This window comes from Mus musculus, chromosome 6 (genome assembly GCF_000001635.26).
Source record: "Mus musculus strain C57BL/6J chromosome 6, GRCm38.p6 C57BL/6J".
In the NCBI taxonomy this organism is placed as follows: domain Eukaryota; kingdom Metazoa; phylum Chordata; class Mammalia; order Rodentia; family Muridae; genus Mus; species Mus musculus.
Window position 1 is genome coordinate 143,104,038 of NC_000072.6, and position 61,488 is coordinate 143,165,525.

At 44.2% G+C, this 61,488-nt stretch overlaps 2 long non-coding RNA genes across 3 annotated transcripts; one reads left to right on the top strand and one right to left on the bottom strand.

Moving 5' to 3' along the window:
- Positions 1-5,176: 5,176 nt before the first annotated feature.
- On the bottom strand, positions 5,177-49,894 carry Gm31108 (predicted gene, 31108). The gene is made up of 9 exons (NR_153819.1): positions 49,734-49,894; positions 48,479-48,933; positions 45,079-45,382; positions 43,578-43,673; positions 43,222-43,341; positions 29,624-29,736; positions 29,386-29,519; positions 5,788-5,888; positions 5,177-5,325 (listed from the first exon to the last, which is right to left on the bottom strand). It is a non-coding gene; the product is annotated as a predicted gene, 31108 (long non-coding RNA).
- On the top strand, positions 42,992-53,909 carry Gm38921. Of its 2 annotated transcripts, none has more exons than XR_869571.1 (2): positions 42,992-43,236; positions 53,426-53,909. It is a non-coding gene; the product is annotated as a predicted gene, 38921 (long non-coding RNA). The 2 variants fall into 2 exon arrangements; XR_869570.1 differs by lacking the exon at positions 42,992-43,236 and adding an exon at positions 49,365-49,427.
- Positions 53,910-61,488: the final 7,579 nt, after the last annotated feature.

Consider the following 61,488-nt stretch of genomic DNA (forward strand, 5'->3'; position numbering starts at 1 on the left):
TGCTCTTCCTGCAGAGGACCTGGGTTGGGTTCCACCCATATTGTGGCTTGTAGCCATCTATAAATCTAATCCCAGGTGTTCTGTCGCCCTCTTCTGGCCTCTGTGAGCATTTCATACACGTGGTGCACATAAATATCTGCAGGCAAAATGCTCAAACACATAAAATAAACCTAAAAAAAAATATTTTTTAACTTAAAAACAACCCTCGAGAGCTAGAGTGGAAAAAAAAATGGGTAATGCAAAGCCAGGGAGAAAAGAGAGGTGGAAGAAGTGACTTCCAGTTGTGGTTTCAATAGGAAATGCTCCGCAGGCTCAGGTAGTCATAGCAACCTCGGTGTCAACTGTGTCATCCTCAGATGGCTGTCATCCTCACATGGCAATACTCTGTCTGGTAGCAGCAGCTTTACAATGGGAGGAAGAAGGATCAGGGACATGCTTCTGAAGAATGTGTGTGGTCCCCTTCCTTTCCTCCCTGGCCCCTCCCCCCTGTCTACGATGAGGTAATGGGCCTCCTCCACCACAGGGTCTCCTGGCAGGGTATTCAAGCCAAGCACATGAGTGAGACCCAGAGACCATGCACCAAAGCCATGAACTAAGTTTTTCTGCTCAAGTTGTTTGTGTTCGATGTTTGTCACAGTGTCACAAAAAACTGACATACTTCACCATAGTAATGTACCACAGCTGTGGATTTACATATTCACTCCCATATGTTTATTATTTGTAGTTATTACTCTGTTACTCAGAGCCCACATAAACAAAATAGCTGTAACTTTCTGAAACAGAGTTTTTGTTGTTGTTATAAAGTAACCGATCAATTTTTTTTAAAGATTCTTTAAATGTTTTTCTCTATATTCAAGGTTTGATTTTTATTCACTTGTTTATTTATTTATTTGGACAGGTCCTTGTGTCCTGGAAGTCACTATGTAGAGCACCCTGGTGTTGAACTTACAGAGATCCAATTGCCTTCTCCTCCAAACTGCTGAGACTACAGGCATGCGACACCATGCCTGGCCCTTCTTTGTTTATTTTTAATTATGTATATGTGTGCATGTCTGTGTGGGAATATGTGCACGTGAGGTGCTGACAGAGGCCAGAAGAGAGTGCTGGATGCTTGTCACTTGGGCCTCACCTGGTTCTGAGCCATTACATGGGTGTTAGGAAAACTCCAATCCTCTCCAAGAGCAGAAAGTGCTCATAAGCACTGAGCCGTTTCCCTAGCCCCTGAAGTCTATTTCCTCCATAATAAGAAATCTTAGGCCAAGTTCTATTTTATTTTATTTTTTACGATTTATTTATTATTATATCTAAGTACATTGTAGCTGTCTTCAGATGCACCAGAAGAGGGTGTCAGATCTCATTACAGGTGGGTTTGTAAGCCATCATGTGGTTGCTGGGATTTGAACTCAGGACCTTCGGAAGAACAGTCAGTGCTCTTACCCATTGAGCCATCTCACCAGCCCCAAGTTCTATTTTTTAATGACATATTTCTATTAGTAAAATTTGATGTTTACAAGTTCTGTCTATTATGAGCAGCGTCATCAAATGAATGAATTTGAAAATGAGAGGGTTCATCCAGATGGATATTTTTCAGTGTGTTGTTTGACCAACCTTTGACCCCTTCAAATATATTCACTTCATCTTGTTTTTATGGTTTTTTTTTTAAGACAGGATTTCAATATGTAGTTCATGATGGCTCTACATTCATGGTGTGACCCAAAGTAGTCTAGATTCATGATCTTTGTGCCTCAGCCTCACAAGAGCTGAGATCACTGGTGCGTACTAATATGCCCAGGTGAGTCGTCACTTTTCAAGACCTTTTAGGACTTTCTGGTCTTAGGACTCCACCTTCCCAGAGCACTGCTGGGTGTGCTGAGATGTCTCCTCCCTCCTGACCACAAGGCAGATGGAGCAGAAGGCTTGTGAGTTTAAAAATAGGCCCCTCGGTTTTATATTTTAAGAAACTAGGCTAACATGGAAATTTGTCTGTTTTGTGAATACTCCCCCTCTTTCCTTCCTGTAATATATAAACAATATCTAATTTTAACATTCTATTTCAGTTGTCATATTTTCTGCAAGTACAAAAATCTGGAGGCAAAAAAGATGAGTGTAATTGTATCTTGAAGGAAAACACACACAAGAGAAAAACTGGTGATCAGTATTGCTACTGTTCTTACTGCTGCCAGAGATTTAAGTGGGCTCAGGGTTTGATATCTTTCTCTAGGGAAAAACAAAACTAGGCACAATTAGTTCACTGTTGATCTTGTTTCCCCTACCTTAAGGTAACCCTATTCAAAGTTGACCCAACTCTTACTGCCCCTGTTATGGTTTGAATATGCTTGGCCCAGAGAATGGAACTATTTGGAGGTGTGGCCTTGTTAGAGTAGGTGTGTCACTGTGGGCATGGGCTTAAGACCCTTGTCCTAGCTCCCTGAAAGCCAGTCTTCTCCTGGCAGCCTTCAGATGAAGACGTAGAACTCTCTGCTCCTCTTGCACCATGCCTACCTGAATGCTGCCATGTTCCTGCCTTGATGATAATGAACTTAACCTCTGAACCTGTAAGCCAGCCCCAATTAGATGTACTTATAAGAGTTGCCTTGGTCATAGTGTCTGTTCACAGCAGAAAAACCTTAACTAAAATCATCATCATCATCTGAGAATAATTGTGGCAGAACCCTCACATCAAAGGTAGAATTTGAAGGACAGAAATGCAGGGTGCAGGTATACAATATACCCCAGCGCTTCAGCACTCAGGGGGCTGAGGCAGGGGCATGTTGAGGTCCAGGTTCTTAAAAAGAGGACAGAATTTGAGCTAGACATTTTGAAAATATTGTATTTACTTGTCTGTATGTGTACTTGCATGAGTGTATGTGCACCATGTGTGTACATGTGCCCAGAGGGGCCAGAGGGGTCTGGATCGCCTGCACCTGAAGTTATAGGCACTTGTGAGCCATCCGTTGTTTCTGTTGGGAGACAGAGAGCAGTGCATGCCCTTAACCATTGAATTATCCCTCCAGCCTCTCAGCTGGACATTTTTGATATAATCAAAATCTGAACAAGGAAAATTCAGTTTAAATATAATCTAGAGTAAAATGGCCTAGACTAGAAACAACAAAGTTAATTTGGGCAGAATTGGGATTTGTGCAGAAAGTTGGTGACTTGGAAGGAAGAAAAGTAATGTCCGGAAAAATAACAGGACAGGCAGAACTGAGCGGGGGTGGTGGTGATTCAAGACAGAATCTAAGAAGGCAGTGGGGGTAGGGGACCTCTAGTAAGGTCGCAGTGTTTTACAGTGACCATCATGTGAGCTTTCAGGATAAACTGGAAACTGAAAACAAAAAGCAAAGTTAGTGCAAACACAACTGGGAAGGCTGAGAAGAAATCGTGGAGCTATCTTGTCCTCCGTGAAAATCAAACGGAGTTAAGCAGCGGCGGAGTGGTAAGAACGAGACAGTCGGAAAGCCAAGATGACTAGCCCAAGGCTGGCAACGTGGTTCAGTGGGCAGAGCGCTTGCTCTGGGATTGGTCCCTGGTGCCACGTAAACTGGACGCGGTGGTGCGCACCAGTAATCGCCACCCTCAGGAGGTACTGGCAGGAGGATCAGGAGTTCAAGGTAATCCTGTCTACACAGGAATCTCAAGGCCAAACTGAGCTACAGGAGGTCCTACTGACCCGCAGAAAGACACCAGAGCAAGGAGGCCTGCTTTGAACGCTTTGAACACATTGGGTTCCCTGAAGTTATCCAACCCTTCTGACTTGTCCTGACCACTTCAACACGTAGAAGGTGAAGCTCACGTGATGATGCTTCTGTGGGCTGGTTTGTCAGTTGCACAGCCTCCTGTCCCTTTGTTTTGCTGCCTGATGCTGAAGGTGTCTTCAAGTAGAACTTGCTTTCATTGTTGACCCAGAATCTGGACAGAGTCACTCCTTGCCTATGGGAAAACTCTGCTCATCCAAGTCCACTATGACCACATAGCCTCTGGGCTCAGCGCAATATGGGAGACTCCCTTCTCTGGCAGAGTTGCTCCTTCTCAGACCTCCTCGTGGTTCTAAGCCTCCATACTTCCCTCTGCCCGAGCAATGTCCCTTAGCCTCAACTAGTTTATAAGTGAAAAGGTCAGCTTAGGAACTTTGGGAAGGTCATGAAACCCTTGCCCCTCCGGAAGGGAGAGGCTAATTAACATTTCTCAGACCGCGAGGCGGGAACGACCTGCGGGTGGGGAACACGTTCCGCAGGACCGACTGTTGCCCACCTTCAGACAAGGGAAGTCCTTGTCGCCTCATTCCCTAAAGACCAATCAGTTTAAAGAGTGCACTGTTCCGCCAATTATTGTGCTTAGTTGCCAATGCTCTAGTCTGCCCCTGGAAACTACATAAAAACTTACATATGAAAACCCCAGTGCCTGGGAACCATAAGTTCCTCTTGCTTTTTGCATCAATTCCGGCTCCTCGTGGTTCACTCAGGAGTTTCCCCGGTAAGCTATCAGGATCAATTTCCTTTCTCCTGACAAAACCTTTTCAGTCAGCACCTGAGATTCCAGAAATGCTTCCCCACGCTAATGAGGTACGCCAGGTACCCTTAGCCCCCAGCCAATGCTCTTTGCCCATCCAGGATGTTCCTGCCCTCTGTCCCCCAAAACTTTATAAGCCTTCAATCACCTATTAAGGCAGATAACCGAATTGCTGATGATCCACGAGAGCAGGGAGACCCACCGGTGCCTTGCAAGGTTACCTTCTCCAACCATGGGGCCTAAAAGGGTATCCAATAGAGTTCTTCCTTTGCAATTTATTCAGGGTCTAGACTAAAACAAAATGACAGAAACACCTCATCACCCCCTCAGTTCTTGTTATGATACGTTTTAGATTTATTCTTATGTGTATGTTTTGCCTGCATGTATGTATGTATGTATGTATGTGCATCGTGTGTGTGTGTGTGTGTGTGTGTGTGTGTGTGTGTGCAATGCCCACAGAGGCCAGAGACCATCAGCTCCCCTGGAACTGTAGTTATAGGTACTTGTGAGCCACCACTTGGAGATTGGAAACAAAACCCAGGTGTTCCGCAACAAGAGTAGAATGCACTTTTCTTTGATATTTAAAACAGTTTAGGTGAACCTGACCTTGAGCTCCTGGTTTTTGTTTTGGTTTTTTTTTCCTTCCAAGTCCTAGGGCTACAGGTGTACACCATAATAATTATTTTTAATGTGTTGGTTGTTTTTCGCAGAGATGGGGATTAAAACCAAACCCTGACAGGCTGGGTAGGTGCTCTGTCTACGCTGTCCCGAGATGGCTTGCATTTTCTCTCTCCCTCTTCTTCCTTCCTTCCATTTCTGATTAGCATGCAAAAAAAAATGGGTTTTACTGTGATATTTTCATACACACACACACACACACCTACATGCATCTCAGTCACTATACTTCATCTTCTTTGCCTTCTCCCCAGCCCTTTACCCAGATCCCATCCCCCCACTTTCATGGTGCTCTCTCTTCCTCCAAATAGTTTCCTGTCACATCCATCCAGCACTCTACCTATTCTCTCCCACACCACTCTTTAAACCTCCTCCTCGTTCATATTCCCCTCAATATCTTCACATATGTATAATTTTAAATATTCCACATATGAGAAAAATAGGCAACATTCGTCTGGCTGGCTTTTACTTTTTCTTTTGGCATCGCTGTGGATGAAGCCCAGGTCCTTGCACGAGCTGGACGAACCCTCCCCTACTGAGCATTACTACATTACTGTCCTGAGCGCTTCTCACCGCAGAAACGCAATGCAACCAAGGACTTACCACAGCACTCTCGCCACCCTGCCCAGGGCCTAGTCGGCCCAAGAGAGGAGCAGCACGGTGGCTTTCATAGTCACACGGCAGTGGCAGGAGTCACAGAAACCCTGTGTAAAGGAAATAGGCATCTTGTTCCTTGGGCTATTTTTGCAATCAGTTGCTTTTTAGTGGTTACAAAAGTCACACTGTTGATGCTTAAAATATTTACTCTCTGCCTAATCTGATGGAAAGTTTGAAAAGAAAAAAAAAAAAAAAGCTTAGCATTTCCATTCTGAATCAGGCACAAATTCCGAAATAGGAATAAGCAGCTGACCTGCTAGGTGACCTGCTAGGTGAAGTGCCAGCACTGCCCCACGCGCTGAGCGGAGCTGGCTAGGGCTTCCTCGCCTTCCATAGCACAATTATGAGATTCCTCACCCAAGAATATCTCAGCTCCTCAGGCTTCCAATTTTATTCTGTCTCCAATTTGTGCTTTTTTTTTTTTCTAATAAGAAAAAAGTGTATATATTTTGCCATAGTCAGACTACAGCTCTGACCCCACATTATTTCTTAATAGAAAACTACTAGGTCTCTGACATGTAACATCAATATGTAGTGTGCCTCCAACACTTGGATGTCTTAATATTTATCTATTTACTTATATGTGTATGGGTTGCTACACATACGTATGTCTGTACACCATGCACACGCAGTGCCTGTGAGAACCAGAAGACGGCATCAGACTCCCTGGAACTGGAAGTACAAACGCTTGGGAACTACCGTGGAACTCAGGCTGGTACAGCAAACGCTGTGCCTCCTAAGCCTACTCCCACAGCTGTAACATTGTAACAACTGCACCTTCCTCCTTAGCTTCTTTTATGGCCAAACCGAATGGGTTTTTTTTTCTTTCCTTTTTTTTTTTTTTTTTTTTTTTTTTTTTTGCTTTTTGTTGTTGCTGCTTATTTTTTGATTGTTTGGTTTTGTTTTTTGAGACAGACTTTTTGTGTGTACATGTGTAGTCCCGGCTGTCCTAGAACTCACTCTGTAAACCAGGTTGGCCTTGAACCCAAAGATCTGCCTGCCCCTCCAGAGTGCTGGGATTAAAGGCGTGCTCCACCACCACCTGGCTACTGAACGTTTTTCAAATCATTCCACTCTGCTTTTAGTTTCTGATTTCCACTGCAAAGTCATCTAAACGGAGCCAACATAGTCCCTACTGCAGCCTAAATGCTATGCGGTCTTGTAATTTCTTCTGCCAAATCAATTGCTCTGTCACTTTTAAATTCAATGCCAACAAAGTCTTGGGACATGAACAAAATGCAGACAATCTTGCTTCCGCAGGTGATGTGAGCATCCTCTAGTCCATTTCCTGATGGAGTCCGATGGAGTCCCTGTTCCTGTCTGAAATTGGTGAGCCTGGCTTTCATTGTCTGCAACCCCACTGGCATTCGGGCACCCCTGGAATCACTCAGTAAGATGATCTGACAATGTTATAGGGTAGCTCTAGTTTACAGCTCGAAACATTTTCAAATCCTTCTCACAAGTCAGTCCCCAAAGAGTTAGTGAGAAAACTGCAGTGGTGTCTGGGTAACTGGCTCCTAGTGGACAAAATGCCCTTTGTAGGTAAATGGCCTAGAGGCTACAGACAGACCGTTCCTGATAGATCAAAAAAAACCAAAAGAACAGAGAGTTTCCCACACACGCATGCCCTCACAAAGGACCTGTATTGCAAGAGGACTCAGCTTTCTCTAGAATATGATATGATCAACATTTGGGTTTGATTTCTGTTCTGAAGATTGTGTACTGCTCTCGCAGAGGACTGACTCTCAAGCACCTCGCAACAGCCTGTAACTCCAGTGCCCTCCGCGGGCACTGGATACTGTACTCATAGCAACACAAAGACATACGCATATATATATTTAAAAATAAAAATATATCTTTAAACATATACATATAAGCCGGGCATGGTGGCGCACGCCTTTAATCCCAGCACTTGGGAGGCAGAGGCAGGCGGATTTCTGAGTTCGAGGCCAGCCTGGTCTACAAAGTGAGTTCCAGGACAGCCAAGACTATACAGAGAAATCCTGTCTCGAAAAACAAAAAAAAAACAAAAAAAACCAAAACATATACATATAAATTATCTATAATATATTATCTATAATATATGTATGTATATACACACACACATATATATACATATATATATATGGGTAGTCCACTCTAATCTCATTTTGGGGTGCTTTGCTTTGTTTTGCTAAATACGCTTCTGCTTAAACTGTCCTTAAACCTTTCCTCTGAATTCTTTCCTTTGAGAAGGCAAGAGCAACGTAACCACTGCATCAGAAACATCAATGACACAAGAGACCAACGACCTCCTCATGTGTGTCTCGAGCCTCTAGCACAGGATAAGTGCGTGCGGGCCTCCCAGATGCCGTCACTAAAAGCGTGGAGTCGGCCCAAGTTCACATTCCATCCACACAGCAGCTGGAAGAGACAGAAGCCCTCCTTCCTATTTGCCTTTCAGCATTGCTCTCATCATGACATTCCTGTTATCTTCAAATCCCTGATGGGAGAGCATCTTGCAAAATGATAGTACATACATCTTTACTTCATAGTTCTAGGTTTAAAAGAATTTTTTTTTTTTTTTTTTGCTATTGCACACCTGCTGATTAGTTAACTAGGTGGCTTCGTCAGCCAGTAGGGCAATTTGCCCAGGGATACATAACTTGGATTCGTTGCTTTAATCATGTGCAGAACTCCAGAGTTATGAGCTTATAGAGGCTTGTACCAGGGTTCAGAGAAAAGCCACTGGTCCTTGGCAGTGTGTTGTAGCAAGGAAGGAAGACACCCGCATCCCCGGAACACAGATAGGACTACTGAGACCAACGCGTGGAGCTGTAAGGCAAAGCCCACAGCTTTGTGGAGACTCCAAAACACTGGACATGCCAGGAACATGGGAAGTCTGCTGGGAAAAGCTACAAATACAAAATGAACCCAGCCTAGAAGAGGCCATTATTCACACTGTGCTATGGTCATACGCAACACACATGTAGGCTGCTTTTTACTTCAAGGAAATGACAGCAACGAGTTTGCCTCGATTCTCAGAAGGTGCTTTGAACTCTTGAACAGTCTTGAGCCTAAGACTGTGGGGGCGACTTCCAAAGTTGAGCTGTTAATGTTTAACTGTGAAGTGTCCTGCTCATCTATTTATATATTTAGACAGTATATTACCTGAATGTCCTCACTCACCTATTTGAATACTTGGTTCCCAGCAGGGAGTGGCCACTCTCCAAGCCCACTACCATATCTGCTCTGCTGTTGAGGACTGTTCTTACTAAACTGTGTGACAAAAACCTTCCTCCATCTTCCTTCCTTCCATCGTTCTTTCCATCTTTCTTCCATCCTTCTCCTTCCTTCTTCCCATCCTTCTTCCTCCCTCCCTCCCTCCCTCCCTCCCTCCCTCCCTCCCTCCCTCCCTCCCTCCTCTCCCTCTCTTCCTCCCTCCTTTCCTTCCTTCTGGCCTTTTGTCAGCTCTTTGGTGACAGCAATGTAATCAGTTCAGACAAACAAGCAAGATCAAAGGAATGTAGAGAAAAGACATGTCCTGGGAACAAGACAGGGAACAAAGTAAAGTAAGGTGGACATTGAAGACTGTGACACTAACAGTTTAAGTTAGCCATGTTGATGAATATTGCAGAAAGAAAACTAAGTCTAAGAAAGAGGCTAATAAAGCCGGGCATGGTGGCACACACCTTTAATCCCAGCACTCGGGAGGCAGAGGCAGGCGGATTTCTGAGTTCGAGGCCAGCCTGGTCTACAAAGTGAGTGCCAGGACAGCCAGGGCTACACAGAGAAACCCTGTCTCGAAAAACCAAAAAAAAAAAAAAAAAAAAAAAAGGCTAATATAGGAAACAGAATAGATAGATAGATAGACACACATATATGTGTGTATAGATATATATGTATATATATTTGTGTTTGTATATAATTCATATTATATATATATGTAATTTATTTTTATATCATTTCATTGGAGACTTGCTGACACTTTCAGAGGTTTAGTGCTTTCATCATGGTGGGAACATGCCATCACCCATGACTCATGGCACTAGAGCCTGTGCTGAGAGCTACATGGGATCCACAGGCCAAAAGAGAAAGAACTGGGCCTAGCATGGGCTTTTTGAAACCTTAAAGCTCACCCCCAGTGACTTACTTCCTTCCAACAAGACCACACTTTCTTTTTGTTTTTCGAGACAGGGTTTCTCTGTGTAGCTCTGGCTGTCCTGGAACTCACTTTGTAGACCAGGCTGGCCTCGAACTCAGAAATCCACCTGCCTCTGCCTCCCAAGTGCTGGGATTAAAGGCGTGCGACACCACCGCCCGGCTAAAACCACACTTTCTAATCCTTCTCAATAGTAATGCCACTTCTGATAACTAAGCATTCAAAGATATGAACCTATGGGGTGGGGGGCTATTCTTATTAAAACTAGCACACTGATTCCCAGAGAACCCAGACTTAGTCCCTAGCACCCATGACACCGGCTTCTGGACTCCAAGGGCAAATGAACTCACTTGAGCACTTGTGCACACACACACACACACACACACACACACACACACACACACACACACACACACACATATCAAAACAAAATCTTTTTGTAAAGAACCAGAAAGAGCAGAAGGAAGGGAAATGTCTCCCCCCCCCCCCATGCACAACCCCAGCTTTCGTGTTCCTACCTTTTACTCTTTAGTCTCCCACTTCCTTGACAGAAGGAAAAGGGACCTTAAAGGACCTAAATCCTAGGGCATAGGGGTATAACTTGAGAACTGGTGTTCAAAAGGGAAGTAGTGTGGTTTGACTTTGAAATGACTGCAGGAGGTTCCCACGTCTAAGCACTTGATCTCCAGCTGGTGGCACTGTATTGAGTCTCTGCAGGAAGTAACTCCTGGAGGCAGGCCTTGAGATGTCACAGCCTGATCCCCACTTCCTTTCATCCCTCCCTCCCCCCTCTCTGAGGGCAGATGCAATACGAGCAGCCAGCCTCCCCCTCCTGCTGTGATGTCTCCCTCAAGTTGGAAAGACAATACACCAAATTAAACCCTTTCCCCCTTAAATGTCTTCTCTCAGACATTCAGACACTGGAAGAAGAAAAGTGAAGAGGGAGGCAGCGAAAGCTAACAAACGCCATCCATCCATCCATCCATCCAACTATCCATCCGTCCATCCACCTGTGTGAGACATTGCTGGATCTCTCTCCTGTGTCCTGGACCATCCACGGGCTCTCTGCTTCCATGCTCAGTGTTCTAATCTGGTTCACGCCTCAAACTCTAACCTCATCTCTCTATCGCTGACAGCCTGGTTCCTTTTTTTCTTGGCAAAGACTTTGACCTGTACATAAACTGCACGAGGCATCTCATACCGGAAACGCTTTACTGCTGTCTGAAGTTCATGCCCTCCAAGTCAGGGCTTTCATCTCCCTGGCCTTGCTGAAGTCACTCCTAGCACAACAGTTCTCTGAACTCAGTAGGGCTCTGTGGCCCTCAGCCCTCTTCAGGAAGCTTATCAGTCACTCTGGCCTTCCCTGCCACGCTGCCTAGACTGTGTCACAAGGACACACCACTTCCGCCACAGCTTGCCATTGCTCCCTTTCCACCTCCGTTCCATTATCACTTTATCTATTTGTGTGTGTGTGTGTGTGTGTGTGTGTGTGTGTGTGTGTGTGTGTGTGTGTGTGTGGTGAGAGCACAACTCAGAGCTCAGAGTACAGTTTTCTCTTTCAAACATGGGTTCAGGGAGTGGACCCAGGCTCTCAGGTTTCTCCGAAAGCCTTTTCTTTCTGAATCATCCTACGGGTTCTCCTGTTGCACATCATCTCTAGCTCTATGGTGACTACCACAAACACAGTGTGTTGGCTTTTTGTCATAGGCTCCGCCCTACAGTTACCTGACCCTGCTTGCCCCTCCCACTCTCATCTCTTCTCTTGCTCTCTTACCCCCTTTCCCCTCAGTCTCTTCTCTTCTCCCTTCCCTCCTCTCCCCTCTCTCCACGTGCTCAGGCCAGCCTCTAATCGTTTTCTCTCTCTGTCTCTCTATCTGTCTGTCTGTCTCTCTCTGTCTCTACTACCCCCTCAACTCCCCTCCCCCTGTCCTAAATAAACTCTATTCTATATTATGCCATAGTGTGGCTGCTACCCCAGGGGGAAGGGATGCCTCAGTGTGGGCAGCAAAGATACCCCTTCCCCCACACCTTATGGGTCCACCACCAAACATATTCTTTTTTCTTTCTTTCTTTCTTTTTCTTTTTCTTTTTTTTTTATTTTCTTTTTTTTTTTTTTTTTTTCTCTGTATAGCCCTGGCTGTCCTGGAACTCACTTTGTAGACCAGGCTGGCCTCCAACTCAGAAATCCACCTGCCTCTGCCTCCCGAGTGCTGGAATTAAAGACGTGCACCACCACAGCCCGGCTTCTTTTTCCTTTTTATAAAACACAGCACAGTGTGTGTTAAACAAGAGGACCCTGTGAAACCAACTTTTGCTTAGAGATCTGGGCACCTTCTCTTCTAATCTACCACATAACCTGGGCTAGAGGTTCCCAAACTATGAGGCACACTAGCGAAATTTACCCTCTACTTATTTTTGTATAATCCACAAGACAAGAATTGTTTTGATATTTTCTTTTGCTGTTGTTTGTTTGAGACCTGGTTTCACTGTGTAGCCCTGGCTGTCCTGGAGCTCACTGTGTAAAACAGAACCCACAGAGATCCTCTGTTTCTGCCTCCTGAGTGCTGGGATTAAAGGTGTGCACTCTCGTGCCTTGCAGTTTTGATGTTTCTCAAACAATAAAAGGAAAAGATATTTTGTGAAAAATGAAAATTACATTGAATTTCGATTCCGCCAGCAATAAGTAAAGTCTGACGTAGCTGTGCCGTAGAAGCCCCCACTGGTGGAGGTGATCTACGGCTGATCTCACATCAGAAAAACAGCTGAACAACTGTGGTAGTGACTGTGCCTGGACACCCAATCACATTCTGCCTGCCACACACAGCTAAGAAGAGCCATGAACGCAGCCCAACACTAACTCACTTAGAACACTGAATTTTTTGCCTGTTTTTCTTGTAGCTCCACCGTTTTAGAACATAAATTGTGTGAAAGGCATTGTGTTTCCATGACAAAAAGCTGACCGAGCTGCAAAGCTTGCAAGTCTTCAAACTCTCAGCTGGAAACAATCAAACAAGCAAGGGTTCCCAACTCACCGGAGGCCAGGGCCAGAGGATCCCAGGGAGTTTGAGGTGAGCCTTGGTCATTGCACTGGGCCTGACCAGATGACCCGGAGAATCTCACCCACTCCTTACCCCTAACCTGCTTGCCTCGGGGCTAACACCTCTAAGCCCAGCAGGAAGCTCATCATGGATTCAGCGTCAGCCTGGACTGTATTCTAGGTCATTATGAAGCTTTCTCACACAACAAAACCAGCTCCTAACCTAATCCTAATTCCTGCGAACTCCCCTTTCCTATGGTAGGCACTGCCTTCAGAAATGGGGATCATGACATCTGGGGCGGGGGGTGGGGGGGGTGGGGGGGTGGGGGGTGGGCTACTCAGCCTCACACAGGAAGTAATCAAAGGAGGAGCTTGGAGTTGTCTCAGGGCAGTGGAAACCCAGAAGATTCTACAAGATACCAAGGAAGGGGATGGTGGAACTTTACCACTTGGTATTTTGGCTGTGAAATGAAAGGTTATTGGGGGCTGGAGATCTGATTCAGAGGGGAAACGTTGGCATCGCATCAGATGCAAAGCTACGGGTTCCATCTCTAGCCAGCCTCTTTCCTGATTGTCTAGTGTTTAAGATCCAATGCTCTCAACCCCAGAAAAACATGCGCATGCACACACACACATGCAAGGACTCATACATCAGGGGCAAAAGGGAGGAAATCATAGCATCTGTATGAGTTGATCACATAGGATGAGATAATATTCATGAAGGTCTAAGGGTGTGTACTTACTCTTCATTAGTGTTACTAAAATTGGGTCAGAGAAAAGCCAGTGTCTGAGAGATGAGTGTTGGGAGAAAGCAGTAGGCTGGCAACCTGGGAAGGAAACCATTGTCTCCACTGCCACCCTTGCCTTTGGGAATGTAAGTATTTATGTGAGGATAATGTCAAATGCCACAAGGAGGTCAGAGTTTTCCAAAAGTTTGAGTAAGGCTGTCTGGTCTTGACATAAGGTCTCAATGAGTAAGTAGCAAATTTATCACGATGGTGTTCTCCTGACTTCCGGGCAGCACATCTTAGGTCATGTTTATGATCCATAGTTTGCTTCTAGAATCATCTCAGAAAAGCAAGCCCATAGGAATCCGGGCTAAAGGCCACGCCCTCCCTGGGACTGTTTAGAGGGCGAGGTGTCTCCTGTAGGCTTTGTCTGAACTTCGGGTGTCCAGCTGCTGGCACTGTGCTGAGAAGTTGAGGACCATTTAGGAGGAGGAGCTGGAGGAAGTGGGAAGCGAGCTTTCAGGGCTTTGTCTTGCTTTGCTTTGAGTCAGAAGCTTCTGTGCCCCCTGGACGTCACTACGCGGGAAGAAATTGCTGCCTGCTCCCATTGCCTTGTTCTGAACTCTCCGTCGTGCCTCCCCACCACAACCCGCTGCTCCCTGTAAAGTCTAAGCAGCACAAAAAGAAGAAAGAAAGAAAGAAAGAAAGAAAGAAAGAAAGAAAGAAAGAAAGAAAGAAAGAAAGAAAGAAAGAGAAGGAAAGAAATGATGGAAAAAAGGGAGGAAGGAAGAAAGGAAGGGAGGAAGGAATAAAGGGAGGGAGGAAAAGATGGAGAGAGTGAAGAAGGAAGGGAGGGAGGGGGGAGGAAGGAAGGGAGGAAAGAAGGAAGGAAGAAAGGAAGGGAGGGAGGAAGGAAAAGAAGGAGGGAGGGAGGGAAGAAGGAAGGAAGGGAGGGAGGGAGGGGAAGAAAGAGAGGGGGGAGGGGAGGGGACGAGAGGGAGGAGGGGAGGAGAGGGAGGAGAGGAAGGAAAAATTAAAAGAACCCCCCTGAAGTTGGTTTTGTGGGTAGGTATGTCTTTTGTCACAGTAATGGAAATGACTGCGAAGGTGGATTCAGCTACAACCTCCCATCCACACGCATCTGAGGATAGTTATAAACACAGCCCAACATACACACAAAAAAATCTTAATTCAGTTAGAGCACTGAATTTTTTTTCAAGTTTTCCTTGTAGGTCAACTGCATGGTTCTAGAACATGAATGATATGGAAGCTGTTACGTTTCTGTGTCGAAAAAACTGGACACACTGTAAGGGCTTGCAGATCTTCAGCTATAAACTGTCAGCTGGAGCGAATGGCACGAGCAGCTACTCCCAGCTCTCGAGAGGCTGAGGTAAAAGGATCCCAGGGAGTTAGAGGCGTGCCCGGTCTACACCATAAGCAAGCTCTTGTCTTAAAAAATGTTTGTAAGGCACAATATGAACTATCTAGCTCATAACAGAAATGTTCTGTGCCTTCTCTGTACCAACTCCTGGATTAGTCAACATCTGCCGAGGAGAAGCCCATCAGTTATGTGGACTGGTACTCCGTTCATGGAAAGTCGCCATGACCAGGAAAGCTCTAATTTCCCTGGCCCCTACCCTCAGTCTCCCACCTTTTCACTCCCTGAGCCTCTACATGCCTCACCTCCTCCCCATCTCCCTAGATGCCTCCCTCCTACTTCAAAGTGAAAATAGAAGCTGAGAGATGCTGAGAGATTGGCATGCCCTCAGTTTCCTGCGGCTGTGCCCACCTCCACACCTGCCTACCATTGCCTCCTTTCCTTCTTTAATACCCATTGCTTCTGAGCTGGGGATTCTTCTGCCTGGGAAGCCAGACCTTCGGCCTCTGCTGTGATGGTTAATTTTGTGTGCCAATGCGTCTGGGTTGAGGGAAGCCCAGATAGCAAATACAGGATGATTTGGGGGTGTTTTTGAGAAGGTGCTCTGGGAGCCATTAGCATGAACATCAGTAGACTGAGCAAAGAAGACCCACCCTCGCCAACGTGGGCAGGTGCCAGCCAATTCTCTGAGGGCGAAGGAGGAACTCAAAAGCAGAGGGAAGCAAGGTAACTAACTGCCTCCTCTGAAACAGGGCATCCCCTTCTCCCCTGGAAGGTCAGGGCCTAGGTGGACCCTTCAGATCGCCACTAACTTGTTGATTGGTGAAGTACCAATGAAAGAGCGTCAGTAGAGTCAGGCTCTGCTCAGAGGGGCCTGTGAAATGACTGAGCAGGTGATGGCGCCTGCTGAACCAGCCTGAGGACCTGAGTCTGATCCAGAACCCACAAAGGCGGAAAGGAGAGAACCGGACCCCACAGAGTTACCCTCTGACCACACTGTGGCACATGCATACCCCTTTCCCCCCAACGATAGGAGTGGAGTGTGGGCTTTTATTCTAAGCTAGACAGAAAGGTGAGACGTCTATGTGTGTTCAAAATTAACACTCCCTACAGAATTCCGAATATTATGGTCTTCTCTAAACGTGCCATTTCTCCTATCTTTACCACCTCATTTAAGGTTCTCATCATCTGCCTACTTCAGAAAACAAGACAAAACAAAAACCCTCTAAGCCATTCTTTTGTTTAAAAAAATATTATTTGTGTGTGTGCATGTGCATGTGTGTGTGTTTGTGTGTGTGTGTTCTTCTAGTCCCTTTCATCTCGTCTCACAGGTCTCTCTGAACATATGTCATTGTGTTGGATGACTGGCTGTAGATGTGACAAATCTCTGAGGGAACAACGTAGGGCATGTGGGTAAACTAAGAGCCATCCACATTCTATAAGCAGGTGCTCCCTAGGCAGTCCTCAGTGACTAAGCACCAGCTACCAAAGCGACACATTTCCACTGTTGTCATGAGCTGTATGTTATAATAGGTATATAACATATTTATAACGTGTTATATATAATATGTATATGTTATAGAAAGTTCACACCTTCACAACTGTCTTAGTTAGGGTTTTACTGCTGTGAACAGATACCGTGACCGAGGCAACTCTTCTAAGGACAACATTAAATTAGGGATGGCTTACGGGTTTAAAGGTCCAGTCCATTATAATCAAGATGGGAACATGGTAGCATCCAGGCAGGCATGGTACTGGAGGAGCTGAGAGTTCAATATCTTGTTCTGAAGGCAAACAGGGGAAGACTGGCTTCCAGGCAGCTAGGACAAAGGTCTTAATGCCCATTCCCCCAGTGACTCACTTCCTCCAACAAGGCCACACCAAATAGGGTCACTCCCTGGGCCAAACCACCACAATAGGCCTATTCTCTTTTTCCATACTCACAAAGAGATGGCCTTTTGTATACCCCCCCCCCCCAATAAATATCTGGCATGGGGTCTGTTGCATGGAGTGATCATTGCTTGGCTCTCTGATAAATGAAAAAAAAAAATCTAATAATGGTGCCATGCTACTCTGTCGGATATCCTGGTGCCTTTGACCCCCTTTCGGGTCTGAGCTGTACTGGGACCCTACAGTTTATCTCCAGTTTACCTGCAGCAGAGTCTCTGGTAACCTTGGAGGTGGAGATACCGACTCCACTCCAGACCCTTTCCCTTTGGCAAGACTTTATTTTTTTGAGCTTCGATTTTTATCTTTTGGTTGCAAAAATGCTATTACTGGGCACCAAGATTCCCTGACCCCCATGAAATGTGGTAGAAACTCACTGAATGGCTTGTGTCTTCCTTGTTTGGTCCTTTTTGAGTCCCGAGAACATCCTGATAGGAACAGTGTCATCCATAGCTTTGGCTACACACACACACACACACACACACACACACACACACACACACACACACACACACACACCATGCCTCTTCTAAAACCTCCAGCCTTTCCACCTGGTACTTGACCTGAAGGGCCCCCAGTTTATTTTCTTTTACACTAAAATCTGGCCTCAATGTCCCTTTGATAATCAATGTCAATGTGGCCAACTAGCAGCAGCCTAGATCCCAACAGTCTTTGGGACATTTATAAATACTGCGAGTAACTGAGGGGGAAAAGAAGAGATTCTCCATCTCCTATTTCTATTTTCTCTACTCCAAGCTCTGTTTGTTTTGCCTGGTCTCCCCTACATGCTGTATAAATGTCCCATCTCTAAGTTACAGTTGTCAGGTCTGAAAGTTTGTTACAAGGTGAGAGCCAGGAGCTGGACCTAGCAGGAGGTTGGAGAAAGCAAAACAGGCAGACCAGCAGCAGCTGGCACTGTAGCACAGGCCCTTCACTGGCTGTTGGTGAATCTCTCCATCCCCTGCAGCATCCACTCCCAACCAAGCCACTCATCTACTCTCTCTTTTTTTTTTTAAGGACAATTTTTTAAAAATTAGGTATTTTCTTCATTTACATTTCAAATGCTATTCCAAAAGTCCCCCTTATCCCCCACCCACTCCCATTCTTGGCCCTGGCTTTCCCGTCTACTGAGGCATATAAAGTTTGCAAGACCAATGGGCCTCTCTTCCCAATGATGGACAACTAGGCTATCTTCTGATACATATGCAACTAGAGACATGAGCTCCAGGGGTACTGGTTAGTTCATATTGTTGTTCCACCTATAGGGTTGCAGACCCCTTTAGCTCCTTGGGTACTTTCTCTAGCTCCTCCATTGGGTGCCCTGTGTTCCATCCAATAGCTGACTGTGAGCATCCACTTCTGTATTTGCCAGGTACCGGCAGAGCCTCACAAGAGACAGCTATATCAGGGTCCTTTCAGCAAAATCTTGCTGGCATATGCAACGGTGTCAGCGTTTGGAGGCTGATTATGGGATGGATCCCCGGGTACGGCAGTCTCTAGATGGTCCATCCTTTCGTCTCAGCTCCAAACTTTGTCTCTGTAACTCCTTCCATGGGTGTTTTGTTCCCAATTCTAAGAATGGGCAAAGTGTCCATACTTTGGTCTTCGTTCTTTTTGAGTTTCATGTGTTTTGCAAATTGTATCTTGTATCTTGGGTATTCTAAGTTTCTGGGCTAATATCCACTTATCAGTGAGTACAAATCATGTGAGTTCTTTTGTGATTGGGTTACCTCACTCAGGATGATGCCCTCTAGTTCCATCCATTTGCCTAGGAATTTCATAAATTCATTCTTTTTAATAGCTGAGTAGTACTCCATTGTGTAAATGTACCACATTTTCTGTATCCATTCCTCTGTTGAGGGACATCTGGGTTCTTTCCAGCTTCTGGCTATTATAAATAAGACTGCTATGAACATAGTAGAGCATGTGTCCTTCTTTCCAGTTGGAACATCTTCTGGATATATGCCCAAGAGAGGTATTGCGGGATCCTCCTGTAGTACTATGTTCAATTTTCTGAGGAACTGCCAGACTGATTTCTAGAGTGGTTGTACAAGCTTGCAATCCCACCAATAACGGAGGAGTGTTCCTTTTTCTCCACATCCTCGCCAGCATCTGCTGTCAACTGAATTTTTGATCTTAGCCATTCTGACTGGTGTGAGGTGGAGAATCTCAGGGTTGCTTTGATTTGTATTTCCCTGATGATTAAGGATGCTGAACATCTTTTTCAGGTGCTTCTCAGCCATTCAGTATTTCTCAGGTAAGAATTCTTTGTTTAGCTCTGAGTCCCATTTTTTAGTGGGGTTATTTGATTTTCTGGAGTCCACCTTCTTGAGTTCTTTATATATATTGGATATTAGTCCCCTATCTGATTTAGGATTGGTAAAGATCCTTTCCCAATCTGTTGGTGGCCTTTTTGTCTTATTGATGGTGTCTTTTGCCTTACAGAAGTTTTGCAATTTTATGAGGTCCCATTTGTCAATTCTCGATCTTACAGCACAAGCCATTGCTGTTCTATTCAGGAATTTTTCCCCTGTGCCCATATCTTCGAGGCTTTTCTCCACTTTCTCCTCTATAAGTTTCAGTGTCTCTGGTTTATGTGAAGTTCCTTGATCCACTTAGATTTGACCTTAGTACAAGGAGATAGGAATGGATCAATTTGCATTCTTCTACATGATAACCTCCAGTTGTGCCTAGTCTGACTCTCTTAAAGTATGTATAGATCATCAGTTTCTGCTGGCTTCTGCCACCCACAACATACGAGTCCAGATTCTGGAGCCGACTCTAGAATTCTCCAGCTGCAGCCTCCCTCTACCTGCTTTCTAACCATTTGTCTCTGCAATATGGGCTCTGGCCTGCTATGCCCTTGCTGTGGACACCTATGCGTCTCTCTGGCTTCTGCAGCCTTCTACACCCACGTGGACATCTCCCTTTTCTCCTGCTACATGCTCTGTCTCTCTTTGAGGCTTCCTGGGCCAGTGCATTGCAAGTTTCCTTGCCTCCCCCAGGTGTTGCCTGTTAGGTCTGGCAGCTCCCGCTCCCTCAGCTTCCCTTGTACAGCTCATAGAAATCCCCTCCAGAGGAATTTTGTCTTGTGGTCCTCTCTGTTCCTCCATGGACTGAGATTTTATTACAGGAGCCTGGCCTCGATACAGATCAATGATCAACAAATTGGGGCACTTGATTTCCATATTCTCACAAGTCATAACCGCTGCTGTTGCACAAAAGAATCACAAGTATCTTATGTCTAAACTTTTTTTGTTTGTTTGTTTGTTTTTTGTTTTTTTGAATCAGGGTTTCTCTGAATAGCCCTGGCTGTCCTGGAACTCACTTTGTAGACCAGGCTGGCCTTGAACTCAGAAATCTGCCTGCCTCTGCCTCCCAAGTGCTGGGATTAAAGGCGTGCACCACCACCGCCAGGCCCACACTCTATTTTTTTATGGTGAAAAAGCATATGTTGAGAATTAGCCAGCTGGACTCAGTTTAGATGAGCCTAATCTTGTTGGCAACATACAGAGTACCATAGTCAGGAGGCAGCTGAACATACGCCTTCCTCTCTTGTCAGGCTTTATGGGGTATTGACTTGGGCTACATGAGTGTCATAGAGTTACTTCACTGCCTGTTTGATCTGGTGCTTGCTGGCCTTGACATCCACAGTGAGCACAAGGGTGCTGCTGTCCGCTGTCTTCTTTACGGTTGACTTGGTGGTCATTGGGAATTTGATGGCAGCACAGTGGTCAAGCTTGTTTCTCCTGGGTGCACTCTTTCAAGAGTACTTGGGATGCCTCTGGAGCGGCAGGGTCTTGGGCTGCCTGAACGTGGGTCACTATGTGGATCTTCTTTTTGTGTCTGTGGACATTCAAGCACTGCCTTCCTATCTTCCTCTCAAGGCCTTCACTTTGGCTTTGGTTTGGGGCGAGGCAGGAGCTTCCTTCTTTGCTTTCAGCGCCATCTTTTCTACCTTCTACTCTTAAAAATCTTTTATTGCAGGCTGGAGAGATGGCTCAGTGGTTAAGAGCACTGACTGCTCTTTCAGAGGTACTGATTTCAAATCCCACAATCACATGGTGACTTACAGCCATCTGTAATGAGATCTGATGCCCTCTTCTGGTGTGTTTGAAGACAGCTACAGTGTACTTATATATAATAAATGAATAAATCTTTGCACTGGAGCAAGCAGGGCCAGAGGAAGAGCTGGAGTGGTTGCTCAGCAGTTAAGAGCACTGACTGTTCTTCCAGAGGTCCTGAGTTCAAATCCCAGAAAAACCACATGGTGACTTACAACCATGTGTAATGAGATCAGATGTCCTCTTTTTTTTTTTTTAAGTGTTTTATTGCCTTTATTTCTCTGTACTCTTCTCTCAAAAAAAATCTCTTGATATTATACTACAAATCTATCTCAAGACTTGTAAATCCATTGAATATGGTTTAAAATCTATAAAATCTGTAACAAAAATTGGCTTTAAACTTGTAACTAAAGGCTAATAATTAATAACCTATACACAGGTCATTTTAATTTGCTGTAGCATATTATATATGATTCAACTCTTGTTTAGGATATATGTACATGTGTTCACAACATGGATTCAACTCTATATGTTTATGTATGTAACTGTAGTTCAACTCTGTGTGTGTATGTAACTTGGATTCAACTTTATATGTGTATATGTGTGTATATAACTTGGATTCAACTCTCATTTAAAAAATAACTAGACCTACTAGGAAAACAGATGTTTTTAAATAGCAACCATGTGCTTCTCCTCCATCTTGGCTAATGACCTCATCAAGATGTAAGCAGCACAGGGCTGGCAGCCATTTTTACTAAGGTGAAAGGGCACATGTCATGTGACTTAACCAACCATGTGGCACAGAACAACAATTGTAAAAGTTCTGAGTCCTAATGAGATCTCTGTTTATAATTGTAATTCTTTTATAGACTAAGGAAACAAGTCTCCAAAATATTTGGATTGGTATGGATTTTTGCATAATGATAAGAATTTAAGGTAGGGGCTGGTGAGATGGCTCAGTGGGTAAGAGCACCCTACTGCTCTTCCGAAGGTCCAAAGTTCAAATCCCAGCAACCACATACATATATTAATAAAATAAATCTTAAAAAGAAAAGAATTTAAGGTAATATTTGCTTAGACATACTATACATATGGTTCAATTCTGGCTTAGAATACACTGTATATGATGATGAAAGTGTAAGGTTATAAAGATCTACTCAGATTAACAAAAGCTGGTTTAAGATGAATGCCTAACTATGTCTTCGCTGTTAGAAAATTCTAGGTAAGTAACAGCACAGATTTGATAAATAAGGGTTATAGTTCACAGTTACAGTTCACAGTAATGTTTGTCTGACTTCTTTCTTTCTGCTCACTTTGTTAAAATTTAGCTATTTGGATAAACTGAGTCATACAAGAAAGTGTAATATTCTGTAATGGTGTATTATAAAAGGAAAGTTTACTGCATTTATGGCTTATTTTTATGATAAAGGATATTCAATTAAATTTTCAACTCAAACTTTAAAACTCAAACTTAACAGGGATAAATCTGTTAAAAAAAAATCCCAGTCTTATAAAAACACTAACTTACTATAAACCATTAAAGATAATTAAGACATACAAGTTAATAGTCATAAATGACCAAATTCTTATGTGTTCAGAACTATACTTGGTAGTTTTGCTAAATCTAATGTAGTTAATTACAGGAATAAGCCTTATTTGATCTCCTGTTTTCAAAGATAAGCCTAAAACGAGTAGCCAGAAACCAGCTTTAGTTTAGATATAACAGATGATGGTCTCCTAAACGTTTCAGAGACCTACTGAGTATGGCATGTAAAATGTTTAGTGGAAGTAGGGTGTGGTGGCACAGGCCTTTAATCCCAGCACTCAGGAGGCAGAGGCAGGCAGATTTCTGAGTTCGAGGCCAGCCTGTTCTACAAATTGAGTTCCAAGACAGCCAGGGCTATACAGAGAAACCCTGTCTCAAAAAAAAAAAAATGTTTAGTGGAAAAGGCTCACTCACTATGACAAAGAAGTGACCCCAGCAACTCTCAGACGATGACCAGGTACAAAAGAACTCCACCGGGAGCTTTAAATGTGACCAAGCCAGCCATTGGGTGACAAACCACCCTTCACCATCGCCAGGACCAGGACCCTGGGGAGTGGATTGTCCCCTTTGCTTAGACAAGGCAGGCTGGTCCCCAAGTTCCTACTCCACAGGAAAGTCTGTTGGACCTTCCGGGCCTGGCAGTGAAGACTGATGCTACCCTGGGTCCTTTGCCCTGAATGAAATAAAAATGACCACGGAGGAACCTAGGGTGACTGTCCAGATAGCCAGTAAGTCCTTGTCGTTTTGAATAGACTCTGGAGTGTCTTGGTCTGTACTTTCTGCTTACTCTGATGAAATTTGTTCTCAGATCTCTGATGGTGTTGACTACTAGGGTGATGATAACTCTGTCAGTTTATCAGGAGCAACCATGGCTTCTGCTGCCTCTCTCAGCTCTCTTCATGTGCAAGAGTGAGTCCTCGGGCCTCTTTCTTGGAGCTACTGGTGGGTCTAGACACAGTTTACCTTTCTACCAGACTCTGAAAAGAGATAACCTCACAAACGTTTCCATCCAACTTGCTACTAGTCCTCTATTTAAAGAGCTTGCTTTATAATGGCTGCTCTCAGTAATCACCCACCTGTGTCTCACGGTAAATAACTGCACAGAAAAAAGTGTAAAGTTTGTGTAAGGTTTGAGATGTGAAAGCTTACATGAGTTGTAAGGGTCTAAAAGGTGTTTTAAGATATATAAATGATGGGGATGGAGAGATGGCTCAGCGGTTAAGAGCACTGACTGCTCTTCCAGTGGTCCTGAGTCCAATTCCCAGCAGCCACATGGTGACTCACAGCCATCTGTACCGGGATCCAATGTCCTCTTCTAGTGTGTCTGAAGACAGTGACAGTATACTCATATACATAAAATAAATCTTAAAAAAGGATATATAAGCCAGGCATGGTGGCGCACGCCTTTAATCCCAGCACTTGGGAGGCAGAGGCAGGCGGATTTCTGAATTTGAGGCCAGCCTGGTCTACAGAGTGAGTTCCAGGACAGCCAGGGCTACACAGAGAAACCCTGTCTCTGTCTCGGAAAAAAAAAACCAAAAACAAAGAAAAAAACAAACAAACAAACAAACAAAGATATATAAATGCAAGTTATAAAGGTCTAAGGAAGTGTTTTAAGGTGTGTAGATGCAATTTGTAAAGGATAAGAATGTGATTTAAAGTGTATGTAAAGATGAAAATTGTTTCAGATTTCTTTCCCTCTCTATGCAAATATTATATTAAGACTTCAAAGGTTCAGAATTTCAACATTAATCAATAGAGTTCTGATGAGCGATACGTCTAGCTCTGGCCAGCGGTGACTACGTTCCTCATAGTCATGAGTTCAAGGTTTTACATTTGTTTAGGCTGTCTTCTAAAAATAGACTTAGAAATGTTCTCACTGTGCCGTCCAATCTATATACCCAGCCCTCTGGAAAAAGTGTTCATGTTTTAACCCAGAATCGTTTTTGGGTTCCCAAGCTTCTACTGTCACTCAAAGATACGAGTCTACTGGCTTTTCTACAATGTGGATTTCAGTACAGATTACAGTGGTGATGCTAACAGATCTAAAACTAATCCCTTTTTGTAAACTTAAACATTTTTCTTGTAAGCTTCAGAAAATCAACTTGGATCGACCTCTCACAGGTCAAACAGACTCCAGATAAGTAGTCCTGTCAACCAGTAGCCTTTTCCCTGCCGACTGCCTATTCCTGAGGGTAGGGGCTCTCCCTCTCCCCTGGTCTTCTGACTCCCCTCACACAACTGTCAGGACTATGGGCCAGGAAATTTCAAATGTACACCCAAGATAAAACTTTTCCCCTGAACCCCTTAACTTATCCTTCTTCCAGTAACTCAGTAGCTCCAGGTGTTTCCTCAAAACTTCTATCCAGGACAGCTTCAAAGCAGTAAACCTCAAGTAGTCTAGTTTACAGACGTTGCCTGCACTGCCCTAATCACAGATGACTCTGAAGAGCCCGATGCAAATGAAACGGCCTGCTTTTCCTGGATGTGGCCGGATATCTCAGGTTTTTTGGATCCCCAAAGATGCTGATGTCCCAAGACAGCAGGAAGCAGTCTAAAGGGCACAGCGTCCCCACTCTTGCCTCACCAGCTGCCCTCCCTGTTTCCTCGCCTTATATAATAAATAAGAGGTAGAAAGGTTGGTAAACCAAAGCCACCCACATTCTAGAACCAAGTGCTCCCCTCGATTGTCTTCAGGGACTCGGCACCAAGTCATTACCAGTGACCACTGTCACCACAAGCCACATACACTTTATAAAGCTCATGCCTTTGCAGCCTGTCCCTGAGCAGTACTCCATGAAAGCCACTGTCCCACAAAAGCCGTCAAAGCCACAGCAGGATCCTCCTTCCTACCTCAGCCTATAGCAGCCACAGGAAAATGTCCGGGCCTGCTCAAAATGGCGGCCCCTGTCAAACTGGTAGCACCATAAATTCTCCTCAGCTTATAACCCCTACAGGAGCTGTCCATGGTGGCGCACCGCCTTTCCTGCCTCAGCCTACAGCTTTCGTAAAACACCACTGCAGGAGTTGTACCACAGGAGCTGTCCACAGTGGCAGCACCTCCTCTCCAGCCCTCTCTACACTTCAGCAGCCCCACAGAGATGGTGCCTCAGCAAAAGCCTGATGAGAAAAAAGCCACCGGTCCCTGAGCTTCCCGTAAAAACCCACCAATCCCAATCCCTGAGCAGGGAACCTCCCACCAATCCCTGAGCTTCCCCGAGCTCGAGATCACACAAATCTTCACTGGAAATCTCTGCCCTACAAAGCTCTGCCCCCTCATAAACCCTATATGAGTTCTGTCCCTTTTTCCAGTTCCCCACTGTCCACTCCCAGGAACAGAAAGCAGCCAGCCCTAGCTTCCTCCCTCTTTTCTTCTGGATTCTTTCCTTAATAAATCTCCTTTATGAGATTTACCGCTTGCAGTGATTCTCTCATTGGAGAGGCTGAGAAGAAGCAAAGAAGGGAAGAGGGGGCGGGGCTGAGGCTTCTGAGCTCCTCAGCTCAGCTGCGGGTAGCCTTCCTTGGGAGCTGCAACACCTCTGCTGAGGAGGCTTCCTCTCAGAGCTTTGTGGTTCTTTGGCTCTCTTATTTCAGGATGCCCTTCCTTTGGGACACTGTCCCACCTCAGAGCTGTGTGGTTCCTGGGTGCCCAAGTCCCAGGATACCCTTCCATCTAAGCAGAAGCACTTACACTGCCCCCACCTCCAATAAATCTGCTGTGTCAGGTCTCTGATTTGATCTTTGCTGTATTCCTTGATTGCAGGGCAAAACCCTAACAGGGAGAGGAACTATATATCTCAGCCCATGACTTCAGAAGTTTTCCCGTCATCACAGGAAGGTGTGTGTGACAGCTCATATCACTCAGCCAGGGAACAGGCAGAGAAGAAGCTGTAACATCTGACTTCCTCTTTTGTAAACGTGACTTTTATTCATCCAGATGTAATTGTAGTCTTGGAAGCGTACAGCTGAATAAGCTCACTCTTTCTAGTTCCTTTGAACTCTGGCTGGCTGGTTCAACTCAGCTATTCTGGTTCAAACTCTTTACTAAGCTGACCGAATCAAACTGGCTTCTCTCAGCTTCTGACTGAATTACTCTGCTTGGCCTTAAGCTAACTGGCAATTCATTCTAACCTTCTGGCTCCTTTTTATTCTCTGGCTTCAACTGCCTCTGCTGACCTGCACTTCATGAACTGCACAAACTAAATGGAACTCAGGAATAAAATGAACCAAACACTGAGTGACTCTCTCTCTCTCTCTCTCTCTCTCTCTCTCTCTCTCTCTCTCTCTCTCTCTCTCTCTGTGCTGTTCTTTTAAGCTGCCTCTCTTTCCTGCACTGTTCTCATGAGAGTTGAGTGTATCCTACATCTGACTCACTCTGTCAAATCTCTCTCTGATTCATCACATTGTCTGCCCCTCAATTAGATGTCACTGTCAAACATGGTTGCTTCCTTCTAAGTTTACCTTCATCATTTAGAATTAAAGCTGTGTCTGTATTCTAGCAGATCTAACAGACCTAGGAGGCGTTTGTGTTGTAATTATAAAAAGAGAAAGAGGTATAAGAATATGTTCTATGGGGGTATGGTGAGGTATAGGGGGAGGGGTGCCTTGGTAGGTCCATGCCAAGGAATCCCTTCCCACTAAGGGACCAGCCACATGACAGTAGAGTATAGACTAGAGTTTATTCAGGACATGGGGAGGGGAGTTAAGAGGGTGGTAGAGGCAGAGAGAGGAAGAGAGTAGAGAAGTAGAGGCCAGCCATGACCATGTGGAGAAAGGGTAGAAGGGAATGGGGAGAGAGGGGGAACAAGGAGGTAAGAGGCAAGAGAGAAAGAGAGAGAGAGAGAGAGAGAGAGAGAGAGAGAGAGAGAGAAAGAGAGAGGGCAAGCAGCTCCTTTTATAGTGGGCCAGGCCTACCTGGCTATTGCCAGGTAACTGTGGGGATGGAGTCCAGACAGAATACCAACAGTTTGGATGTGGTCACTTTCCTGAGCAGCCACATTGCTAGATTAGAGTCCCTCTACACCCTTGTTTTTCCATCCAGGCCCCTCCCCTCACAGGGAGTGCTACATTTCAGATGGAGCTTCATCTCCTCTTTAATCATTGCTAGGTATGTGCTTAGCAACCTCCTAGGCCTACTCAAGTCACCCATCAATACTAACCATCACATCAACTTCCAAAATATCAACACATCATTATAGATTCAGAACCTAGACTGGGACCATATCCTATTATCTGCCTTTAAAGTGGTCTAAGAAACAGCATGTTGTAGCTAGCTCACTGCAAGATCTTCCTAATGCATCGCCTGGTCATTCCTTGGCTTTCTTGCTCTTGTTTTCCAGTGCAGCAATCAAAGCGATGGTTTTAAAAGGTCAGATCATGTCACTTCTTGGCACACAACTTCCTTTTCTGCTTCCTGTTTTCTTTCATAACCTTTCCATCTCACTTAGGATAAAAGCCAAAATTCATATCATAGTATGTTAATTATATATTGCTATATAAAAATCAAACTTCACAGAACACTGCTTTCAGACAGCATCTCTGTTATTTATTCATAATTCCACGGATCAGGGAATCTGGGTTGAGCTCAGTTTTGAGATTCATGTACTTTTCTTGCCTGGAGCTACACATGTGCCTGAAGTCCCAGTGGCTTAAGTGGAGCTAAGCTGTCTGACGGCTCACTTGTTTGGTGGTTAGATCTGGAGTTGGCTGAGCCATATAGATACAGGATATGCAAACTAGCCTAGGCTTCCCATGGCCTTCTCAAAAACAAAAACAGCACAGTGGGCTAGGGAGATGATTCAGCAGTTAGGAACACTGCAGAGACAGTGTCCAGCACCTGCTCTAAGTAGCTTATAATTGCCTATAACTCCAGTGACGGATGCAATGCCCTCCACGGGTCTGTGCACTCATTCATGCACACCACACACTCACACATAAAAAATAAAACATTTGTTTTAAATGGCAAAGTAAATCACTAGCCAAGCCAGGAGTCAATGTGGGAGAGTCCTTCACACAAATATGGATCAGTGGTGCCCCAAGGGCAGAGCCCTTCCCATCCTGGCAGCATGCACTCAGAGGATATGCTAGTCACTGAGAAATTTGAGACAATACTAAAAACTCTTAAGAGATGATAAGATTTTTTTCATTAGCAATGTGATGATGAATTCTGAATACTTCTGAATAAAGGCACTGACGACATACGACTTCCTAAACATTTCCTTATAAACTTGTTGGCTCGAGTTCTAACAACTGCTATAGGTGCAGGTACCTTTTAATAATATCACACCTAGAAAAATTATGTGTGTCTGTAAGGTGTGTGTGTGTGTGTGTGTGTGTGTGTGTGTGTGTGTGTGTGTGTGTGCTCTTGTGAGCCAGAGGAAGCAGATTTCTTGGAGCTTGAAGTACTGAGATTTGTGTACCTCTGATATGAGTATTAGACCAAAAGAAGAAGAATAAAAAAGGCTTATTTCTTGCTTTATGTGTAAGAACAGATTGAGGAAATTAAACATGATATCAGTAAGTATTATTCAGTAGTTGTCTAACTGACTCCCATTGCAAACATTTCCTTTTAGCAATATTCACAGTTATTAAGCAATTAGTTATAGCACAGCACACAGAAGATCAAAGTGCAATGGTTGTGTGGCTATTAAAGCCATTGAGTAAATAACCATGCTTTGTGCCTCTTCTATGGAGAAATATTTACCTTTTATTTTCTTTTATATCCTGCTAGCATGATTGTATAGAGGTTCAATACAAGACCATTTTCCACGGTGTTTCTTCTTGGCCATTACGATGACTGATTCTTCCTCATGGTTACTACTGAAAACCATTTGTCACCTGAAAGAGAGAGACGCATAACAAGAATGGAGCCCAACACAGAGCACAGCTATAGTCCCGGCCACCCAAGAGCAATCGCTGGAAGCCAGGCGTTCGAAACTCACCTACAGAAACAGAGCCCAGTCACAAACGTGATTAAGTAACTACCTTAAACCTTCCTGGAAGACTTAAAACAAGGTCTGGAGGTGGAAGTGACACTTAGAAGATGTCAAAGTCTCTGGAAAGATTAAAAAGAGAGAAATGACTTTACGGAGCTGTTCTTTGACCTCCACATGAGCATCTATTTATGCACACCACGTACACATACACATGATGATGACAATGATGACGACGATGACGATGACGGTGATGATGATGACGACGACGATGATGATGATGATATTTTTAAAAGGGGTTTAAAAAATAAAAATGGTGACTTTTATATCAAATATATTTTACCCCAATTTTAAGAAATATGTTTGGGGTCCAGAGAGATGGCTCAGAACCTAAGAACACTAGCTCCTCTTCCACAGGCCCTGGGACCATCAGTTCCCAGTACCACATGGAGGCCCACAGCCATCTGTAACCCCAGTTCCAGGGAATCAGATGCCCTCTTCTAGCCTCTGTGAGCACCAGGCGCACACCTGGTGTGCACACATACATGCAGGCAACATGCCCACACACATTTAAAATGCAAAACAACAACAACAAAAAAAAGGACTTCTCGGTCTACTTCATCTTTTCTGTTTGTTCTTTTGCTTGTTTGTTTGTTTGTAGAGAAGTTACGAACAGGCCATGAGTTTTCCGTTCACTTCACAAGCACTGTACCACAGAGTTCAAAATCCCTAAAATGCCTTCTGTGTTTGTTAACGATAAAATTATCCGCTGGCTATGGCAGTTTGACGCTGTAATCCCGGCACTTAGATGCTTCTGTAGAAGGAGACTCCTAAACTGAAGCTGGCCTGCTCCATATGGTGAGACTTTCTGTTCGTTCATTCATTCATTCATTCACTCGCTCATTCATTCATTCAAATTATTTTACCCAGGGAGAAGCATGATATTGATGAAAACAAGAACAAGAAGGCACACAAAGAAAGAAAAGCTGGACACCAGATTTGTTTGTTTTGTTTTTTTTGTTTGTTTGTTTTTTGTTTTTCGAGACAGGGTTTCTCTGTGTAGCCCTGGCTATCCTGGAACTCACTCTGTAGACCAGGCTGGCCTCGAACTCAGAAATCCGCCTGCCTCTGCCTCCCAAGTGCTGGGACTAAAGACGTGCACCACCACCGCCCGACTGACATCAGAATTACAGTCTACAGCAAAACCAGTAAAGAACAAAGTTGATACTGGAGAAAACGTTATGAGTGGTAGAAAGGGCAGATTTGAGGCAGTGTCAGAGGAAGAGAAAAGAAAATATGAAATAAAGAGAGAAAAGATGATAAGACGCAGACAGTGAGGAACGTCCCAATATGAAGCTGGGAGGAACTCCAGAGGAGGAACTGATGCAGAAATGGGAACAGAGCCTCGGCCCCAGACCCTGAGCCAATAATATGGATGACCAAGGAGAAGAAAGTTGCCATCTATGAATTCCTTCTTCCGGAGGGAATCATGACAGCCCAAAGGGTTGTCCACATGGCCAGTCACCGCGGGCTGGCAGACAGTGTGCCCAGCCTTCATGTCAGGAAGGCCTTGCGGGCTTTCAGGTCTCGAGGCCACACGAAGGGAGCTTGTGTGGAAGCAGTTTTTGCCTTACGGCACCCAGTGTCTCCATGGTTACCTCCAAATGTCCTGTTCCTGCCAGCTCATGCCCTGATCTGTGCCTGGTCCATTTGCAAGATGCAAATATTGATCAGGCTTCTAGTCCCGGGAACCAGAGAGCCACACGGGAATGGGCGGCGGCTGCAGAATGCAAGGCTGCACGGTCCCGCCACAGCCTGACTCAGAAGTCTGAGAACTTCTGTTTCTCTTGTTTCCTGCGCCACATAACTCAAGTATACAGCTACCTGTACTCTCTTTGGTAATAAATTTCTATTTTGTAATAAGCTGAAATAGCAGAAATGTTCCGCGTTAGTGTGCGGTAACAGAGTGGGGAGCTAACACAACAGCAGCTTATCACCCCCAGCTCTCGAGGCTACATGCTCAAAGCATTGATGGTCTTGGTTGCTTCTGAAGTGTGTGAGAGACCATCTATCTGTCCACCCCTCTTCTATGGAGTGGGTGCATGGCAGTCCCTGGCATCCCTTAGCTTATAGAAACATCACCCCATCCTTTGTCTTCCCCTTCATAGAACATTCTCTTCACTTGCCCGTCTGTGTCCAAATTCCCCCCTTCTTCATAAGGATGCCAGATAAAGCCGATGGCGTGACTCTTTGTAACCAACAATGCCTGCAGAGACTCTATTCCCAAAAGAGGGCAGCTTCTGGGGAACTGGGAGCTAACCTCAACATTCGTGAATCTGGGGAGAACATAAGTCAAAGCATGGATGGTTAATAAGTCTAGGTTTAGTCAAGGGTTTTAGAGGAAAAAACACATGTGTGCACTCGTGCCCACACTCTCCCCCTACTCCCCAGAGATAGAGACAAAGAATGTGTGTGTGCTCACAGTGACTTATTGGAGGCTGAACAGCCCCATAATGGTCATCTGCAGGCTGGACAGCCAGACCATCTAGTAGTGCCTCACTCCCAAAGCTGAAAGTCCCAGCACAAAAGTTCTAATGATGTAGAGGCTAAAGGCTAATGATGTCTGAGGCTAAAGGCCTGGAGGCTCCCTGAAGGGCCCTGCTGTGGAAGACTGGAGAAGCTGGGGCATGGTGAGCCCGGGTGACAGCAGCAACCAGCGATGTACCTGCTTAGAGTGCATCTTGCACATGGTTTCCTCTTTCTTTCAGGGTTGTTCCATTGGTGTCCTCGCTGACTGGTCAGTGTGAGCTTTTCCCTCAGCTCTGTCTCTGATGCCAACAACTGTGGGCATGTCATCATGAACACACCCACGAGTGTGTTCATGTCTCTCAACATATCAAACTGAGAGTCAGGATTTTTTTTTTTTTTTTTTTTTTTTGAGACGAGATGTCACTCTGCGCCGGGTGTGGTGGCGCACGCCTTTAATCCCCGCACTTAGGAGGCAGAAGCAGGCAGATTTCTGAGTTCGAGGCCAGCCTGGTCTACAGAGTAAGTTCCAGGACAGCCAGGACTACACAGAGAACCCCCCCCCCCCAAAAAAAAGATGTCACTCTGCAATCCAGGTAACCTAAAAGAGTCACAGGGTAGAGGACGCACAGAGGTCCTATACTCACAGTTAAGTAGCAGAACTTGGAATACTCAACGTGCGCGCGCACACGCACACAGGCACACACACACACACACATACACACACACACACCCACACACCGGTATATCTGAATGTTGTTCCTTCAAAGGCAGAGAGATTCATAACCTGTTATCCACCCAGAAGGCTGGGGGCTGACATGGTTAACTGCCTGGTGACCTTGGCTCTATCTAAATGGCCAGAGACCACACCAGATTCTCCCAGACCCTTACAGTAACCCTGTTTTTCTCAGTCAGTCTAGATACTGTCTTTATGGAAGGTGTCACATGGAGTCAATCTGTAGAACCCATCATTATGGAGGTGTCACCTGCACTTTAGAGACTTGACATGACCCCGTCTGATCTTTGCTTAGCTTACTATGTCATTTATTGTGCACAGGGGATTGACTTGATTATCACCAGGAAAATTTCCCCCCCAAAATTGTGCTGTGCTTAAATATGCCTAAAATAAACTACTCAGGGTCAGACTCCAGGGTTTGACCTGAACTACTTTCTTGCCTCAGGCAGACTGTTACTCTGCTGGCCTTAGTGGTCACAGAGAACCACACTCTCACACATACACACAAGAGTATAGCTTGGCCTGACCTTGACCTTATGGCAATCCCCCCACCTCGGCCTCTGAAATGCAGCAATTACAGGCATTTGCCACCGTGCCCAGCTGATAGTAAACGAACCACTGACCTCTGTATTTCCTTAAGAGCAGTGCAGACAGGAGCGTATCTACACATGCTTGCTCTTGTCTACAATAACTATGGCAACTGTAGTGACAGCCTTGGCCACTGAAAATCTGCAGGACAGAAATCAGCCAAGTATGAGGACTTGGTTGTTGCTGTTTGGAGGAGCGGGTGCTGTAGACAGAACCCAGGGCTACACTCATGCTAGCTAGACTATACTACTGAGCTATGTTCTAGTCCCACAGTCATTATTTATATTTACTTTGATTGGTTTTAAAAAGGGTCCTGCCTGCAGTGCTTCCCTGGCTAGTCTGGTACTTACAATATATCCCAGAATAGTATTATACTTGTGCCAATCCTGAGATTTGAGGTGTGAACCATGACACTTAGCTGTGTAGGTATTTTTAAAAGACTATGTACCCAAAGACAAAGAAAGACAAGCGCAGATGCACCAAATCTTTTCATAAATCACTTTGTGAAACATAACTGTAAGTTAGAGCCAAAGACAGCTTCAATTAAACTCTCATGAAAAGGGGAGCCGTGGAGGTTAAAATCTTGGCTCCATGAACACAAGAAGCAACTTCACAGTTAGTCATGTTTTCACACTTGATCTTGGGCAAACTGAATGGGCATGATGATCACTGCCCACATCCTGGCAAACGCTTCCAACAGAAAAGCAGTTACATTCAGCATCAGAGCTTTAGTTATTGTTTTTGGTTTTGCTACAGGTATCTCAGTGGCATGGTGTTTGCCTAAAAGACATGATGTCCAGAGTTTTGTCCCTCAGCACTGAATAAATAGAAACGAAAACTGGGTTAAGAGTAATGGTACATGTCTTTAATCCCAGCGCTCGAGAAGCAAAAGGCAAGTGGATCCCTGTAAGTTCAAGGCCAGCCTGGAGTACATAAGAGTTTTGGGACAGTTAGTACTTTACACACAGAAAGAGACCCTGTCTTGAAAGGTAGGCAGAACGGAAGGAAGGAAGGAAGGAAGGAAGGAAGGAAGGAAGGAAGGAAGGAAGAAAGGGAGGGAGGGAGGGAAGGAGGGAGGGAGAGAAGGGAGGAAGATAGAGAAACAGACAAAAAGAAAGAAAGCAAGAAAGAGGGAGAAAGGAAGGAAGGAAGGAAGAAAAAAGGAAGGGAGGGAGGGAGAGAAGGAGGGAGGGAGAGAAGGGAGGAAGATAGAGAAACAGACAAAAAGAAAGAAAGCAAGAAAGAGGGAGGAAGGAAGGAAGGAAGGAAGGAAGGAAGGAAGGAAGGAAGGAAGGAAGGAAGAAAAAAAGAAAGGAGGGAGGGAAAGAGGGAGGGAGAGAAGGGAGGAAGATAGAGAAACAGACAAAAAGAAAGAAAGCAAGAAAGAGGGAGAAAGGAAGAAAGGAAGGAAGGAAGGAAGGAAGGAAGGAAGGAAGAAAAGAAGGGAGGGAGGGAAGGAAGAAAGAAGAGAAAGAAGGATGAAGGGAGGAAGGACATGAGGGAAGGAAAGAAGAAGGGAGGAAAGAAGACAGAGAGAGCAAGAAAGGAAGGAAGAGAAAGAAAGAAAGAAAGAAAGAAAGAAAGAAAGAAAGAAAGAAAGAAAGAAAGAAAGAGAAAGAGAGAAAGAGAGAAAGAAAGAAAGCTGGAAGGTACAAAAGAAAAAAGAAAGAAAACTGCTTTATTTGCCCTCTGGATTGGAGTAGTTTGGGCTATGGTCTCTTCGTGTGTGGCTTTTTGGTTGTTTTTGTTTTTTTCCTTCTGAAACACAGTCTATAGATCTGGCTGTCCTACAACTGGTTCTGTAGACAAGGCTGGTCTTGAACTCACAACGATCTGCCTTCCTCTGCCTCCCGAGTGCTGGAATTAAAGGCATGTATCACCACCACCTAACTTGGCTCTTTGTGTTTTAAAGAGGCACTGATTACTATGCTGTCTCATTTTCAAGTTCTCAAGCACAACTTACTTTAAAGTACTGAAGATATGTGCTTGGGTAGATGGTTCCTCATTTGTGTTCTGATATCCCACTGCAAGCACTGGCCTCACTGTAGGCACTGGCCCTTACTTCACACAATGGCCCTCACTGAAGGTACTGGTCTCACTGCAGGTACTGGCCTCGCTGCAAGAGGCTAAGCAGTACTCTACTCTGAGTTCTTGGTTCCCCATTCCTCTTCTAATCCCCACCATTTCCACTTCTGTTGACTCAGCACAGTCCTTGTCAACATGCCAGTCAGTGAGAAGTAGGGGAGGATGGAGGTCACCGTGGGGTTCAAGATCACAGTAGCCCCACTACTTTTAGTAGTAGGAAGAACAGGAGGATGAGAATTCCAGAGTCTGCCACTGCAGGGCAACCCATGGCAGATGATCCAAGAGTGGAGGCTGCATATCTTCCTGCCTATGTCATCAACACTGTTTGCAGCCATAGGGTTCATCAGGACCCAGGTCTGTTTGAGCACATTACTTGGCTGCCTGCCGTCTTCTAGTTAGATCCTGATTGCCCCGTGCAGGACGCATCTCTCTTGCTCCTCTTCTAGACTGGCAGTGTCCAGCCTGCTCTGGGCCTTTAGTGCCATGACCCCTGTTGTCCTAGAGACTTGACCAGAAGAGCTAGCCCACTGATGGAGTTGTAGCTGTGGACTCTGCTGCTGCTGCCGGGCCTCCTGTGTGGCACCCCCTCTACAAGGAAGGCTTAGCATCGTGAATCACAATAGGCACTCCACTGTGGGAGATTTGTATTCCCTGCAACTAACACCAGCACTGTCTCCAGTCTCCCACCAGCTCTCAGCAACCTCCTCATTATCCATCTTACCACTTCCCTTCCTCCCTCTAGTCCAATGAGACTCTTAGATTGATTTATAAAGGCAGTTTATAACATACTGAGCAAGTCAAATGACTTAGACATTAACAACAACAAAACATTAGCCAGGCAGTGGTGGCACACACCTGTGATCTCAGCATAGAGGTAGGCAGATCTCTTATGAGTTCAAAGCCAACCTGGTCTACATAGTGAGATCAAGACAGCCAGAGTTACATAGTGAGACCCAATCAATCAATCAATCAATCAATCAATCAATCAATCAATAAGCAAGCAAACAAACTGAAGAGTGAAAGAGTCGTAAAGACCAAAACAATGTTAATGAATGCACATCTCTACACCGAGGCAGCTCCCTCATTCCACTTCAGCTTATGTTATTTGCTTTAGGTTTGCAAGGAAAAGCAGAATTCATGGGACTAAACTGTATCGTCATATTAACGCACCCACAAATGAGGTCTAACATAGCTAAGGAACACTCCAGCCTGGTGCGGTAACACATACCTGCGACACCAATACCCAAGCAGGAAGATTACCAGTTCAAAGCCAGCCTGACTCCTACTTTGTCTCAAATAACAACAAGATCCCTCAAGGAAAGCAACCCTCTCCAGTATCTGTTTTATAAGGTTCCGAGTCGGTCACCAAGGTTCTTGCAGAACAAGGAAAGATATTTGAGGCCCGGGGTTCTGTCTCAGCAAGCCACAGTCCTTCACCTATCCTTAGCCCTTGGTGTTAAGGTCGCGGTTATCAAGCACGGGAGTCATAGACTGCTCCAGAGTGGCGGTGTGTGTATTCTGTGCTCATCTCCCGCAGTGAGCTGAACTTCCAGCAGCCTGTGAGTGACTCAGGCTCATGCCTAAGGACACACTCTGGGACAGAGGTCCTTAATCTCAAATTCATTGACCTTGGCTGAGAAAATCTTACATCCTTGTTTTAGAGAACACTTCCAGTTATGGTTTGGAGAGACGGCTCATCGGTCAAGAGTACACACACTGTACCAGGCAATGGTGTTGGCATAAACACTTAATTCCAGCACTCTGGGAGACAGCAGCAGGCAGATCTCTGAGATCAAGGCCAGCCTGGTCTACAGATTGCTCTCTCTCTCTCTCTCTCTCTCTCTCTCTCTCTCTCTCACACACACACACACAAACACACACAACACACACACACACACACACACACAGAGAGAGAGAGAGAGAGAGAGAGAGAATTTGAATAAAAACAAAAATAAATTAGGATGGACATGGTGGTGGACATCTAAGCCTAGCACTCGGCGGTATAGGCAGGCAGGCCTCTATGAGTTTGAGACCAGCCTTGTCTGCACAACAAGTTCCAGACCAATCAAGCCTACACAGTGAGATCATCTCTCAAAAGAAGTTGGCTTTGTTTTGTTTTCTTTTCTTTTCTTTTTTGGTTTTCCGAGACAGGGTTTCTCTGTATAGCCCTGGCTGTCCTGGAACTCACTTTGTAGACCAGGCTGGCCTCGAACTCAGAGATCCACCTGCCTCTGCCTCCCAAGTGCTGGGATTAAAGGCGTGTGCCACCAGGCCCGGCTTGTTTTGTTTTTGATTAATTAAAAAGAAACCTCCAGCCAGGCGTGGTGGCACACGCCTTTAATCCCAGCACTTGAGAGGCAGAGGCAGGTGGATTTCTGAGTTCCAAGGCCAGCCTGGTCTACAAAGTGAGTTCCAGGACAGCCAGGGCTATACAGAGAAACCCTGTCTCGGAAAAAAAAAAAAAAAAAAAAAAAAAAAAAAAAAACCAACAACAACAACAACAACAAAAAAGAAACCTCCATCTTTAAAAAAAAATTCTTTACTTGTGATTTCCCTAACAAAGCAAAGCATAGCATGGTTACTGCTCTAGCTGGTGGCATGAGCCTGGGAGAACAGAGCCTAAAAATGAGGTGGATGAAAGTCTCTGATAACTGCCTTTCTGAGGGTAATTAATTCAGGAGTTAGGCAGAGTCGTGAGCAAAGTTCACTCAATTGAAGTTGTATACAGTCACAAGGGCAAGGTCACGTGAGTTGAGGCTGTACAGTCACAAAGACAAGCTCTTGGAAATGCCATTCTGAATGATAATGGGAAAGACTTGGGGCAGTCTGAAGTCAAACCTGTACTTCCTACACCCTGGAGGGTAAGAAAGTGCTGTGTCAGTACAAATCTGTGCTCCGGAGGAGCAGAGGGGTCAAGACCCTTGTCTTGCTTACTTGGAGCTTTCTCACAGACTCTCAGAAATCTCCTCACATGCCTCACACATGGCCTGAGCTCTGACATAGCATTAGTAGTGACCATGAATTTTCCACCCAGAGAATATTATAATTTAAAAAAATATATCATTTATGGTCAAATCCTTCTTCAAAGGGATTATTAGACCCATTGCTACACTGAATTATTTAAGGAAGTAAGAAATCTACTCAGCCCAGTGTGGTTGCTCGCAAATGTAATCCCAGCAGATGGGAAACTGAGGCAGGGGATCCCCACAGTTCCTGCCAGCCTGGGTTATGGGAGAAGTGTCTAATTTCCTAATGGACCTAGGTTCTTTTGGTCTTATGTTTAAATTCATGAGTCTTAAATATTTCTGGAATATTCTATGTGTTTTCCACCTAGGTAGGTAGTAGTTCGCACAACACTGTCTCTTTTCTTCTGATGAAGGTGACAGTGGAGACTGTGATAGTGAGCGTGTGCAGTCTCCACTTTTCTGTTAGAGGCAGAAGGATCTTGGACTCAAGGTCACCTTCTGCTATACAGTGAGTCTGGGATCAGCCTGGCCTCCATGAGATTCTCTCTCTCTGAATAAAGAGAAAGGAAAATTTAAAGGGCAATAAGTGAGCCGGGCAGTGGTAGCACACACCTTTAGTTCCAGCACTTGGGAGGCAGAGGCAGGTGGATTTCTGAGTTCGAGGCCAGCCTGGTCTACAGAGTGAGTTCCAGGACAGCCAGGGCTACACAGAGAAACCCTGTCTCGAAAAACCAAAAACCAAACCAAAACAACAACAATAAAGGTGATAAGTGAACAGCCAGGGGGGAAATAGTAAGCCTGAAGGAGTCCCAACTTCAAGTCTTCAAGCTCCTGTGTCCTGTGATGCTGAGGTCTGCTGTCTCTGAGAAGCCTCCTGAGAGATCTTTTCGGAATTTTAATGGCTTTGGAGATTAATTTAGAGCCTATCATACCCTAGGCCAGCACTCCACCACGCAGCTACACACAGACCTATTTATGTATTTGCTTATTAAAATAAGCGCGTTAAGTTGCCCAGGTAACCGCAAACGTGATCCTTCTGCCTTAGCGGGAGCTGTCTTGTGCCCGATCTTTGAGGACTAAGGTTTAAATCTAGTTGGTGATTATTCCGTGTGTGTGTCATGTGTGTAAGTGTGTTATATGAACTAGTTGATGATTATTGCTAGTGTGTGTGTGATGTAAGTGTGGTATATGAATGCATGGAGTAGAAGTCTGTTTGTCCGGCGTGTCTGTTGGGTGGAACAGTAAGCAGTTTCCCAGAGCAGTGTCTCCGTGCTTCTCTGAAGCCCAGCGCTGGCCCAGCAATGCCGCAGGATGAGGGCAGCAAACTCCCTGAGTTTCGCCTCCCTGTCGGCTGTGCCCTGAGGTGGGCAGAACGCCGACCAACAGAGGTCAGCAGGCAACTTTGCGAGCTCCTTCCAAGGTGGGGTCTAGGAACCAAAATCACGTGATCCCTGAGCCACCTCAACAGCGCGTCTTCGTGGATTGCTGCGGAGGTTTCACCGTGCGGGGAATGGTCCTGGCTATTATGGAGAGTAACTCAAGTCTCCAACCCTTGCCTTCTCCTGAGACACTGGAGATGGCAGTGAATGTTTCAAGTTTCTGATTAAGGCCTGGGCTTTCTGACAACGATCGATCCCCCATGCTGAGCCTCTAGGCGCCTGCGCAGGAGTGGCCTCATTAAGAACAAGAGACACCTACTCCTAACATTCCCAAATTCTTACGGTTTCATCTCTCTGGCAGGAACAGGGTCAGAGACAAAATGTCCCATCTTATTATAGGTGGAGAAGGGGATATTCTGTTTCACTAAAGAACTTCAGTGAACAGGGAATCGGAGCATCCCACCCAGGCGGCTGAGGCAGAAGGCTTGTTAGGAATTTTTTAGGTCAGCCTGAGCTACAAAGCAAGTCTGAGGTCACCCAGGGCTACAGAAGAAAGGCCTTGCATTAAAAGTAAATAATCAAATACATAAAATAAATGAATTAGCTTAATTAAAAACTTCTGAGCTCATTTAATTTTTAATGGAATTTCAATCTTAAAAAGTGGTTTGCAGAATAATTTGTATCACTTATAAAAGTTTAGAATAACACTATACAGGACTCATGTGTGTAAAACATTTATGCATACACACCGAGTGTAGGGCGGTGGTTTTCTTTAGGAAAGGAGGGGTTAAATGAATTGGGAAGGCTTAAACTCATACTGGCAAAAATCCAGAGGCAAAATGACTAAAGATTCATCATTGTAAGGGCTGGCTTATGTGCATCTGTGGAATTTTATGTGGTTCTTAGTGGTCTTTCATATGCCTTGTTTGCTTCATGTTTAAAATGTTAGAGATGGGGTAGAGAGACCTCAGTGGAGGAGTGCACACTGGTCTTGCAGAGGACCTGAGTGTGATTCCCAGCTGCCACGTGGGATGGCTCACAGCCACCGGTAATTCCAACTCCAGGGTGATCTGACACTTCTGGCCTATATAGGTAGGCACCTGCACACATTCACACACACACACACACACAATTTAAAATAAAAATAATTAAAGATCTTTGCCTGTGTGACTAAGGCTCCCAGTGACTCCTGCTGACCCACGAAGCCTTGGGTACTCACACAGTCTCCTCTGATGTTGACATGGGGCTAGAGTTCATTAATGTATCTAAGGGCACCTGATATTGACAGGACTGCAGTTCCCTGGCATATCAAAGGGCGTCTCTTCAGAGATTGCTTTCTTCTGGTTGCCGGGTGGGGCAGTAACAACCCAAGATTCATGATCAATTGTCCATGACTGTTGCTAAGCTGAGTAGAGCCAACGAAAGCCAAGGGAAACACACGTGTGTCCAGGTCAAACTTTCAGTCTAAAGCTCACCGACTGTGAACCGAGATTTAACCCTTTCCAACAGTACAGGCTGTGCTCTGAAATAAATTCCTTTTCATCTTGTGTGCTTTAATGAAATAACAGAATAGAATATGGAAACAAGGGCCACTAGTACAGGTGCCCAGAGGCAGTAACACATCCTTGTAAAGTGAGATTTCAAGAGAGAGAAGAACAGGCCAGCACCTGGGCAAACATACACACCCAAACAGGCACTTTGTCACAGAGACAGAAAGAGAGAGAGACACACACACACACACAAACACACAAGTACACACACATACAAACATACACACAAACACATATATATACATACACATATACGAACACACATACACAAACACACACCACACAGGGCCATGAGCTGGGAGGACGATGGTGTGACCTAGTGAGTCAGAGGAATGAAAGAAACTGTCAGGATTGGGGTGTGCAAATCTCAGGCCATGGAGCAAAATAATTTTCATTTAATTTTGTTGTGTATGTAACTACAGCAGCAGATTCAATGTGAGATAGAGTTTTTGACTTACTAAGGAGGATATGAGCATCTTAGTTCTTTTCATATAGCCAAGCTGGGCTGTGGAGAAGAACTTGGATGAGGGGGGGGGGAAGAGAGAGAGGAGAGAGGAAGAGAGAGAGAGAGGAAGAGATAGAGAGAAAGAGAAGGAGGGGGGAGAGAGAGGAAGAGAGAGAGATAGAGAGGACCATGAGAGGTAAAAAGAGAGTTGAGGGAGGAAAAAGTACTGGGTAAAGAAAGGTAAAAATTGGTAAATAAAAGCCAGGCAGTGGTGGCACCCGCCTTTAATCCCAGCACTTGGGAGGCAGAGGCAGGCAGATTTCTGAGTTCGAGGCCAGCCTGGTCTACAGAGTGAGTTCCGGGACAGCCAGGGCTATACAAAAAAAAAAACAGAAAACAAACAAACAAACAAAAAAAATTGGTAGGGGATAGAGACCAGAGGGCCACAATGAAAGGAATGGGATGGGACAATGGGGAAAAGGTGGTGACTAAGAGTAAAGCCTTATGAATTTGTCATAATGAGACATACTGCGTTGTATGCTGATTAAAACATTAATTTTCAAAAAGAAAAACAGATTTCATCTCATTATGAAAAATTCAGATATTTGCAAAAATAGAGCCATTAGTATAAGGACTGTTCAAGTTTTAGAGATCATTTCAGTATTCTAGTTTCATCTTACTATCTTTTTCATTTTTTCATTTTTTAATTTTTTGGCTAAAAAGATCTAAACCTGAGACCTCATTCTGCATATTTATAATTCTGATTTTTAATTGAGCTGTTGGTAGCTGGCTAACGAAGTGCAGATCATCCCAGGAACCCCCCTGTGAGGTGCAAGGCACAGCAATTAATATTTCCTTTCTAATCAAAAAAAAAAGCAGCAGGGTTCAAGTTATGTCAATTATGTTTAGACGTTGAACAAAACTTTTAGATCAAAAACACGGAAGGAAGAAATTCTGAGTCTCTTGAGCCCTGACTTTTCTCTCTTCCTTCCTCTCCGACCCCACGTGAGCAACTGCCTGCTTCTCAGCCCTCCCAGCCCTGGGTGTGGCCAGGACAGAAGTTACGGAGTTAGCTCTGCAAGGGGCTGCCAGGGCCCTGATCATCATTAGCAGGAACTTTTCATCTTTGCGGTAACTTCCTGGCCTGCCTGTCTAGCTCGGGAACTTCTAGTCCTTCCCATGTTAGCAAAGCACTTCTGTTAAACTAGTACCACTGTGTTTCTCCGTTTTTAAAAATAAATTTTGGAGCTGGGCACAGTGGCCCGTGCCTCTAAATATAACTTCTGGGGAGGATGGAGCACAAGAACCAAGGCCGCGGTGCAGCACACTGACCTTTGTCCCCCTGAGGTAAGGCATCACTCTTTTCTGTGGCAAGGGGTCTCCAAGGTGCTGATCAGTAATAGTCACACCCAGGAGCATCCAATGTACTCCAGCCATAGCCTCCTCTTGTCTCTTTCAAAACAAAAATATATTATTGGACAGGGCACAGTTGGACATGACTTCAGTCCTAACACTACGGAAGCAGAGGCAGGCAGATCTCTGTAAGTTCAAGGCCAGCCTCGGCTACACAGTGAGCTTAACAAAGTAAATCATAACAATTTTGTTGCTGTTAGGGTTTCATTGCTGTAAGAGTCACCATGACTACAGCAACCCTTAGGAAGAACAACTTTTAATTGGGGCTGGCTTACAGTTTCCGAGGTTCAGTCCATTATCATCATGGCAGGAAGCATGGCGGCGTGCAGGAAGATGTGGTGCTAGAGGAGCTGAGAGTTCTCCATCTTGATCTGAGGGCAGCAGAAGCAGATTGTGTGCCACACTGGGCATAGCTTGATCATAGGAGACCTCAAAAACTGTCTACACAATGACATGCTTCCTCCAACAAGGCCACACCTCCCACTAGTGCCACTTCCTGCGACCAAGCATTCAAACAGATGAGTTTATGAGAACCGTACCTATTCAAACCACCACACTGTTGTTTATCGTGTTTCTTTGAGGCAGAGGCTCATGTAGTCCAGACTGGCTCACATTAGTTGAGGCTATCCTTGAACACCTGACCTTCCTGTGCCTAACTCACGAGTGCTAAGATCACAAGCATGGAGCATCACGTCTGGCTTACCAAAAACATTTTTTCATTTAGCTTTAGTTCCAGATTAAAAAAAAAAAAAGACAAAATAAAATAAAATACCCAGTGTTAGTAAAACTATATATAATAGATATTTGTTTTGTTTTGTTTTGCTTTGTTTTTTGTTTTGTTTTTTTTTTCTTTCAAGACAGGGTGTCTCTGTATAGCCCTGGCTGTCCTGGAACTCACTTTGTAGACCAGGCTGATATTTGCAAATTTTAGGTGGGAGCACATATAGTTTGATGTATTTAAACAAACAAACAAACAAAAAACCAGTTTGGCAATACTGCTTGAATATGAAGCTTTAGTATTCAGAATTTAATATACAGTGTCGGATTTGGAATTGTAAGCAGGGACGATGGCTCAGGCCTAGACTCACAGCATTTAGAGGAGTAAGGTAGGTTGCCCATGGGTTCAAGCTCAGCCTAGGCTGCAAAGCCTGAGGAATGGTACTTGGGAGACTGAGATGGAAATCAAATCAAGACTTCAAAGGCAACTTTCGCTACATAGCAAGTTCAAGGCCAGCCTGAGCTACCTGAGACTCTTGGAAAAAAAAAAAAAAGCTGGGTGTGGTGGTGCACACCTTTAATCCCAGCACTCGGGAGGCAGAGGCAGGCGGATTTCTGAGTTCGAGGCCAGCCTGGTCTACAAAGTGAGTTCCAGGACAGCCAGGGCTATACAGAGAAACCCTGTCTCGAAAAACCAATAAAAAAAGAAAGAAAAAGAAAAGAAAAAAAAGAAGGAAGAAATTTGTTAAGAAATGATTTCACATTTTTTTAGCCTGTTCATAAACATCATAAAGCACGATAAGCAATGAGTAGTGCCAGGATAGCCCACACTTACAATCCTTGTACCTAAGAGGCAGGAGGCTTGCTGTGGGTTTGAAGCCAGACTGATTTACACAGCCAGTTTTCCAGGTTACTCAGGGCAGCAGAATACAAAGCCATCCAAAACAAATGATGGAATGTGCCCCCCCCCCAAGCCCCCACAAGAGAGAAACCTCTGTCTACATCACCCCTGCCCCTCCCCTTCCTTCCCCACAGGAGGGTGACTCTTTGCTTACTCACCTCTGACATGCACACCATGCCCTTTAGGGGAAGTAGAAAGAGAAAGGCCAACTTGATTTGGAGGTCTTTAAACATTACAGAGGTAGCCTGGGTCCATCAGTAAAGAAATTCCTGTGTCAACTGATATATATCCATAGGCCTTGAAATGTCTTTAAAAAATAATTTTGTCACCAGGTATTGGTGGCACACACAGTTGATGCCCAACACTTAGGAAGCGAAGGCAGGTGGATCCCTGCAAATCTGAGGCCAGCCTGGTCAACAGAACAGGTTCCAGGACAGCCAGCCAGGGTTACACAGAAAAACCCTGTCTTGAGGGAAAACGAGACAAAATAATTTTGTTGTTCAATTATACTCCTGTCAAACTGTTTCCCGTTGTCCCCAAGCATGCCCATCCTTTGAAAAGACCCTTTCTGATACTAATGTAAGTTTCTAATTAATGAAATGTGCTGTACTTGATGTAATACTCTCGTATAATTGAATTTACATTATATCTAACTTCCTTATGCAAGACTCTTTCTATGATGAATTCACAAATACAGAATTAAACTGTCAAAAGTTTAAATGTCTTATGCTGTCAAAAAAAAAAAAAAATTCTGGCTTGAATGTATGAACTTATACAGAGCCCCTAGGAATCTTTGAGAAGATTCATCGTCCATACCTTAATCAACGTGGAGCCCTGGAGTGGTGGCGTAACCTTGAACCTCTGCTCTCAGGAGAATTAAGAGTTAGAGGCTGCCTGGTTGCAATCTCCCACAACCGGGATAGCACTGGGCATCAACTTCCTAGGAGAGTTGCCCTGGGATTGTTTTGATAACTTCTGACATGATTACCAAGCCACACACTGCATACACTTTCCCATTCTCACAAGAAACTCGAGACAGTCAAACTAAATTGCATTTACCCATGAGAGAAATCTTTATAAATTATCTAGTTTTCCCCAGCCCTCTCTTCCTGCTTCCTTCCTGCCTGCCTGCCTGCCAGCTTGGCCAGCCTGCCTTCCTGCTTCTTGGCTGTCCTCTCTGTCTGTTTCTTTTGGTAAAAATGTTTCATATTTATTTTGGAAAATTTTTAAAGAGAACAAAAACAAGCCCTCTCCTGGCAATGATAACTGGAGTACGTCTCACAATGCAAAGAGAACTCAGGGATGCAAAAAATAAGATCTAATCTGTTCTGTACCAAATGCTCTGGAAAGCTCTCGGGTAAAGACCCACAGTGACACCAGTCTTTCACTAACATGCTGGTTTCTCATGATACCTCCTGTTTACTCTCAGAAATAACCGTGTTTGAAAGGGCAGCATTATACATTGTCTGAACACACACAACTGAAAATACTTGTGTATTATGTTGCAAATGTCTGACGGGAATGGAGTCACACTATTGCTTGATACTGCTCAGATGGGCTGACCAAAAAGGTTTCATCTCTTAGAACAATGTACCACAGCACGGTTTTTGGTGGCAACAGTTATTCTTGCAGTAGTTGTAAATTAATGTTGATTGTGTACTAGTGGTTAACTTATTATGATAGTTCCTGGAACATTCAGATACACTTAGTGTAGACTTTCTAGGTATCTTTATCCACAACATTAAGGAAGTCTTACTCCTTTTCAATAATTTAAATGACATTATAAAGTAATGACAGTGGTCACAAAAGTATGATATGAACTAAATAAAGCAGAACTAATATTTTTGGAGGGGAAGTTTTTGCCTTTGTTCTTAAGGCTGAGTCCAGGCTGTCTTGGCCCTCACAGTGTAGCTCAGGCTGGTTTCAAGCTCACTGCAAATCTCCGACCTCAGACTCCCAGGTCCTGGGATTGCAAGTAGGAGCCACCATACCTGACTACTTCTCTTGATCTTTTATTGTAGATTACAATCACTAATTTTATATAAAAAGAAACGGGGGTGGGAGGCAGGTGTTTGTGGTGCACACCTTCAGCCTCAGCACTCAGAAGGCAGAGACAGGGCTGCCCAGAGAAACCCTGTCTTGAAAACAAACTAACTAACTAACTAACTAACTAACTAACTAACTAACTAACTAACTAAAAACTAAGAGAAGCAGGGGGAACCTTTTAAAAACAAACAAACAAACAAACAAACAAACATGTCATGCAAAGGTTGGAAACGGTTATATAAGAAAAGGGTGTCACTCATAGGTAGGATAAGAAAGAGGAAGAAAAGCTGGGCGTGGTGGCGCACATCTTTAATCCCAGCACTCGGGAGGTAGAGGCAGGCGGATTTCTGAGTTAGAGGCCAGCCTGCTCTACAAAGTGAGTTCCAGGACAGCCAGGGCTACACAGAGAAACCCTGTCTCGAAAAAACCAAAAAAAAAAAAAAAAAAAAAAAAAAAAAAAAAAAAAAAAAAAAAGAAAGAAAAAGAAAAAGAAAAAGGGGAAGAAAAAGACGGTTTGTGGGACATACTTTAACACCCTCCGCCCTGCCCCCACAAGTTCAGCAGACAGTCAGGCAGAGCTCTGTGAATTCAAGGCAGCGTTACAGGCCAGGCAGGGCTGTCTGTAGTTCTTTAATTGTAGTACAATTTAAGTATTCTTTAAATTCACAGCTACTTTTCTTTTTATTTTCTTTTTTACTGGATGAACTCATACACTATTGGACAAAAGATATACAAGACTGAAACAAATGTCTACATGGTTGCCAAGTGGGTTAGCTCCCCCCACCCCCCTTCTTGTCCTTGTTTTGTTTTGGTTTTGAGGCAGGATCTGCAGGGGCCTTGAACTCCTATTTCCTCCTGTCTCCACCATCTTAAGTGCCTGAGCCAAGCTGGTTTGTTTGTTTGTTTACAATTTTAGCTTTTTCGAGACAGTGTTTCTCTGTGTAGCCCTGGCTTTCCTGGAACTCACTCTGTAGACCAGGCTGGTCTCAAACTCAGAAATCCGCCTGCCTCTGCCTCCAAAGTGCTAGGATTAAAGGCCTGTGCCACCACTGCCTGGCTTAATCTGTTTTTTTTGTTGTTGTTGTTTTTGTTTGTTTTTTTGTTTTGTTTTGTTTTGTTTTGTTTTGGCAAGCTGGGGTTTTCATGTTAAAGAACTTATGAAAATATCACCTGTTTTTTGTTTTTTTGTTTTTTGAAAAAATTGTATCTAGACATTAGACCCTTTGCTCAGGTCAACAAACTTGTCATTCTGCAACCACCACCTTAATGCCAATCTCATTGCCTTTTAAATGGACGTTTAGAATTCAGCAGCACACCACTGTTTCCATGTGCATGTTTGAGTGGGTGCCAAGTTGTTATAAGAAATGAATCATGAGACAAAGTTCAGCTGAAAGGTTTTGCACAAATTTGAAGTCCAAAGTTTGCGTGCCAAGACAAACACTGGAGGGACCATCTCAGCGAATACAAGGCAGCTTACCACCAGGGTGCCTGAGAGGGCAAAAGAGTACCCACCTTCAAACACATTTGGGAGAGTCTACGCACAGGCACGCGATCGTCACTCCAGGAATACAAATAGTTAATGAGTTACTGGGAGAAGTTAAATGACCGTGTAGAATGGCCAGCCTCTGGTCATGTTCCACGGTCCAGCTCAGCATGACCCCGCTGGGAACTAAAGGTTGACTTGTAACTGTTCTCCAGTGTACTCCTCCACAATGAATGCATCCAAGCCTGCTGGGAACAGAATGGGCTTTAAAGAGAAGTATTGATGCTTTTTAACACTGTAACACAGTTACAATACCTGTGTTTGTGAGAGCAGTTTGGTGGACAATGAAGCTGATTATTAGTTCTGGTAACTCTGTAATCTTATCCAGAAGGGTTGGTCTCCCAGCACACTCAGCCTGTATCTTCATCCACATCAGTGGCTTCAGTGGGACGCTAGCCAGTCCGTATGTACTTTCTGCTTCTCCCTTAGGAGAAAGAGGCGATGCCTTGAATTTACAAACTCCTTTGTTTTTAGGTACATGCTTCGATACCTACTGAGCTCTACCCACAGCCCATCTGCATCATATTTAAATGCCTACTATGTGCCAGGCATCTTGTTAGGCAGGGTGATTAAAGAAGACAATAGACATACAACAAACAGGCACACACATTCAACATTACACTGGTCATATCAGTAGGGCCTGAACTTAAGTATCTCATTTTTGTATTTTATTTCTTTACTTTTTTTTTTTTAACAATAGTGAGAATTGAACCCAGGGCTTCTTAGTCGTTAAGCTAGTGCTTGACCACTGCCCTCCAACAAGCAGGCCTCTTTGTGAGCCTCACTAATTGGCACCATCTGGCCTTGAACCAACCGTGCCAGTCAGACTGGGTTTGGTCTTTTCATCCTGCCTCTCTGATCCCTCAAACAGCTGGGAACCCAGACCTCTACTCCAGGCCTAGCTGGATGCCTTAGATGGTGAGTAGCATTAGTCTGTAGCTATTGAGCCTGTAAACTGTAAACTAACAATGATAATGATAATAATAGTAATAATCATAATAAAAAATAAAATTGAAGGGTTCAGAGTAGTTTTGCCAGAAAAGCACACATAAGTGGTTCCATAAGCAGACTTTGCTCAATGGTATAGAGACAGAAAATGTCTTTTCCTAACTCAGATTCTGTTCTGCCTAGTCCCCATGGGCCACTTTTTAAGAACATCTTGGGTAAATCCCATGGATTTCCAATCATATGGAGTTATTTAAAATTCAGCCAAGTTTGACCTACTTCTCTGCCCTCACGAGTGCGCCTCCCCCACGGGATGTTAGAGAGCTTGACGCTCCAGAGACTGAGAAGGAGTAGGCTCCTTCCCTCCAGGCCAGAGATCTTGGCAGCAAAGTACCACAAGTTCTTGGTGAGCAGGAGGAGAATCTGATGGTGCTGCCCACGGATCTGTCCCCAGGTGCTGCCCACAGATCCTTCCCCAATTTTCCGGAAGTCATTAAGATTTCATCATCTGTCTCTGGCAGCCAAGCTCTCAATGGCATCTCTCCTGAGTGCACTCAGAATAAACATTTCACACTGTGTAGCAAGAGGCAACCTGTTTATAACCCTATAACATTATTCATTAAAGACTGCTCAGGACCTAAGGTGTGGCTCAGGACAGGCTGTGTACTTAGCACATAAAGTCCAGGAGTCAATCCAGAGCACAAATATAAAAGTAAGATGCGTTTATGGGTTAGTCAGGCTGCGTCAGACATTACGTTGTGGGCTGTCAGATGGTCCAGAGAACAGAGACACTAAACCCGGTGACCTGAGTGCATTCTCCAGGACCCACATGGCAGAAGGTGGAACTTGACTCCTATAGGTTGTCCTCTGATTGCCACATGCATGCACACACACTGCACACACACACACACACACACACACACACACACACACACACACACACAGAGTAAATGAATAACTAAATAAAATCTACACACACTAAATAGGTAAATACATAAATGTATCAAAGATATAGGTTTCATTAGGCTATGCTACTGTTTAGATTCTGGAGTGGGACCTCCCTCTGTTGCCCAAGCTAGCCTTGAATCCTAGGCTCAAACAATCTTTTACATAGTTACAACTCCAGATAGGAGCTATATTCAGCTGACCCCATTGTTTAAAGTTAAAACATGTACTAGGTAGTACAAACAGTATTTTCTTTTTATTGATGGAAAAACAACTTGGTAGCAATCATGTATTGAGTAGGGACTGTGTTATGGAGACACTGTGAAGGGAGTCACAGGGTCTGTTTAATTTAGGAGCGAAGGAGCCAGGCATGCAAATGGTCGTAATGTGGCTCCCCTTTATGCCCTTGCTGAGCCGATGATCTCCAGTCTGATTCAGAACACCACAGAACATCCCAGCTGGGGACAGGGGGCTCGAGCCATGGTGTGCATGTAGTCAATAATACTCATGTTCACTTGCAAAGTAGTTAAGAGAAACTGGGCCAGATGCCAGCACTGGGGAGGTGATTGCTGGAGTTTCAGAAAGTCAAGGGTACACAGTGCGTTCTACAAACCCGGAATCAACATTTCTCAAGGAAAAAGGAGCGGTGACTAGAAAAGGCTTAAGGAGCTTCGCTTTCAGCCAAAGGAACCTAACAGACATGCGCAGCGTCCCGACAGGGATAGGCTTGCTTTCTTCGGTGCACACGGAGAATGTCCTTCAAGAGAGTTCTTATACTCTGTGGCAAAGAAGGCTTCACAATTTTCAAAGGACCGAAACGGTGTCAGGTAGCCCCCTCTTCACCGCAGCTGGCAACAGGAGGACTCTCAAATATACACAAACGTTTGAGAATTAACACATGAAGGAACAAACAGCCAGAGAAGAATTCAAAAGTGTAATAAAACACGGAAACACAATCTACTGAACCGTATAGGACACAGCAGATGGGTGCATGGTCTCAGTGCTTGTGTCAATCAAACAGAAAAGATCTCAGATGTCTAAACAGGTTCTTGTCCGTGCTAGGGGTTGAGTTAGCAAGCTAATGTTACCCTTACAGAAACTAGAAAAGGAAGGGAGGGAGGTCAGAGTGAGAAGGAAGGATAAAGAAGAGTGGTCGGAGCAGCTGTAAGGAAGCAGGCCGGAGGGAGGGCTCAGCACGCACTGCTCTTCCACAGGACCCGAGTTCTGGTCCTAGCATCTGAGTTCAATTTCTGGGAACCCACAGTAGAAGCAGAGAACTGACTCCTGAAAGGTGTCCTTTGACTTCCACACAAGCATGCACAATCACACTCACACATATCTTATACTCACACATATCTTACACACACACACACACACACACACACACACACACACACACACACACACACACACACACACATGAACTACACACACTAAAATTTTTAAAAAGAAGAAGAAATTTAGAAATAAAGCAATGACCCGAAAAGACAAACCCTTAGCCTGACTAAAGGAAAACAAACAAAAAAACGAATTGGCAACATCTCCCCACAAGCAAATGAAACATTAAACAAACAAACAAACAAACAAAAACAACAACAACAAAAACCCTATCACACTTAAAATAATAATGATACAAAAATACCAGCAAGCTAATGTCCAGCTTAGCAATACTCCATTTGCTTGTATTCCTTTCACACCAGCAGTTTTCTACTTGAGACAGGACGTGATGGAGCATGACCAGGAGAATGACCTTGAACTTCTGACCCTCCTGTCTCCAGCTCCTGTGTGCAAGGATGTCAAGTGTGAGCTGTCATACCTGTCATACCTGGCTTATATGGTGCTATAGATGAGCCCAAGACTTCATGCTCCCCAGACACTCTATCAACTCAGCTGTGTTCCCAGCCCCACACTAGCAATTTTCTAAGATTATAACTGTGTTTTTTTTAATCTTTTTGATTCTTTTTGTTTGTTTGTTTGTTTGTTTGTTTTTTGTTTTTGTTTTTTTGAGACAGAGTTTCTCTGTGTAGTCCTGGCTGTCCTGGAACTCACTCTGTAGACCAGGCTGGCCTCGAACTCAGAAATCCGCCTGCCTCTACCTCCCAAGTGCTGGAATTAAAGGCGTGCGCCACCACGCCCGGCCTGATTCCTTTTTTGTTTTTTTTTTTGTTTGTTTGTTTTGTTTTGTTTTGTTTTTGAGACAGGGTTTCTCTGTGTAGCCCTGACTGTCCTGGAACTCATTTTGTAGTCCAGATTGGCCTCGCAGATTCTTTTTTTTTAATTATTATTATTTAGAAGAATAAACATTTGCTTGCTCCAACTTTCAGCTCAGGGAACTCACTTTAGTTTTGAAAGCTTGGTCGGTCACGGAGTCTTTTGTTGCTCTTTTTCTTGTTCCTGTTTTGTGTGCAGCCTTGACTGGTCTGAAACCGGTTTTGTAAACCAGGTGTTCCTTGAACTCTCAAGATCTCCCTGCCTCTGCCCCCTGAGCGCTAGGATGAAAAGCTTTTGTTACCACACTTGGCCAGAGGAAGAAATTCTTCCTCTCGCTCCCCCCACCCCCTTCTTAACTACTTACCGATTTTGTGATCTACTTAGGATATAAAGAGCATTGTAAAATTCAGACTAAACATTGTGGCCCAGGCCTGTGTCAACAGCAACAACAACAACAAAAACAGCTTTCATCTCAAAGGAACAAAAGGCATGGCTTATTCTGTACCCACATATGAGCAACAATGACCCAGAAACATAGGTAACCCCAAATACCACGTTTCAGTGGAGCAGCAACTTCATGAAATGTTTTTTACAGTAACAGAACAAAGAAAGGCGTAAATCAAGGCATTTAAAAAATGCATTGGTGGATATATCAGATAAGGGGGAAATTTTGCTTTTGGCCTTGGATGCTATCAGATAATATGAGTATGCCCTTCGATTGGTAGAAAAGTAAGCTCTTTTTACATTATCCAAAACTGCAAAAATCTGAAGTTGGTTTTTTTTAATCTGCTTATCAGTATGCTGTTTTGTGTTAGTTACAGGATGTTAGATCCGGTACAGAAGAGAATGAGGAAAAGCTACTTATCAGAGGAAAGATCACCGATCACTGGACAAATCGTAACCAGGCTCTGGACCTGCAACATTCCAACCTCTCCACACAGCGCGGTGGCTCTGATTGGCCCTTCAACCTTTACAAACACAGCTGCTTTCTAGGAATGCCCTCCCACACTAGCAATTCCATCGCCCTACGAGCTAAGATCTGGCATCTTCGAGTGCCATGCAAGCAGAGATTCAAAGTCAATGTCTCAAAACTAAATCACTTTTTCTTTATCTTGAGACACACATTCTTTTTCCTTTGTTTGACAATAAATTAGGATGCTTTGTTTTTTGGCTTTTTCCGCCTGTCTATGACTCCCTCTTATCTCTTGAATCCTGTTATTTATTTTTTCCACCTGATGATCTGAACACTGTCTACCTTTTATGTATTGCTTTCCAATATAAATAGTTTTGGGTCAAGAATATGTATGGTCTTTCTGAGCATTGTCCCAGAGTTGTAGGAATAGGTAGAAATCCATGGTTGTTTTTTATTTGTTTGTTTGTTTTTTGTAAAATAACTCATCCTTACAACATATATGTTAAAAACCCCCAGGGTTGCGTGCCATCCGCAGTGATCTATTATATCCGGACAAGAGCTGCCCTTGGTCTTCTAATTAATAATACCCGCAAGGCTACAATGAATAGGGCCACTTTCTGCTCATTGTCATTAAAAAACGGAAGTCCCAGGATTTCGCTTAACTCTTTAGCAATCCCCAGAGTTTCCACGGGTCTGTGGACTCTTCACTCCGCAAAGGATCCTTCCACATCTACTCTGGTTGCTGGTGACTTTGCAGGCACTCTGATAAACCGCCAGCCTTGCCACTTCTCACTCTTCGCTATTGTACTCTTTTGGGTCGTGTTACTGGTGGCTTTAAAGTACAATGGGAGGAAAAGAAGAGTAACCTGAGTGGATTTAGTGCATTACAAAGGGCCAGAAAAAGTAGGCCCTTGATACTGCCTTTCTGCTTGGGGTGTCATCTACTCCGATAGTATCCTGTAGAAGCTAGACCTTAGGTCTGGCCTTGGACTCCCTTTCCCGACCTAAGGCTTAGACATTGCGATGATCCCACTGGGCCGAGTGAAATATATCATTACTACTGCCTGCTACATAGTAGTAACAGCGAAATACTGAAGCTAGCCACCATAAAGTATTTGGCAGAAGACAGAGCTTAGTAAGTTCTGAAAACACGCGTGGGGAGCTGGGTGTGTGGCTCAGTTGGAGGCTGCTTTTCTAGTATGGCCGAAAACCAGGGTTCAATTTTTAGCACCATATAAACCACCTGTGACAGTTTACTCCTGTAATTCCAGTCCCCAGGAAGTAGAGGCAGGAGGATCAGAAATTCCCGACTACATAACACCAACTTTGATGTCCATGTGAGATAAATGAGACCTTGTCTAGAAGCAAACAAATGTGAGAGCCAAGTGTGGTGGCTCAAACCCATAATCCCAGTACTCTGGGCTAAGGCAGAGTATGAATTTCAGAGCAGTCTGGGTTACTGTGAAGGTGCCCGGCCAGCCAGGACCACATAGCAAGACTTTGTCTCAAAACAACAACAAAACCGCAAACCCCAAATCAACCCCAAACCTGTTATTTAGCCTGACCATTATTCTACACTCTGACAACCAACCACTTGTGTAAGTATATATGAGTGTGTGCGTGGGTATGTTTTGATGCTAAACAGGATCTTTCAACATAGAAACCAAGCACATATCCTATTATCTGAATGAGGACCACCGTCTTGTGCTGGAAGTTTTAACTCCTTCTTGTTATTGTTCTGCTGACCAGGAACGTGAGAAACAGCGGAAGTTTGCTCAGTTCTATTGCAGTACAATGTTCAAAGAGCCAGAGGGCAAAGCAGCTGCTTCCGGATCAAGGCGGAGCAGGGTCTGGGGCTCGAGACGGCACCCCTATTTGTGTGCTTAGCATCTTCGTGGGCATACAGGTAGCACCCATTCACCCCAGTAACAGGTGCACACACACACAGTTTCTCTGAAATCATTTTTTTTTTCAAAATATCAAAATGTTATCCAAATCCTTGTTTTGAAGAATCAGGTAGGTATATAAATAGCGCCTTGTATTGTTGGGTTTGAAGTGATATATTTGCTATGGTTGTATGCACAACTAAGATGGAAATTGATCCACTTTTTTTTTTTGAACTTCTAATCACTATTTTTTGTTGTTGTTGTTTATTGGTTTTTAATTTTTACATTTTTTTCCCCCTGAGCTCTGGTCTTCCATAACCCAACCTTGAGTTCACGATGTTGTTGAGAATGCTTACAAACTCCTGATGTCAAGTTCTGGGGTTACAGGGTCTGTGTCATCCATGACAAGATCATATCTGTCATTTAAATGGCAACAATAAGAACTGCCAAACTGAATTTACTGAACTCTCTGGAAAACAATTTACAACACTGTTCTTGAATAACACACAACCTTTCCATGATATATATTTCCCTGATAATTTTAATTTAATTAATATGAAGACAAGTATTATCTTCATTAAGTCAAGTATAGAGATGTCTATTAGCCCAGTTATTAGGAGGCTGAGAAAGGAGGAGTTGAGTTGGAAGTCAGCTTGGGGTCACAGAGTCAGTCTCAAGCCAACCAACAAAAGACCAACAAAAACATTACCATTGTACCGATGAAATACCTGTATGTACTGGGACTGTGCGGCCTTACCGTTCGTGACTTCTCAATTTGATAAGATGGCCCCGCCCTCTTTTCATTATTCCTGTAATTACCTTAGGGCTGGCGATGTAGTTCAGCAGTAGAGCACTTGCCTAGTCTGTGTGGGATGTGCTGGTTAAGAGAAGGAAAAGAGAAGAGAGGGAAAAAAATACAAGATATTTCTAAGTTTTTTCCCCCCCAGCATTGTTTTGTAACTCAGTAGTAAAGCATGATCCTAGCATGCACAAAGCACTATTCTAACATGTCTGAAGTATGATCCTAGCATGTGCAAAGCATGATCCCAGATGCCACACCACCTCCAATAGGATCTGTGAGACAAGCTCCACAGACTGAGGCGATTGACCTCAAAAAGGGGGAGGCCCTCTGGAACCGGTTGTGGAACTTTTTGCCGGAGAAAAAATATTGAGCGGTAGTTCTCATGGCAATCTATCTGTTTTGTTTTCTCTTATTCCTTTTCTTATTTACATGTTCCTAGTAGACTAGGCCAAGATTTTAAGAGAGAATAATGGGTAAGAAACCATTCCTAGAGATGGGGTCACTAACCTGACCTTATCCCCAGGGAAACCAACGCTTCTTTACTTTTTAAATCATTTACAAAACTATTATGATAGATAAAAATTTTCCCAACAATATAATTTCATATGGTTACATATGTGTCATTGGAGGTGGATTTTGGTATATGGCAAAGAAAGCCTTAATTAGACAGAATTAAAATAGTTTAAATTTACATATTGAAGATTTATAAAACAAACAAACAAACCAGGCACTAGATGTTAAATAATAATTGACCATGGGGTTAGAGAGTTAGTTCAGCTAAGAGCACTGGCCGTTAAAGATTTATTAACCTGCTCCTGGAAATATGCTACTAACCTTGGACGACAGCTCCCACTTGATACATCCTTTTAGAATTGTTATATTTTGATGGTTTATAATGATGTTGCCTGTTCTGCTTGTGATTCACTGAACACATAGTTTCAGAGTTGTAATGCTTGGATGACTTTTGTGCTTTACTGTGCCAAATGATTTTTGTTGGTGTTTGTGATTGTTTCACTGGATATAGTTTCTAAGAGATGTAATGTTTGGTTTGTTTGTTTGTTTGTTTATTTTGTTTTTTCGAGACAGGGTTTCTCTGTATAGCCCTGGCTGTCCTGGAGCTCACTTTGTAGACCAGGCTGGCCTCGAACTCAGAAATCCGCCTGCCTCTGCCTCCCGAGTGCTGGGATTAAAGGCGTGCGCCACCACGCCCGGCTAATGTTTGGTTTTTTTAATGTATAAAGTCCCCTGCTTGAGAGCTGCAGAATACACTCAGGTTCAGACTGCCTCTGTGTTTGTTTCTGTTTGTCACCGCCGAATCCTTACCAACTTACCTTCGAGGACCCCTCATTCCAGGCACCCCCATACCCGACTGGAGTGGTCCGTGGCACCCAGCATGTACAAAGCATGATCCTAGCGTGTGAAGAGCCCCAGCTTTAGTTCCTACACAGAACAAGGTGTTGGAGAGAGAGCTCAGCGGTTAGAGCATTTGCTGCTCTTTCCGGGGACCTATCGGTTCTCAGCATCCAGACGGCAGCTCAGAACCAACTGTAACTTCAGTTCCAGATCCCACACCCTACTTCTCACTTTCGTGGGTACCAGGCACACACATGGATACATACGTACATGTAAAATGCCTATACATATACATATAAACTAAAAATGAATAAATCTGAAGCACAAAACCAGAAAGTTTACCCCTTATATCCCAGCCCCCGTATACTTAATTTGTTATTACTTAATTTGGTTTGGTTGTTGAGACACGGTCTAATGTGGCCAAAGCTTTCTCCTGCTGCCGCTTCCCAAGTGCTGGAACTGCAGACAGATATCAACTCACGTAGCCTCCTGTGGATTTTATATAATATAGTTGGGGACAGTTTACTCGTCTCTGTTCCGTCACATCCCCAGTTGTAACGCACAGACACTGCTTAGGGTCATGGAGGGGATAGTGGAAAACCGTAGGCTCTCTGCTCTTAGAGGGCGATCTGATAGAATTAGATTTATCCTCGAGGCCGGGAACGCAAGAGGCAAGACAGGACCTGCACCGTCAGCCCTGCCCCACAGCGCAGCAGTATAATCTATGACTGTGCGCCCAGAAGTCATTCACAGGGTCTGCCTCAGGGTTGGGCGTGCAGACTGTAGGCAGCCAGCTGCCTCGGGCGATCTTCTCCTGGTTCAGCAGAGCAGGTGTAGCCTTGTTCAGCTAAGGCTTCTTTCCTTTTGTTTTTTTTTTTTTTTTTTTTTTTTTGCTTCACACTGAATGCTTGGTATTGCAGATGTTCTGAATTCTGAGTTTTCAGATAATGTTACATTGACAAACCTTAATTTTCTGTTAGGTGTATAGGAGTGGTATTAAGCATTTTTTTTCATCCTTAAAATTAAATTTGGGGGGTTGCATACAAAGAAATGGGTATTGTTCCAGAATCTTCATGCACATGTGTTATTTCATGGTGTTTTAGCTTGTTCCCCTCCCCCACTCTCTCCATTCCCCTCCCCCACTGTCCATCAGGCTCACCTCCCTTTGATTCTTCAATGTTTCTCTTGTTGTCAGGAGTCCCATTCCTTCTTCCTTTCCTTACACACACACACACACACACACACACACACACACACACACACGAGAGAGAGAGAGAGAGAGAGAGAGAGAGAGAGAGAGAGAGAGAGAGAGAGAGAGGGATCGAGCATAGAGAGTATGTCTTTCTCTTTCTTACTTGTTTGGTTTGGTTTAACACAATGATTTCCAGTTCGTTTTCCTACAAATATTACAATTTCTCTTTTTCATTAAAGCTAAGCAAAATGGGTTGTGTATGTCACTTCCTTCCTTCTTTCTTTCTTTCTTTCTTTCTTTCTTTCTTTCTTTCTTTCTTTCTTTCTTTCTTTCTTTCTTTCTTCTTTCTAGACAGGGCCTCACTATGTAGCTCTGGCTGTCCTGGAACTCACTATGTAGACAGGTTGTGCCTTGAACTCAGAGATCCTACATTTGTCTTTCTAGGCTGGTTCGCTTCTTAGTCCTAAGACTAGCTCAGCGACAAACATAAGCGTGTGAGCACCTCTGTGGTATGCTGATTCAGAGTCCGCTGGGTAATAACCAATTAAACATGTTTTCAATTGGGTAGATGATCCAGCTGTTAGACATGCTTGTATAATTTGATTGCACAGAATATTTTCTTCAGTAGATACTTTCTGTTGTTACTCTGGGAATGAAATCGAACTCTGTTATAATTAAAATATTTATCACTTGAACCTCTGGGTTTGTACTCGGTCATGCGTTCGCTCCCTTACACAGAATGCTCATTACATAACACGTTATAAATACTCTCCTTCATCATTTATGTATGGCATAATTGTTATGACTTAACAGTGCGATGTGGTTATCACAGAGCAGAGTTTTAAAGATGTTTTATCATGTGTAAAAGAAAGAAATGGGGGCCAGCAATATGGCTCAGCAGTCACATGCACTCCAGGCTTTATGAAGGGAATTCCATCCCTAGGATCAACAAGGGAGGAGAAGAGGGCAGACTTCTACAAGTTGTCCTCTGCTTTGGATACTATTCTCCTCAGAAAAATAAATACAACGTAATAAAACTGTGAACTGTAAAATAATGTCAAAAAAAGAAGTAAGAAAGGAAAAAAAAATTCAGTGTAAGAAATGAGGCCAAGATGCCTGGGCTGCACCTGAGTTTGCCCCGAGACCACTATCACCATCACTACCACCACCACCACCACCATCACCACCGTCACCACTAATCAGGAAAGAAAATAAACAAGAGAAGTGTGTGTGCTACAGGTGAGCTGGGATGTCTTATGTTGGGGAATCAGTCCTTGAAGTGAGAGAGTGAGTGAGCTTTCAAGGAAGACCCATACACACGGGAAGCAACTGGCACAAACTGGATGCTTCCTGATAACGTTTGTCGTGACAACTGCCGTGCATCCTTTCGGTGTTTGTCACATGGTGCTACAGTTTTACTGACCCACTGGAAAGAAGACTAGACCCAGGATAACAGATGAGCTGGCCATCAAAAGCATCCATCATAATCTGTGGACATTTGATGATGGAATCCCTGACAGAGGCTGCTCTTACTTACAGTGGGCTGGCAGAGTGTCAAGTCTTTACTAGCATGGCTTACAGTTGATTAGCATCATTTATGCCACCACTGCTATTTTAAGCCCTGGAAATGTGGCAGTAGATAAGATAAACTGTACCTTTTCCTCCTAGGGCCAACTTTCTAGTACAAAAGATGAACCCAGAAGAGGTGAACACACTCCCTGATCGTTGACAACTCGCTTGGCCATGCAGATAATAAAACCCACAAAACGGACCAAGTCTGACGGGAGGCAGAGGCAGGATGGTCACATGCTCCTACCAGAATTTGGCGGTTTTAGTCTTCTCAGTTTTAGCCGAATCTCACTGTTATTTAAAGTTACAGTCCTTAATGACTTAGGTTGTTGCACATGTTCTCAATGGATGCTGGCTTTGCTGTGTGTCTTCTTGGTAAATGCTATGCTCCTCTGAATATGCTAACGGTGAGTTTTTCCTGGCATGTTATCACATGGTTTTTTTTTTTTTTTTTTTGGTTTTTCGAGACAGGGTTTCTCTGTATAGCCCTGGCTGTCCTGGAACTCACGTTGTAGACCAGGCTGGCCTCCAACTCAGAAATCCGCCTGCCTCTGCCTCCCGAGTGCTGGGATTAAAGGCGTGCGCCACCACGCCCGGCATCACATGGTTTTAATCTCAGCATTTAGGAGTGCAGAGGCAGGTGGGTTTGTGAGCTCCATATTAGCTTGGTCTACCTAATAAATTCCAGGCCAGTTAGGGCTGCATAGTTAGAATTCTTTTTCAGACTGAGAGGGCCGGAGGGGGGGAGGGACAGAGAGTGGGGGGTGGGTTTGTTTTAATCACAGCACGCAGGAGGCAGAGGTAGGTAGATCTCTGTGAGTTCAAGGCAAGTTTCAGGTCGGCCATGGGATGCCTACAAAGATTCTTATTTTTTTAAAAAGGAAAAAGAACTAGTATGTTTGTTTGTTTGTTTGTTTGTCTGTTTAGAAACAGGCTCTCGTATTTCCTGAGTTCCTTATGATCATCTGTGGTGCCTCCCGAGTGCCAGGGTTACCCTGTGCCTGACCTTTTGCATGCTTTCTTAAAATTTTATTTTTAATTTAAATTGAATTTGGTGTTAGTTGTTTAGTTATATTCCATATAATTCTTAAAAATGTAACGATTTAATAAGGAGATACTACTCAAAACGTAGAAGTATTAGTGTGTTCTGTTATTTTAGTCTC